The sequence below is a fragment of the Capsicum annuum genome, chromosome 5, assembly GCF_002878395.1.
Source record: "Capsicum annuum cultivar UCD-10X-F1 chromosome 5, UCD10Xv1.1, whole genome shotgun sequence".
In the NCBI taxonomy this organism is placed as follows: Eukaryota; Viridiplantae; Streptophyta; class Magnoliopsida; order Solanales; family Solanaceae; genus Capsicum; species Capsicum annuum.
This window is the reverse complement of record NC_061115.1, coordinates 134,045,595-134,117,683: the sequence shown is the minus strand read 5'-3', so window position 1 is coordinate 134,117,683 and position 72,089 is coordinate 134,045,595.

Genomic DNA, 72,089 nt, shown 5'->3' with positions numbered 1-72,089 from the left:
GATCCCATCTGATTCAGATCTTAAAAGAACCCTATGACAGAATTTTAGAATGTCAAAATACAGATATAAAGCTCATTATGAGCTACCTTAAATGATCAATTTGAGTTGAATCTTCCACCTTCGCTTAGTGCTCAAGAGATAGTTGTGGAAAACACTGCACGGTTACTAGCTGAAGTAAATGTGAGTAGGCTGCACAATCATGAAGCTCAAGAGATGAGACAGAGTCAAAAAGTTGAATGTTGGGCAAACTTTACAAAGGTAGAAAAGATAGAGATCAAGTACCCCCATCTTTTCAGTACTTGCTAGCATTGATGATTCGAAGGATGACTTAGGGTTTGTTGAGCCTATTGAGAATGTATCCATTATTCCTCTTGAATTTCTTCATGGGGTGAAGTTTGATATCACGAGTTCTATAATTCATCTGCTTAATTTGAAGTGTCTACTTGCTAGTTTGCTTACGGATGATGCAAACATGCACACCATGGATTTTGGGGATGTTTGCACTTCATATAATTTTCCTGGGTAAGTCAGGAAGCTTTAAGACTCAGGCTATTCTAATTTTCTCTGAGAGGTAAAGTGACATTATGGATAAGGGACTACCATGTGGTTTCATCACTAATTGGAATGACTTGCAAAAGTAGTTCTTGGATTGATTCTTCCTACCTTTTAGAATGTTGTAGTTGAAGGACAAGATCTATGATTGTAGGCAACTGAATTCTAAACCACTGTACGAGGCATGGTTGAGGTTTAAGAAAAAGTAGTTGATGGTGCCCAATCAAAGGATTTTGGAGAGGAATTTTCTTGAGATATTTTATCAAGCCCTAATGCCAATACCAAAGTGATTATGGATACTATCACTGGTGGAGCTTTTATGAGTCTGTGTTGGGAGTTAGCTTTGAAAATTTTAGTTTGGGTATCTATGACAAATCTAGGATCTAATACTTTGGATATTGAAAAAGGAGTTTCTACTTATTCTATTTGTGCTTCCAACGAGCAAAGAATTGTAAATGATGTCGTGGCTTAAGATGTTTCACATATAAGGATAGAGATTGGGTTTTTGACAAAGCAATTTACAACTTTAAATTAAATAAAGGTGAATGTAATGGGTGAAAAAAATATAGACCCTAAGCTATATGATACAGATATTAAGAAAGAGGCAAAGTGCATAGATAGAGAGAAGAAAGGTTTCCAACCCAAGGGCCAAGTGTCTACTTAAGATACATGGAAATCTAGGCAAGGGAGTCACGGTCGAAACTACTAAGGGGAGAGTCATAGGGATTAGAGTAGAGAGAAAGATGGTGATTGCAGATGCAAGGATGACTATAAGGAGAAAAATGGTGCATATGTTCCACTGGAAATCATGATACTAATTCAAGGATAGAAGAGTTGTTGACTAAGATGGTTATGGTTTCGGAGAATTAAGATACTTTCCTTAAGGTGATTAACACAGATATTTTAGGACTGAGCTAGAAAGTTGAATAGTATTCTACAGTGATTGAGCTACTTGAGTAGTAGTTTGGTCAAATGTTGGCTACTTTGAATCAATATCAACTGGGCACTCTTTCGAGCAATATTGTTCAAAATTTGAAGAACGACAATCATTATTTAGACATCACTACTCAGAGTGGTAAGACCATTTTTGATCCCCCGATGCCTATAGTTGATGAGGTATGGGATAATGTTGTTGATATTGATGATGCACCCAAAGCAAAATCTGAAAAGTTTGTGATAAGTGGTGAGTCATCATAAAAATCGATGGGTATTAATAAATAAGTTAAGAAGGATAAAGTTAAGTGAAAAGAATTCGAGCCTGTATTAAAGACCATTCCATGACCTCCCCTACCTTTTTCTTAGAGATTGAAGAAGATGTAAGAGGAAGGGAATTATTAGAAGTTCATGTCGATGTAAGAAAAACTGTCTGTTAATATTCCTCTTATGGAAGCATAGAGCAGATGCCAGGCTACACAAAGTTCTTGGAAGATTTGGTTACTAAAAAGTGGACGGTGACTATTGAGCCCGTTGATAGTATAAACCATTGTAGTACTATTGTTTCTTGATCTTTCGTAGAGAAGTGGGAGGACTCGTAGCATTCACTATTTCTTCTATTAATTGGTCTTGCAACTTCTCTAGAGCATTATGTGTTTTGGGGGCCATTATAAACCTAATGTCATTGGTAGTGTACAAGCAGTTGGGGTTGGGGGCACCCAAACTGATATCACTAAGATTATTGATAGCTGACCGCACTATGATAAAACCGATTGGCATATTATGTGATGTGTTGGTAATTATGACATCCTTTATATTTCTAATTAATTTTTTATCATTGACTGTGTGGTGGTTTTTAAAATGCCTTTCATCTTGGGTAAGACATTCCTAGCTACAACTATGGCATTGATGTGCATGGAGATAGAGGAGATAATAATCCAACTCAATGGAAAATAGGGGTTACTTTTATGTGGATAAGTCAAGGAGTAGGCAAAGGATATGTGGGTGGTGTCTATGTTACACACTATTGATGATGATGCATTGACTGCCCCTATTGAGAAGAGACTTGGGTTGAGACACTAGCGGCGATTATCATGAACTTTAACAATAATGGTATCAATAAGTATGATCAGATGGTGAGGATGTTGTATGGTAGAGGTTCTTATTCTTATGCTCCGAAGAAGGTATATGTTGATTTAAAGAATACAGCAACACCAGCAATGCATTCATCTATTAAGGGGCCACTAGTTTTGAATTTGATGGACCTCCCATCTCACTTGTAATGTATATTTTTGGGGGGCCAACAATACATTGTCAGTCATTATTATTGCTTATTTATTGGGTACAAAGGTTGAGGCATTAATTTCAGCATTGTAAAGATTTAAGAGGGCACTCGGATGGACTATTGGAAATATTATAGGTATTCCACTTGGGATTTATACTCATAAAATTTGGGAATGGGATTGTGTTCACAAAATTAAAAACCAGCATTGTTTTAACCCACCTATGCAAGAGATGGTGAAGAAAGAAATCATATAGTTGTTAGATACAAGGGTGGTTAATCCTATTGCTTATAGCAAGTGGGTGAGCCTGATTTAATATGTACTTAAGAAGGTTGGGATAATTGTTGTCCCAAATAAGAAAAATGAGCTAGTGCCCATTATACCCGTTACTGGATGGAGAGTGGTATAGATTACCAAAAGTTGAACACTAGGAGAAAAAATGACCATTTACCTGTGTCATTCATGGATTAGATACTAGACAAACTTGTAGGTAGAGGTTTATACTATTTTCTTGATAGTTATTTGAGGTATAATTAGATTTTCATTACCTCCAAAGACCAAGAGAATACTACTCTTATGTGCCCATATGGTAATTTTGTGTTCAAGAGAATGTCATTAGGACTTTGTAATGCTCCTGCCATCTTTCGGCAATGTATGATGTCGATATTTTCTTATATAGTGGAGGAATCTATAGAGGTCTTTATGTATGACTTTTAGGTATTTGGGGACTTGTTTGATGGATTCTTGGCTGATTTGGCCAATGCACTTCAGAGATGTAAGGAGTGCAACCTAGTTTTGAGTAGGAAAAAATATATGGTGAAGTAAAGGATTTTTCTTGGACAAAAGATTTCAAAGATGGGTATTGAGGTTGACAGGGAAAAAATAAAGTTGATTGAAAAATTACCTCCATCAATTTCATTTAACGTTATTAGAATTTTCTTGGGTCATGCTAGTTTTTGTAAGAGGTTCATCAAGGACTTCTCTAAAATTGCTAATCCATTATACAATCTTTTAGTGAAGGAGGTTCAGTTCATGTTTGATTATTTCTATCTCAAGCCTTTAAGTGCCTAAAGGAGTGGTTGATCTCAACTCTAATTACTATTTATCCACACTAGTCCTTGCCTTTTGAGGTGATGTATGATGTTAGTAGTGTGGATTTGGGTGCTGTCCTAGGCCAGTGTCATGACAGGTCCTTCACCCAATATACTATGCCAGTAAAACACTGAACCTCATACAAAAAAATTATACAATCATTGAGCAGGAGTTACTTGTGGTGGTTTTTTCTTTCGAGAAACTCCGCTCCTACTTGATGGGAACAAAAGTCATTATTCATAATGATCATGCAACATTGAGGTATCGAATGTCAAAGAAGGATGCTAAGTCGGGGTATATTCATTGGTTACTATTGTTACAAGAATTTGACTTTAAGGTGAAAGACTGAAATGACACTGAAAAAACAGGTTACAAATCACTTATCCTGTCTCAAGGAGGAGGCGATGCTTAAATTAGGGTATGAGATTAATATAAATGAGTGAATATTGGAAGCATCTCAAAACTTAACCCCCTTGTTTGTGGAATTTTCCAAATTTTTGGCAAGTGACCTTGTCCCAAAAGATTTATCATTTCAGTTGTGCAGGTGGTTCATGCATGAGGTGAGAAAGTTTTTCTAGGATGAGCCATATATCTCTTGGGTTTATGTGGATGGATTTATTCAGATATGTATTCCTGAGATGGAGATGATGCGCATCCTTGAGGCTTGTCATTCATCAACAGTTGGAGGTCATCATGGTGGTTCTTGTACAACCCATAAAATTAAATGGTATGGTTACTATTAGCTGACTATTTATAAGGGTGCTTATGGTGTTACTCGATGCCTTGATTGGTGTCAGCGATAAGGTAATATTTCACAAAAAAATGAACTCCCCATGACACCTATCCTAGAGTTGGATTTGTTTAATATTTGTGGAATTAATTTCAAAGGTCTGTTCGTGAGTTCTTATAGGATGAAATATATATTAGTGGAGGTTGACTAAGTTTCTAAATGAGAGGAGGCAGTTGAACTTCCCAACTATGAGGGTAGAAGTCTCACTGTATTTTTTAAGAAGAACATCTTTTCTCAATTTGTCACTCCACGTGCTATTATTAGTAATGGTGGGTCTTACTTATATAATCACCTGTTTAAGGCCCTACTAGAAAAATATGGTATGAAGCATAAGGTGGAAACACCTTACTATCCTCAGACAAGTGGGCAAGTTGAGGTCTCTCATCAAGAGATCAAGTCCATATTAGCAATGACTGTGAATGCTAATAAGACTGATTGGTCAAGAAAGCTAGACGATGCACTTTGGGCTTACTGACAAGTTTGAAGACCGCCATTGGTGCCTCTCCATATCAGCTTGTGTATCGAAAGGTGTGCCACTTGCCAATCAAACTTTATCACAAGGCATTATGGGTATTGAAAAAGTTAAACATTAAGTCGAGTAATGCAGCTAATTTGAGGATGAGCTAGGTAAATAATTTGGATGAATTTTGGATCCGTGCTTATGAGAGTTCAAATTTGTACAAGGAGAAGATAAAGCTATATTATGACATAAAGATCATGTAAAGGATGTTCGAGCCTGACGATATGGTCCTATTGTAAAATTCGAGACTTCACTTGTTTCTAGGCATACTGAAGTCTTAGTGGTATGGACTATTCACTGTGGTTAGAGTGTTCCCAAATGATGCTATTGAGTTGAAACAACAAGAATAAGCCCTGTTCAAGGTGAATAGGCAAGATGTTAAGAACTATATGGGAAACACTGATGAGGTAAAAGTTTGTGTTGAGATGAGACTTGGAAAAGTGTGAGTAGCCTAGGCAATTGTGTCTTTACATGATATTAATTAAGGATTTAAATGAAAGGAAACTCGTGGTCTAGGTGGGTTAAGTCTGAGTATCACCCCTATCCACGTCGTGTCGCCACATTAAATCAAGTATTGCGTAGGAGGCCTGTAATGATCCTTTAGATCATTTCTTGTGATTCTTCTTATTTTTTGTTGTTAGAACTATTCCATAGTTTCCCCAAGTCATTTATGACTTGGTGGAATCGATAGTTCAGTTACCGGGAAGTCCATTTGGTTTTAGAATAATTTCCCCATTTAGAAATCCTCATTGATTCTATATGGCCATCAAGCAAAAACATCATTAACATGACCTAGGATGGAAAATCCAAATTCGTCAATGCGTCTGGAACATTAAAATAAGTGGGTTTACATATCTTGTTTGCCCATATTAGACTCTGGATAAATCCCAAGGCCATGACCAAAACTTGGAATCAAATTTCAAGTTTAAATCATCTCTTAGTGCAGTGAATGTTGCGATCGTGTGGGACTTGATACGATATATATGGCCGCGGTTGCGGTTAGCATGTGTCTACGATCGCCACTCCTGAGGGCCTTGTATGGTTCACTTAAAGGCTCTCCTTGGCCCAAAATTGGGCATTACTTCATTTTCTTAAGCCTCTAAAAACCTATTGGAGAGAGTAGTCCTTTTAGTGTTTTGGGTGTTGGTTGGGAGCTTAAACAACTTTCATATTCATGATTAATATCAAATCTAAGATAAGATTCCTTTAATTTTAGTGTTAAATTCTTGATCTTTAGACCCAAAATTCCTAATGTCCTGAGGCTTGATTTTAGCCATAAATATGGTTGATTTACACCAATTTGTTGAGGATTCTAACTCCCTAATGGTATTTGAACAATGGGTTGGTCTTGGAAACTCGTTTTCCATATGAGGGACCCACTGTGGGTTTTGGTGTCGTTTTGGACCCGAAGCACAATGGTTCAATATGGGTGTTGTTATTCTCATATTAATGCATATATTATATTTTTATTGAGTGGATCCTTGGAGAAGCATCGAGGAAAGGGAAAGCAAAGCTTGTTGGTTCGTGAGCGACATTTGGATTCGAGGTAGGTTAGGCTTACTTGTGTGAGACTGAGCTTTATTGTAGTATAATTATGATATATTAATAAGAGTGGGCAGTGATACAACCCGAATATGGGCCATGTTGTAATGGGCTATCCTAAGTCCAACTAGGACCGGGAACCTCCCCCGTTACCCAACCTAGCCACCAAATATGCACCTTGAGTCGGATGAAGTCGGAACATGTAACAAGATAGTGTATCCAACCATGTGGAGACTTTGGGATAGGTCAAAAATCGAGAGCAACCCAAACAAGTCAAACCACCCAATATCCAACCAAACTAATATAGAAACATAAGTCAAAACCAAGATAATGATCCGATATATGTATATATATGACATAAACAATCCATACCATACCCAGGACCATACTTGTCCATACAAAGCCTCTAGACCAACAAAATAATATCTATTCGGGACATTCCCTCAACCATAGCCAAAAAGACCATAGTCTATGAAAGACAAGAGACATGAATAATAAAGCATGACATGAAATAGATGCCTTCCGAAATATGGAAGCTAATCACTTCAATCCAACATCAACTGTCCCCGAATTGCATCATTAAACAAGAGAAGTAGAATGGCTGAGTCCTGCATAGCATAGGTATACAACCACCGTAGATGGGTTAGTCGGTGAAAACTAGCATGCACGCAGGATAAGGATAAAATAATGTCATTTATAAAACCAAGTAAAATAATCTATATGCACATAGTCATACATATATATATATATATAACCATGTAGGGAAAGGGATCTGGGTTTAGTATGTATTTAAAACCTTCATCAAGGTTGTGTAGCTTTGTCGTCCTACATCACCCACGGGCTATATGGGTTCGGCTCCCCCTGCTGAAATGGCCCAATGCATGTAGCCACACGACCAAGGAAGAAATCTTTGATATGACTAGTACATCCCCCAAAATATAGTTTCACATCATGCACACGGTCACCAAGACCAATCTTAAATCGGCAAATATGATTTTCCATTTTTTGTCCCCCCCAGACCTCCACCTTCCATGGCTTTGCTACAAATCCCGCTATTATTGCCTAATTAAAACCAATTTCCAAATAACCAAATTATTTTCCATTTATTAACCAACACCATTTCTATTGGTATCGTCATACCAACCCTTACTTGCAAGTATCATCCATAGCCAACGATTTACAGGTTTAAGGGGACTTTCAAGTTCCCTTCCATTTACCATATTAAACCACTTGGGGGATTTCATGTACCCCACAAGCATAACTAATTTCATAGCCACCAAGGCTTTACCATTTATCCTTCCAAATTATGCATACCATTTAAAACCATTTCGAGTCCATTTTCGACCATTTATATCATTTAAACCATTTAAACCTTTCAAAACTATCCAAATCCTTTTAAGGTTCTATTACCAAACCAAACCATGCAAGAGTTCTAATGAATGTTCAACAATAGATGAAAACATTCTTTGAGACCTTTTATCAAACACATTAAGGGCATACCTTTGCCAAGACCAAAACTAATGCATACACCACCATAACTTGGGTTACTAAAATACCCATTTGTTAAACCATAACCAACAGGTACCAATATATGTAAACTATTACATAAAGCATGTAAAAACATAGTGTAAACCAATACCAAATCGTATGCAACAAAAACCTCAACATATATTTCAAAAACAACTATTCATGATTCATAAATCAATGTTTAAAATACAATACACATGCCTTTAGTTGGAATTAAATATGAGGGAAGTAGTACATGCCTTATACATGGAGATTAACGAATGAAATCTCAACCTTTGAGCCCTTTGAAGAACACATAAAAAAACCCTACCCTCTAATCTTCAAGAGTAAGTTTGATAGATTATATGAGGTGTTTTAATCCTTTAACAAGTGTTATGGAAGGCCACCAATGGTTATATTATATGAGGACATAAGTGTTTAGGATTAGGAAATGTCCAAACAAACCTTGGCTTAAAATTTAAAATAAGTCACATCCAGGGGTATGAATCCCCTTTACCACCCATACCCTAGGGTATGAGTGGTACCCCAACTCGTACCCAAACCTTGCCATGACCTTACCTACTGATTTCTATATGACTCTACCTTCCTAATTCATACTTAAGGGTATGAGTGACACCCCCAATCATATCCACCAGTCGTACATAAGGCAGACTCCATAAGACCAAGACAATCATGTACCATACGACTTTCCCTACACCACTTGTATGCTCCTATACGACTCACATATGACTTGTACCCTAGTGAGTTATATCTTGGGCAGTATCCAAGACAAATATGCTTCCTAGGGTATGATTAAACCATTAAGAAACCTGAAAAGTTATATTCAAGGGTATGATTGGTACCCTTGAGTCGTACCAAGTCAAAAGGTCCAAAACATGAGAAACTTTGCAAGGGTTCAAATCCTAGGGTGTTTCAGTCTTTCCTACTAGGATCATTCATCCACGAATGATGGGTAAAGGTATAGAAAAACATAAGATAAAACATTAATACATATCAAACTTTCCCCCAACAAAAATAGAGGACAAGAACACAAACCAAGATGAGAACATCATCATATATCCCAAGCACGATTCACACACTAACACTTACATTCTGACCTCTAACTAAGTTAGAAAAACAAGATGCAAGAGGAACCATTCCTCAACTTTAACCAAATTAGAAACCAAGATTTGATAAGGAACATATACCCTACGCATGAGTTTTTAGGAGAACCAACGCAGATACTTGGATTCTATGTCCACTTTCACATCCCAAATGACTTTCTCGGACCTTAGTCCCGCCATGGAACCCTTACTGAAGCCATAACTTATTTGTCCACAACCAGTGAACTTACCAATCCAAGATCCTCATTAGGAATCCTTCAAAAGACCAAAGAACCTGAGATACTAATACCATCCAAAGCAACCAACTAACCAAGGACAATCCATACCTCACCCCAACACAACACATAGATTACCGAATAAATGGACTCATGCAAAAGGGCAAGTCCAATTTGATTTAGAATTTACCAAGACACACCACCACAAAAGCTTGAGTCTATCTATACACCACCTTTATGTTCAAGCCTATAAAATGCTAAAAGGAGTTAACCTAGGCCACCGGTCTCTACTCCGTATATTTATCCCGATACAGCACTCTGACAAGAAAGCCATGCCTAAATGACATGGGCAAACCATGTCCAACCACTATAACCAAAGAGCCCAACCATATCTCAAGTACCCAACACAACTATTGGTATATCTTCCAATCACAACATTCAAGCCTATCGTTTATATACCCCAGGTATGATCTATCTATCAAAAGATCTAGAACCCTCTATCGTTCCATAATGATTTCCACCACCTATTCCCTTCCGAACTATTTCCCATGACTATAACCTTACCTTACCGTCCAAAACCCTGACTCTTGTAGTCACTTTAGACTTTTCCCCACTTAGGGACTTATATATTCCCTATTTCAAAACATCACCATACGTCCCAAACCACTACCATCCTAAAATAAGAAGACTGATTTAAGAAACCAAATTATAAGATTTATCCATGCCTCCCAAAGCAAGATCCCAGAGAGAAGACATGACATGATATACCATAATTAAGAAACATCCCGACCGAACCATACCATACGAGGAGTCCTTAGATTCAACACTAAAAGAAACACAATTTACACACACCATGAGTGACTTAACACAAGGTGAAGACTTAGATCCAGGATAACAAAGTAAATGCGAAATGCAAACCTTAAGCATAAGAACTATAAGAATGCATACAACACTACTAGAGTACCCTTTTTACCAAAAGAGAAGAGTATTACCAGAATCTGCAACCTGACCTTTCCTTGAAGTTCACCGCTAAAGGAGAATTTTAGATTAATCACAAACCTTCATCCCATTACAACAAGGAACATAATTCTTTGCTCTAATAGGTATCACTGAAGACGTACACCATGTATGCCTGGTTCTCCTATACCCATAACCTTATTAATCCCAATGCTACCCAACGCCCAACATAACAGGCAAAACCCATTAGACCAAATTGCCTCCAAGGTTTCCAATTTAAATCAAAAAAATTAAAATCAAACCATGGCCACCAAGACCTTTCAAAAATCATTTAAATCAAACCAAAATAAACTTATGTTGCCTTAACCATTTATGCAATGCAAAGATATAAGAATAGTCAAACCATATGACAAATTATATTCAATGGCAATTTCACAAACATTTTTAGGGTATATAATTTACAAAACCAAAACTAAGTAATTACGGAATCCATAGTACCCCAAAATTCATTTAACATTCCCATGCATCCCACAATGATCATAAACATAAATAAAGTACGAATCATGCATCATAACCTATGGAAAATCACTTAAATGCCTAATCATGTCAAAGACCTGTATTGTGCCAAAACCCAAATTCAACACCATTAATTCAATAATCAATATCATGCCAACAATAAAGTACAAATATAGGGAGAAGGATACATGCAAGCTCCATCATCTATCTAGTCTAATGACTAGATTCCCATTCCCCCTCCCCCTCGTTCAACCTGAACTCGTGGCCTATATGGTACAACTATCCCACAATTGTATTTTCCAAATCATCAACCTCATCAAACCTGTCAGTTTACCTTCACAACTCCTGCATTGCTATTTTTGAGTTTATCATACTCCTTTTTTATCAAAATTAAGAATGTTGATTCAAGCCTAGGACCTACAAACCACCAAGTACCCCATATAAAATAAAGTATACACATAAGGTCCTCCCCACAAGAAGGACACCAAAAATTTCTTATCCAACAATCGACAACCAACTCATTATTGGGGGAAACTATTTCCTGTATGCATGCAAGAACAAAATACTCCACAAGGGATTATTAAGACCGATAGGACCTTCATCTAAGAGAACCCTTAATTTCTCCTTTAGATCCTTTAACTCCACAAAAAACATTCCATAAAGAAGGAATAGAAATTTGGACAATTGTCCAAAATAAGAGAAACCCCAAACCAACATCCCCATTAGATAGACACCATGAGGGTCACTAGAAAGGACCCCAAGAAGTCTATACATCACTAAAATTGAATGCAAATAAAGACCTTCTAGGTTAGAATCTTTAATCCTAAACAGCCGATAATAGAGACACCTCTTTTGAGACCAATATCCAAGCTCTAAGTTAGAATATAACCTTTCTCTTAATAACTAGAGAACAAAACCATCATCCTATTCCAAAATTGACTCACCAAGAAGCCTAACAAGTTTGACAATCTAATAATCAAAGGCATGAGTGCAACTAATCCATCAACCAAATGACATCGAAATCCACCACATCTGAGTCACACAAATCCACCAAGACTTTTTTATTACCAACTAATGCCACATACCTACGTAGACTCTTTTGGAAGTCGTAGACCTACCTACCGGGGTAGAAATTAAAGAAGAAAAGAGTTTGAAATAACCTTAGGACCATATCTTGAATACACAACCATAAATAGGGACACAAATGATAGAGGACCCCAAACCAAGTAAACCATAAACACCACAAAGAAAAAGAGTTTTCAATGTACTAGCATCGGCATCAGAAGATGCCTCAGACTCTTGAGAAGTAGTAAGAACATTGAAATAATCTCGACCATTGCCGGAGCTAGAGGTAGTATCCAATATTTTATTTTCGCAAGTGACAACCCTTATGGGACATCCCCGTCACACGAGACCCAATTAACCACAACCAAGATATTGATTCCTCTTCATACCAATAAGACCAAACTGGCGTGATAAAGTTGTCACTATTTTGGTCAATAGATTAATAAAATAACAAACTCGGCATTGGTAATCTCTCCTTGAGATAACCTAAAATGAGTTCCACCTTCAAAAAAAAGGTCAGTGGGGACTGATGAGACTCCATAAGGAAAACTAGAAGCTGGGACTCATGATCGGGTCTATGCCTTATGAGTTAGACTAAATCCATCCATGTTCTCTTAGAGCAGGACAAGTGAGTTTCCAAGACCTTTGGATCCTTGAGAAGGACAAATTCGAAGAGTAAACCAGGAAAGATTCAGAAATGAGTTCAAGACCTTTGAATCCATAGCCCAAAATTAGAATAACCAAGAAAGTAAAACAGCTCAAATGCCTTGTAGCCTTCTGATTATAAGTGTGGTGCACGACACACATATAAATAAGATTCTACTCAATACATCTTTGTGGATACTTTATGACACCAAAACCTAAAGCTCGTAATGGGCAATCCCAAGCCTAACTAGGATCAAGAAACACCCCATTACCCAACCCAACCACCAAATATTTACCTTGAACCATCAGAATTTCAAATATATAACAAGATAGCATATCCAACCATGTGGAGACTTAGGGATAATTCTAAAACTGAGACCAACTGTCATGAACAGAGGCTACCCCCTAGTCACGACAACAGTGCTTATGGTCACAAGTGACCACAAGCTTACCCATGAGCTAGTACTTTCTTTGAGCACTGAATATCAAATAATAAAGGACATGCATAGAAAATAACTGATAAGGCTATAAGGTCTTAAATGCTTAAAATGCAACTGAATTCACAAGTCTAAAAAATATCTATTAAGACTGATAAAGCTGATAAAACTAACTCACTGTCTCAAAGCCTCTAACTGACTGAGGAGTTGATGGGATAGGCCCCTAACTAACCCTAATTGATTAGCTGAAAAGAAATGTAAAAATACAAAATAACATAATAGGTCCTCTATATATAAGGACTCACCACTACTGTTGTTGCTAAAGCATTGGAATATATAAGTATGATTGGGAAACTGAGCATCTAAACCTATGATATAAGACATCATACCGCCAAGAAAAGTATGCGGTTAGTACTTTGAATTTACTGGTATATTAGATGAGGTTAAGCTGAAATGCATGGGTTAACTGTGCATAAAGTAATGTCTGATTGAATAGCATGAGATAACTAAGTATGCATGTATGGAAACTAAAATACTGAGAATGCAAGACCAAGCATCTATTATTTTCAAAATAATCTATAATCGGAATTACTAAAATTTATTAATTAAATAACTAGAAGTCTATATGTTATGGTCAAGCAAAGCTAAACTGAATCCTGTACTGAATACTGAACTGGGATTGGGGGAGGTATCATCAAATCGATATGCCCAATTTTGAGCTAATTATGGTCACACATGTAACCTAGTTAGAAGGGTGTCAGTATTTTGCCATGGGTACTAACTTTGACTATGTGGATCCACTAAACTAATATCCCGAAAGACCAAGGTGTCAAGCCTAACAAACCGGTGACACTTGAGAGAAAGTCAAGTATAAACTGATGGGTGACTCCTCATATCCTATGCTAGCTATGTAGTTCTGGAATATAGGGACTGCTACTAATGAATCTACCTAACTGATGGGTGCTAAATCCATACTTCCAACTGAATGACACTGATTACTTAACTAAACTATGTTTAACTGAACAAACAACTGATCATAATAACTGACTGAATAATAATGCTCATGTTATATCTGAAACTATTCTGAAGATACTGAAACTATATAAATTGCTAAGTATCGGATATTCATAACAATCCAACACTGAATGGAAATAACAATACAACATATAAAAGCTTTGAAACTATAGTATGGATCCAACACCTAGGCATTTCATCAAACACATGAGTCATAAACGTAAGCATGGGAATGGGTAAATCACATCATAATAACATAGTTACAATATTAAAACTATGAATTAAGTATTTAAATGACAAGGGTTCAACTTTCAAAACATGCAAGGGATCATTCCAAAAAAACACATGTAATCATAACTTAAATTCAAATTATTAAGATGTTCATGGTCATAATTCAACTTAATCATATAAAATTCATAATTTAAAACATAAAAGGGATTCTTGAACTCCATGGGTGAAAAGGGCACATGGATGAACTTCACACATACCTTAAACCCTTATGCTTGAAAGAGAAACACCAATCTTGATGCTTTCTTAAAGTTCTTGGATTGGAAAACTTGAATTCTTGGTTTTCTTGGAGAGAAAATAATGGAATTTGATGATCTTTGGGGAGGAAAGGGTTTGTTTTTTAGATAAAACTAGAGAAGAAGGGCAATTAATGCCCTAACTAGAGTTATAATTCATGATTTGATGAATTGATATGAGAGGAAAATACATAATTACCCCTCAGAAAATTAAATTCACAACTGGTCTATAGATAATAAGGTCACTGTGAATGCGATGAGGGCTCTATCGCTATAGCCATAGCGACACGACACTATCACAGTGAGCTGCTTGAATTGTCATCCAAACAAGACCTAATCCTCATCCAAAGTCTGAAACTTCTCTGAGACATGCTCCTTACACCCCTGAACATGAATTAACTCAAAACCAACATCTCAGGGTCGGGAAGACTAATTTAAAAATACTCAAAGTTAATAGGCCTTAAAAATGACTAAGTCCCCAATACTTAGTGAAATTTTTAGGTTTTAAGCCTCTTATGCATGGAACTAGGAGATGAACTAAGCTAAGAATAATATGGGGTAATACAATATCTCCCTCTTGAGAACATTCGTCCTCGAATGAGACTGATTTAGCTGAGACTACTAAGGGAACTAATATCACCTACTAAACATGCACAACTGGAAACATGGTTATATGACTGAGTCTGAAACATAATACATGACTGATTTGATTTCATGAATGGACGCAATGACATAACAATTGTCATATATCTAGAACTAAGAATGAAAGAAACAATCTAACGAGAAATTTTACCTTAAGCTAAGTCTGAGTTTTTAGAGAAAATATGAGGGCACATGGTATGTATATCTGCTTCTGCTTCCCAAATAGCTCCCTCAACAGACTGAATCCGCCAAAGAACTTTAAGTAAAGGAATTTCTTTGTTCCTTAATTTTCCAATTTGATAATCAAAGATCTTAAATGGGATTTATTAGTAAGAAAGACTATCCTGAACATTTGTACTTTTAAAGATCTACAACAGCTGGAGCACCAATACACTTCTTTAATAAGGAAACATGAAAAACAAGATGCCCTAATGCCAAATCTATAGGAAACTCTAACTCATAAGCTGCCTTCCAAAAATAACTCAAAATTCTATAAGGGCCAACAAATCGGGGACTAAGCTTCCTTTTTTTGCCAAATCTCTTCACTTTTTTCATGGGCAAGATTTTCAAATACACTAAATCCCCAACTTTAAACTCAAGATCTATTCTCCTCACATCCATGTAAGATTTTTGATGATATTGGGTAGTTTTAAGTCTCTCCCTAATTAACTAAACTTTCTTCATTGTATCAAACACTGAATTTGGCCCTATCAAAGCAGCTTCACCTGCCTTAAACCAACCAATAGGAGATCTACATCTCCTCCCATAGAGAGACTCAAATGGAGCCATCTGAATATTAGAGTCATAACTATTTTTGTAGGCAAACTCAATCAAGGGCAACTGATCATCACAACTTCTATTAAAGTCAATAATATATGGTCTTAAAATTTCCTCTATAGTCTGAATGGTCCTTTCTACCTGACCATCTATCTGAGGATAGTAAACTATACTAAGATGAAATATGGTACCAAGACCCTTCTGAAAAGCCTTCCAAAAGTGAGAGGTAAACTAGGTACCTCTATCTAAAATAATAGACAACAGAATCAATAAAACCTAACCAACTCTCTAATATAGATCTTGGCATAATCCTTGGCTAAATAAGATGTAAGAACTGGCAAAAAATATGATGAATTGCTCATTCTATCTATGATAAATCATATCAAATCATACTAACGATATGTATGATGCAAACCCATCACAAAATCCGTCTTCACCTCTTTCCATTTTTGTGCTAAAATCCTACAATGTACCACTAGGCCTCTGGTGTTCAACGCTGACCTATTAATAATTAGACACTTGGCTACATACTCTGAAATATCCCTCTTCATACTACTCCACCAATAGATTTTCCATAAATCATGGTACACCTTCTTAGCTCCAGGGTCTAAACAGTAGCATGCACCACGAGCTTCTGCCAAAATCTGTTGTCTTAAACTATTGACATTCTACCCTAACATCGCAACACACCATCTCCCCTTGGGATAAAACCTCTATCTTTTGATCTCTAGCAAAGCTGGAATCCCTATCTTGCTTTTATTTCTATTCTATAACGAAAGAAGATTCCAAACCATTCTGAACCCATATACTACCCTCAACTAATTCAACCAACCGAACACCTAACCTAGAAAGCTGATAAATCTCTCTAACTAATTTCTTCTTATCATCCTCAATATGAGCAACACTACCCATAGATAATTACTAAGCACGTTTTCCACCATATTGGCCTTGCCTGAATGATACAATACACTCATATCATAGTCTTTTAACAACTCTAACCATCTTCTTTGATTAATATTTAAATCCTTCTATGAAAACACATACTGCAAAATCTTGTGATCCATGAACACATCAATATGAACTCCATAAAGATAATGCCTCCAAATTTTCAACGAAAAACAACAGTTGCCAACTCAAGATCATGGGTAGGGTGATTCTTTTTATGAGGCTTAAGCTGTCTAGAGGCATCGGTTATGAACTTACCTATCTGCATCAATACACAACCAAGAAAAACTTTAGAAGCATCACAATAAATAACAAGCCCATCTGAAATATCTGGCAAAATCAAGATTGAAGCTAAGGTGAGTCAAGTCTTCAACTCCTGAAAAATCTTCTCGCAAGAATAAGACCACTAGAATTTGACTTTATTCTGATTCAATCAAGATATAGGGAATGCAATAAAAGAAAATTCTTTAACAAACCATCTATAATAGCCATCCAAACCTAAAAAGCTCCTGATATCTGATGGAGAGATAGTTCTGGGCTAGTTTCTCACTGCTTCAGTCTTTTGAGGATCAACTCTAATGCCACCACTGGAAATATTATGTCCAAGGAAAGCTACTGATCTTAGTCAAAACTTGCACTTACTGAATTTGGAAAATAACTGATAGGCTTTAAGAGTCTGTAATACAATTCTAAGATAATCTGCATGATTATTGTCACTATGGCAATAGACAAGTATATCATCAATGAAGACTATGATGAACATGTCTAAGTTTTTCTTGAACACTCTATTTATCAAGTCCATGAAATCTTCTGGGGCATTTGTTAGTACAAAATATATAACTAGAAAGTTTAAGTGACCATACCGAGTTTAAAGGGTTGTCTTTGGAATGTTACATTCTTTGACTTTGAGCTGATGATAGCCGCATTTGAGACCTATCTTAGACAAATAACTGGAACCCTAAAGTCGGTCAAATAAGTCATTAATCCTGGGGAGTGGATACTTATTCTTAATTTTAACTCTATTCAATTGATGGCAATCAACGCATATTCTAAAAGAACTATCATTTTTATGCACAAACTGGACTGGAACGCCCCGTGGGGAAACACTGGCTTGATGAATCCCTTATCTAAGAGATCTTTCAACTATTCTTTTAACTCTTTTAGCTTAGCTAGAGCCATTTTGTAGAATGGAATAGAGATAGGTTGGGTATCTAGAAAGAGATCTATTCTGAAGTTAATTTCTTTCTGGGGAGAAACTCTAGGAAGATCTTTAGGGAAAATGTTTGGAAATTCCCTTAGTACCAAAACTAACTCGAGACTGGGGCTCACAGATTTAGAGTCTTTGACTCGAACAAAATGGTGCATGCATCCTTTGGATATCATTTTTCTTATCTTAAGACATGAAACAATCTGACCCCTAAGCACTAGAGTACTACACCTCGATTCAATGACTGGTTCATTAGGAAAATGAAACTAGACAACTCTGTTTCTATAGTCAACTGAAGCATAGCATGAGTCGAGACAATCCATGCCGAGAATGACGTCAAAGTCAGTCATTTTTAACTCCATAGGATTAACTAATGTGATTTTCTGAGATACTATAGTTGGGCAATTATCGTATACCCATTTGGCTATATAGACTTAGTCATTCGGGTAGACACTGAGAAAGGCTCTACTAATATTTCTGGGCTGATACTAAAATTAACACTATATAAAGGGTTAGAAAAGAAAGTGAGGCTCCGGGGTCTAGTAAAACATACATATGAAAATGAAAGACCTTTAACATAACTGTAACCATATCAGGAGAACTTTCCTGATCATATCCAGATAGGAGTACATACAACCCATTATGTCGCTGACCACTGGTCGCACTGGAAGTGGCGCCCTACTGAGTTGGGCTATCTGCGAATGCTGCTGAAGAAGTATTCTGGCCCTATTATCGATTATTTCTACCCCTCTACTCCACCATCATAAATGCTTGAATCATATGGCCTAGCTTGCCACATCCAATACGCACATCATTGCCATCCTTACACATACCCTGATGATTCCTACCACACTTCCCACAAAGAGGATTAGTATGACTACTATTCATACTAACCTGGGATTTGGAGCTTGAAGCCCTATCTCGACTGTCATTTCTGAATTTTAGAACTACCACACTAGCTGTAGATAGAGCAAGGACTGAAAATGTCTGATAAAACTGAGAACGGTTACCATCCTCTGACCTCGACTGAGAAAAGTTAAAGATACCTATTTTTTCCCTCTTATTCTCTTTCTTTTTTTCGTTAAGCTTTTGTTCCTCAATCTGTTGAGCATGAACCATAATTGTAGATAGGCCAATTTCCTTAATCAACATAAAAGTCCTACACTCCTTGACCATGCTATCAGCTATACTAGAAACAAATCTACTTATTCTAGACATATTATCGACCACCATCGAAGGAGCATACCTTACCAACTGAGTAAACTTATGCAAGTATTTCTTCACACTCATATTACCCTACTTCAAATTAATAAACTCCAGCACCTTAGCTTCCCTCAACTCTAAAGGGAAGAACATGTCTAAGAAGGTTGTGGTAAACTCCTCCCCCTCTATAGGCCCTGTCTCAACACCCCTATACTCCTTCTACTTCTTATACCACGTATGAAATACATCTTTTAACTAATATGTAGATAGCTCTACACTCACACTCGAAGTGACACCCATGATATCAGTCACTTTCTAAACCATATCAAGAAACTCTTATGTATCCTTCTCAGACTTGGATCTCAAAAACAATGAGGGATTCATTCGAGTAAATTCCCAAATCCTAGCTACAACTATATTTTCCACTGGATTAGCAAGGGCAACAACCTGCTAATTGTTCTAAGTAGCTACTGAGTAGGCTAAGGTAGTGAATATAGCTTTGAACTTGTCTTGAAAGATGTGCCCATTCAGGGGATCTTCCTAAATTGGTAGAGGTGCGGGCTGATTTCCATCTCTTCTTCCATTATTTCTTTTGGGAGGCACTATTTATAAATAAAAGGAAAAATGAGTCAGACTGAGAGTTTTAAATAGAGATTATGCTCATTCTCATGACATGAACAATGAAAGAAGGGAAACCTTTTCTAAAACATCTTATAGTCTCTTGTCCATAAGTTTGCACACTTCAAACCTAAGCACAAGCTCTACTCAACATGGCTTTCATACTCCCTAGGAAATTGTAAAACCTTAGGCTCTGAGACAAAGTTTTGTCACAACTCCGAGGTTACCTCTAGTTGCGACAACCGTGCTTTCGGTCACAAGTGATCACAAGCTAACCCATGAGTTGGTACTTACTACGAGCACTGAATATCAAATAATAAAATACATACACGAAAAGTAATTGATAAATCCATAAGGTTTTAAATACAAAAAATGCAATAGAATTCACAAGTCTGAAAACATCTGTCAAGACTGATAAAGTTGATAAAACTAACTGACTGTCTGAAAGTTTGTGAGCCTCAAAACTGACTGAGGAGTTAAAGGACTAGGACCCTAATGAACTCCAACTAATTAGATAAAAAGAAATATAGAGATACTAAATAACATAATAGGTCCAAGATATAGGAGGACTCACCACAGCTGCTGATGCTGATGCACTGGACTGTCTAAGTACGGTTGGGAAACTGAGCGTCCAAACCTATGATATAAGACAACATAGTGCAAAGAAAAGTATGCAGTCAGTACTTTGAATGTACTGGTATATGATATGAGGTTAGGCTAAAATGCATGGGTTAACTGTGCATAAAATAATGACTGACTAAATAGTATGAGATAACAAAGTATGCATGCATAAAAACTAAAATATTGAGAATGCAAGACCAAACATATATTATTTCTAAAATAATCTGTAATTTGAATTACTAAATTTTGATAACTGAATAAATAGAAGTTTGTATGTTATGGTCAAGCAAACTTGAACTGAATCCTGTACTGAATGTTGAACTGTGACTGTGCGAGGTATCATCTAACTGACATGCCCTATTTTGAGCTAATTGGGGTCTAACCTGTAACCCCAGTTGGAAGGGTGTAAGTACCATGCCAAGGGTACTAACTCTGGCTCTGTGGATCCACTAAATTGATGTGCTGAAGGACAAGGTTGTCAACACTAACTAACCGGTGACCCTTGAGAGGAAGTCAAGCCTAAAATCACGGGTGACTCCTTATATCCTACGTTGGCTACGTAGTTTAGGAATACAAAAACTGGTACTAATGACTCTGACTAATTGATGGGGAAGCCGTCATCCCTGCTTTACTCATTGCTAAATTCTACTCCCAACTGAATTAAAGTAATTACTAAACTAAACTAAGTTAAACTGAACAAACAACTAATTATAATAGCTGACCGAATGATAATGCTCATGTTATATCTGAAATCATTTTAAAGATACTAAAATTTTATAAACAGCTAAGTATCGGGTATTCATAACCCTCCAACACTGAATAGAAATAATAATACAGACATATAAAAGCTTAAAACTATAGCAGGGAATCGTTGTTCAAAATCCAACACTTAGAAATTTCATCAAACACATGAGAGTCATGAACTAAAGCATGGGAATGGGTAAATCATGTGATAATAACATAGTTGCAATACTAAAACCATGAATTAGGTATTTAAATAGCAAGGGTTCAATATTCAATACATGCAATGGCTCATTCCATGGAAAAACGCGCAATCATAGCTTGATATAAAATTATCAAGATGTTCATGGGCATAATTAAATTTAATCATGTAAAATTCATAATTTATAACATAAAATGAATTCTTTGACTACATGGGTGAAAACGGCGCATGGATGAACATCATACATACCTTAAACCCTTAAGATCTAATGAGAAATACCAATCTTTATGCTTTCTTGAAGGTTCTTTGATTAGGGAACTTGAATTCTTGGTTTTCTTAGAGAGAAAGTAATGGAATTTGATGATCTTGGAGGCGGAGAGGGTTTGTTTTTTAGAGAAAATTTGAGAAGGCAGGTAATTAATGCCCTAACTAGAGTTATAGTCATGATTTGATGAATTGGGTTAAGGGAAAAAGACATAATTTCCCATCAAGAAATTAAATCCGTACCTAGCATATGGATTATAAGGTCACCGCAATGCGATGAAGGCTCCATCACTATAGCCATTACGATACGACACTATCATGGTGAGCTGCTAGAATCGTGATCCATATAAGACCCAATCCTCATTCTAAAAATCGTAAACTTCTCTGAGACATGCTGCTTACACCCCTAAACATGAATTAACTCAAAAACCAATGTCTCGGGGTCAGAAAGGCCAAATTAGAAATCTTCAAAGTTAAGAGGCCTTAAAAATGAATAAGTCCCCAACACTTAATAAATTTTTTATGTTTTAAGCCTCTTATCCATGCAACAAAGAGCTTAATTAAGCTAAAAATAATATGCGGTATTACACCAAACCAAAAAAGTTGCACCACCTATTATCCAACCAAACCAACATGGAAACCATATGTCAAAACAAAGATAATGATCTGATATATGTATATATATGACATAAACAATCCATTCCATACCCACAGTTGTCCATACAAAGCCTCTAAACCAACCCAAGAGTATCTAGTCGGGACATGACCCCCACTATAGCCAAAAAAACTATAGTTAATAAAAGAGAAAAGAAATAAAAAAATAAACCATGACATGAAATAGATGACTTTCAAACTATTAAAGCTCACCACTTTAATCCAACATTGAATGTCCCTAGATCTGATCACTAAGCAGGAGAAGTAGAATGGTTGGTTCCTTCATAGCATCGGTATACAGCCTCCAGTAGATAGGTTAGTGGGTGAACACTAGCATACACTCAGGATAAGGATAAAATAATGTCATTTATAAAACCAACTGAAACCATCCATATGAACATAGAAATTTATATATATATAACCATTCCGGGAAAGGGAACTAGGTTTAGCATGCATTAAAAACCTTTACCTGGGTTGTGTGCCTTTGCCGTCCTAAACCACCCATGGACTATATGGGTTTAGCTCTCCCCACTGAAAGGGCCCTAATCTGTGTAGCTACACGACCATGAAAGGAACCTTTGGAATGACTGGTAAATCCCCCAAAATATAGTAGTGTGACATCATGCACACGATCACCAAGACCAACCTTATATCAAAAAATATGAGTTTCCATTTTTGGTCCCCCCGAGAAATCCACCTTTCATGGCATTGCTGCACATCCTGCCATTATTAATTAATTAAAACTAATTTCTAAATAACCAAACCATTTTTCATTTATTAACCAAGACCATTGATATTGGTATCATCATAACAACTGTTACTTGCAAGTATTATCCATAGACAACCATTTATAGGTTTAAAGGGACTTTCAAGTGCCCTTTCATTTATCATTTTAAACCACTTGGGGGATTTCATATACCTTACAATCATAACCAATTTCATATCCACCAAGGATTTACCATTTATCCATCCAAACCATGCACACCATTTATACCATTTAAAACCATTTTTAAACCATTTTAGACTATGCCAATAATTTGAAGAATTTATATCATTGAAACCATTTAAAATGTTTAAAACCATCCAAATCCATTTAAGGTTCTATTACCAAACCAAACCATGCAAGATTTCTAATAAAAGTTAAACAATAGAGTGAAAATATTCTTTGAGGCATTTTATCAAAGACATTGAGAGCATGCCTTTACCAAGACCAAAAACAAAGCATAAACCAGCTTAACTAGGGTTACTCCATACCCATTTGTTAAACCTTAACAAAAAAGTACCAACATGTGTATCCTATTACCAAAAGCATGTAAAAATATAATTTAATCCAATACCAAATCGTAAGCATCAAGACCCTCAACATATATTTTGAAAATCACCATTCATGATTCATAAATTAATATTTAAAACACCATACACTTGCCTTTAGTTGGAATTGAAAATGAGGTAAGGATTACATGCCTTATACATAGAGAGTCATGGAAAAAATTTCAACCTTTGAGCCCTTTGAAGAACACATGAAGAAACCGTAGTCTCTAATCTTCAAGATTAATTTTAATGGAAGGTAACCAAAGGTTATTTACATGAGGACATAATTTTTTAGGAGTAGGAAATATCCAAACTAACCTTGGATTACAATTTAAAACAAGTCACATCTAGGGGTATGACTCCCTCTTACTACCCATACCCTAGGGTATGAGTAGTACCCCAACTCATACCCAAACCTTTCCATGACCTTACCTACAAGTTTCGATATGAATCCACCTCCCTAAATCATCCTAAGGGTACAAGTGACACCTCCAATCATATCCTCCAGTTGCACCTAACGTAGATGCCACAAAACTAAAATAATAATGCACCATATGACTTACCCTATACCACTCATATGCTCCTATATTACTCGTACCCTAGTGAGTCATATCTTAGGAAGTATCCAAGATAAACATGCTTCATATGGTATTATTGAACCATTAAGACACCCCATAAGTTGTATTCAAGGGTATGATTGGTACCCTTGAGTCATACCAAGTCAAAAGATCCAAAAATTAAGAATTTTTACAACGGTTCAAATCCTAGGGTATTGTAAGTGGGGTTTTAGATGTTTCAATAGTATATGGTAATTCTTAGGATTAGTTGAAACACTTAGGCTATTGAACATCTTAAGTGTGATATTTGACTCATAGTATAGAACCTTGGAAAATTGGACTTGTTATCTCATGAATAGCATGAGAATACTATAGTTGCTCTAATTAGATGGGAGTGACCTTGTTCACTTACCTTAGGATTATGTTGGCCTACTTTTTTATTGTTGTGAATTGGTTTTAGGTTCTTGGGATGACCAAAGAGTAATAATTAAGAAAGAATGATCCTATAGAACTAGTTTGTATTGATAAGCCTTTAAGACATAATGTAGATAACCTAGTCTAATTCCGGGTAAAAGTTAAACTTAAAAATGATAATTTAGGATATTAGAAGCCAAACTTGACCCGCCTTAAGCTTAAACAACGTGACTTCATTAGTGACCTAACTACTTGTCAAACGCGTAGAATATTGTTTGGTATTACAGTCGCTAAACCCAGTAAAGGGTTATTCATAATGTGATTTGGTGACAATGTGCATACTTGACTATTATCTTATTATCATTTCTTATATAGCATTAGAAAGTCTTGTGAATTGACCCTATGTCTATTCTATCACTTAGCCTATTGGCTAGTTTATGTGACCTGTGGATTATGTTAACTCTCATATTATGCTCAAGCCTAGTGACTAAACTTATATCTGTGCCAAAGATTCCCTTTGTGCTAGTTTTGTGAATCATGCCTATTAAGAGACACTCTATAGAGTATTACCATGACTTATAATTAACCATACTAATAATAATGTTAATCCTGGTAATGTATTGAGTGTTCCCACCATTTGGATATGCTCGTTAATTCACTTGCTATTATAGTATATTTATAATGAATGGTGAAATTCTATGATATATCTTTCCTTGTTTCTCTTAAACTCTATGGTTTGTGGGGCTTGTACTTATCAATGATTTGGCTACATATCCATATATATATATATATATATATATATATATATTGATGCTATAATAAATATTGATGCTATGGTGAATGTTGATGATATGATGATGCCCGGTATGTTTGGAGTATATATTGATGATATGTTGAGGCCCTATAAGTCTGGAGAAATTATTAATTATATTATGATTCTCAGTAAGTTTGGAGGATACAGTGATGATATTATGATGCCTAGTATATCTAGAGGATATATTGATGTTATGATTATGCCCGACAAGGCTGGATGATATGTTGATACTATAATGATGCTCGGTAAGTCTAGAGGATATATTAATGATATTATGATGCCTAATATATTTGGAGGATATAATGATGCTATGATGATTCCTAGTATATCTGGAGGATATATTGATTTTGTAATCATGCCCGACACGACAGAAGGATATATTGATACTATGATGATGCTTGGTAAATTCGAAAGAGGTATTGATCTTATAATGATTCCCTATAAACCCAGAGGATATTTGATGTTATAGTGATGCTATGTATGGTAGGTATATATAAATATATATATATGTATATATGTGGTTATGCACTTATATGATTACCCCCATATGTGTATTAAGGATATGAAGTTTTCCTTGAAAGTTGTCTATAATTCTCTACCATTAATCACTTGTAAGTGGTGTGGTTCTTGTTAATGCTAATTATTTAATAGAAGTAGAACATGTCGAATAATGAGTTAAGAATAATTAATAACTGTAATCATGTTTAGAATTAAGGGTTTACCTAGTGGATATATTTGGCTTGAATAAATGGATAAATCATGGATTTTTGCCTAGAAAAATGGGTTATGTGGTAAATAGTTTTCTATATAAAGTGGTTATTACTTGATGGATCGAAGACTAGAATACTAGTTGGTGGACCTTGTTTAGTTAAAATGTGGTAACTAGTAACTATGGTTGTAAAATGGCTAATAATTATAATAGACTTAGTACCATTTATCATTAGTAATATTGATGTCTAGTAGGTAATGATTCTATTGGTTGCTTAAATAAGCACCTAGACATATATGGTTCTAACTAGAAAGAGGCATTGGTTAATAGATAGATATGTGTTTTTGGTAATATGTAACCTTTTTTCCTATATATGACTACTGCACTCGTAATAGCTAGGAACGAGCTTTGGTTGAATGATGATTATGGTTTGGGTGTACATCTTGACTAGCTCTGGATGTTGGATTTTTAGTGAATAATAATTAGTTGCTACTTCTTAAAGGAGGATTATATAAAGAATCGGTTAGGCTAATGATTGGAGTTCTTATAATGACTAGCAAACTAGTAGTTAATAATAAGTATGGATTAGTTGATAATGACTAGGTAAAGTATATCGATATCATAGATATCTAAATAGCTATATGACTATGGTTATGATTACCTTGGTGCATGTTATTTCAATTGAGGTAATTGATGATGATTGTGAATCTTTGTAAATGAACTTTGATAGGAATAATGGAAACCGTGGATATGAATAATGGTGAACCTTGGATATTAAGAAGTTGGTTACATACGTAATTACTTAATGGTTTAATCCCTTAAAGCACTCTTTGGCGGTATGGGATATTGTTATGGGCTCTTTACTTTATTGTTTTTTGTGTATACTTCCAGGTGGTATGGGATGCCATGGCGAGTTTTTTACTTTATTCTCTAATGGATCTATGTTCATATAAATTGATAGTTATGCAATTATGATTGTATTAGCATCACTTACACTTCTGTATCGCTTAATTATTTCTTATGAAGGCATTGGAATGTAATGATATGAGTTGTCGTACCATTGTTCTAGTTGATTAGTTATTTTGTTCAGGGATAATATAGATGATTTAGGTTTGATTCTATACCTTGACTTAAAGATATTATCTTGTTTTATATTATAATTTAGCTTAGTTAACTGATGATACCTACTTAGTATCCATTATTTTGGTACACATACTACACTTCTATACCTTTTTAGTGCAGACCCGAGTACTAGTTTCCGCCACCGAGTTAAGATCATGCAGTATTAATTATTCGAAGATAGGGTGAGCTCTTAGAGTTTTGAGTCGCCCTTTTCCCTCCTATTTTTATCTAGTCATTTGTAATCAAGATTAATGTATAATACTATTTAGACATTGGGTTGTGTCTCTTATTATCATACTAAGATGCTCTTGTATTGATATTACTTGGTCATGGGGTTGGTATCCGTACTTGATTTTCTATTGTTGGAACATTATAGTTTATGGTGTTGGCTTACCTACTAGTGGGTTTTAGTAGGTTCCATCACAACTTATGAATTGGGTCATGAAAAATTTATATTAGAGACTAGGTTTCATCGGTATTATTGGTATTAGAGCAAATGTAAAATGGAGTCCTGTGGGTTAGAACATTAACATATATTTCCTATCTTTAGGAGGATATTCGACATTCTTAGGAGTCCTTTACTTTTTTCACTCGCATCATGCTAAGAGTTTGAGTTTGTTTGTAGGATGTTTTCCTGACTTTATTCTTGCAGATGCCCAGGACACGTGCTACAATTATGCATGATGAGAGTCTCAAGGTTGATCCCAGGGTTCCTACTCCTATTTAAGGACAACCTCATAATGTGTCCCTAGTTAGGAATCAGGGTGGTCCTCCCCCAAACCCCATTTCTGCACCTGAGCAAGAGATTTTTTTACCAGAGCTAGCGGTGGGCTAGGGACTGTCCCAGACTCCAGTAGGTTTTATTTCCTCTTTATTTCTTAGAGATACTTTGGTTCAACTGTTGGGTATTGTTGATGGTTCATAGACTACTAGGGCAGGAGTATAGCCTACAACTACAGCTCTTGGATTTGAGGTTTCCCCTATGCCGATAGTTATTCAGTCGATGGTGCTCAACTAATTATGACCCATCCTACTATGTATGCTGAGGAGATGAAGATGATAGAGTTTTTAAGGTTGGCTCCGCCTAGGTTTTCTGGTGCTCCTATAGAAGATGTATTTGAGTTTTTGACTACTTGTAAGGATAGGTTTCAAGGGTTAGGCCTTGTAGAGATTCATGGTGTGGATTACACCTTATTTAATTTAGATTTGCCTGCTCGACACTGGTGGGGAGATTTTATGAGTTCTAGGCCAGTTAGATCTTCTCCCCTTTTATGAACTCAGTTCTCTGAGATATTCTTGGATAGGTATCTGTCGTGCAAACTTAGGGCTCGATTGAGAGATTAGTTTAAAAGATTGAAGTAGGGTTCTATGACAGTCACTGAGTATGAGTCATATTTCCATGAGTTGGCCAGTTATGCAACTTTTATCTTTGATATTGAGTATGAGAGAGTTTGCTTCTTTATGAGAGGATTGAGACTTCCTATTCGGATGGCTACTCAGAGTTTAGTTGTTGTGGGTAGGACTTTTACTGAGGTTTCTAATTATTATACAGTGATGAAAGATATGTATCATGAGGGTAGTGATATGAGGCCCAAGTATTAGGGCAGATTAATGGGAGTCGCAGTAGTTCTCGATTTAGAGGTGGTAGTTCTTACGTTGGGCATCCTTTATATCCATCTTTTTAGCCTCAGAGTTAGACTAGTCGACCAGTTCAAGAAGCTCTTCAGACTACTGACGGAGGATTAGTCTGGTAATAGTGGTCTCCCTAGTAAGGGCGGTAATTAGTCCTTGAGAGATTTGTCTGCAAGCTATGTTAGATGTGGTGGTTACTCCGGTTTAGCAAGATCTATGAGTTATGGTTCTGCTAGTGATTCTTATTTTACTAGTGGGCTTCCCTGTTATTTCTTAAGAGATTGCCCTAATCATGGGGCGATGGTTGTTTCAGTCCAGGGTGCTACCCCTAATAGGGTATTTTATCCATTAGGTTGAGGTGGCTTACGAGGTCACAAGGGTAGTTATTAGGGTGCTCGAGGTGGTACTTAGGTAGACAGGATAGGCGGTCGGTCAGGCGCCAAGCAAGGTTGCGAGTGTAGTAAGTTATATGCAGTACCTACTAGGCCCAAGGCTGAGACTTTAGATGCTATAGTTATAGGTACAATTTGGTGTGCCTCAAGTCGGATCTTTCTTTGTTTGATCTCAAATCAACTTATTCTTATATATCTTCTTATTACACACCACAGTTAGACTTGATTAGTGATTTATTATCTGCGCCATTGTGCGTATCTACTCCTGTGGGTGATTCTTTAATAGTGGATTGAGTATTCATTTCATGTGTTGTGATAGTTAGTTATGTTGATACTTATGTTGATCTTATTATTCTGGATATGCTGGATTTTGATGTTATTTTATGCATGGACTGGTTATTAAACTATTATGTAGTCATGGATTATTTTGCCAAAACTATTGCCTTAGCCATGCCCAATATATCTCCAGTCATGTGGAAGGGAGAGGTTAGCCGCGAACCGACGGGGATAATTTCTTATGTTTTTGCTAGGAGACTAATATCGAGGTATTTTGAGTCTTATCTCACCTATATATGTGATACTCATGTGGAGAGTCAGTCACTTGACTCTGTTCCTTTTATTTGTGAGTTTCCTGATCTGTTCCCTACCGATCTGCCTAGTGTTTCCCTGACCATGAGATTGAGATTGCGCTTGATATTGAGCCTAGAACACCACCTATTTCTATGGAACCTTACTATATGGCTCTTGTTGAGCATAAGGTACTGAATTTTTAGATTTAGGATCTTTTTGGAAAGGTTTTTATTAGATCGAGTGTGTCCCCGTGGGGAGACCCTATTTTTTTTGTAAAGAAGAAAGATGGTTCGATGTATATGTGCATTGATTATAGGCATCTTAACAAGGTGACAATGAAGAATCATTATCCTATACATCACATTGATGATTTGTTTGACCAGCTTCAGGGCACAGGCATGTTTTCTAAGATAGATTTGAGGTCTGATTATCACCAGTTGAGGATTCACGCTAAGGATATCCCAAAGACAGCTTTCAAGACCCATTACAGTCATTATGAGTTTTTTGTGATGTAATTTGGGTTGACTAATGACCCAGCCACATTCATGGATTTGATGAATCGAGTGTTCAGGCCATATCTAGATTCTTTTTTTAATGTTTTTATTAATGACATTCTTGTGTATTCAAGTAGTAGTGAGGAGTATGTGCAATGTTTGAAGATCATGATCCTTCCAAGTTCTCTAAGTGTTAGTTTTGGCTTTAGTCAGTATATTTTCATGGACATGTGGTATCTAAAGCTGGTATTTAGCCCCATCTAAAATTTTGGCGATTAGTGATTAGGCTAGACCTACATCTCTAACTGAGGTTTGAAGTTTCATTGGTTTTGTTGGTTATTATAGGTGCTTTGTTGACAGTTTATCTACTATTTCAGCCCCTAAGACTAGATTGATTCAGAAGGAGGTTCCTTTTTGATGGTCTGAGGAGTATGAGTTGATCTTTGGAAAGCTCAAGGATTGTCTAAATTCAGCTCCAGTGTTAGCTCTTTTAATTGCAGGTAAGGAATTCACCGTGTTTTGTGATGATTCTGGTATTAGTCTTCATTGTGTTTTGATGCAGCAGGTCATGTTATTGCTTATACTTCTAGACAGCTTAAGGTGCATAAGCGTGACTACCCCACTTATGATTTGGAGTTGGCGGCGGTAGTTTTCACACTCAAGATTTGGAGGCATTATTTGTATGGTGTGCATGTGAGAATTTCACCGATCATCATAGCCTTCAACATCTTATGACCCAGCGAGAGCTTAATGCTCGCTAATGTAGATGGATAGAGTTGGTAAAGGATTGATATTTCCATATTGTATCATTTGAGTAAGCCAAATAAGGTAGCTAATGCCTTAAGCTACAAGGAAGTCAGTATGGGTAGCTTGGCATGCATAGCAGAATCTCAGAGACCCTTGGCACGAAACATTCAGTCCTTAGCCAATTTGATGGCTCGCCTTGATATTTTTTATCCTTTGAGGATTTTGGGTTGTGTGAAGGGAAGGTCCTCCCTAATTGAGCAAATTTGTGATCATTAGTATGAGGATAGAAAGTTGTGTTTTCTCTATAATCAGGTAGGGAGTGGTGAGTCAAGGAGGTATGACAGGGCCTAAGCGCATACGCAAGTGTACGTGGTCTACCAAGTAGTAAAGTGGCCTAATAAAAGCGAAGTATCGAACCCACAGATACTTGATTCAACAACGATTCCATCCTAGTTCACAATTTAGATTCAATTGGTACAAGAGTAACTAAAAGAGAGTTTATAATTTGTAACCTAAAGAAAAGTAAGCAATGCGTAAAGTAAAGATCTTGAGATAATCAATGGAGTAAAGCCCAGGGTTAAATCACTCCAAACAGCCATACTATGTTATTGAACTTCGTTCGTTAATTTGCTTATCTTTGTTGTAGATTCGTAGGGTTAATTTCATGATCATGGTCTCCCGACCTCAAATCTTTTACCTAAGTTGAGCCTTACAACTACATCGTTGAGAGGGGATGTAATAGTCCACTTAAGTTCTTTAAGCTATCATCCTACGTATGAATCAAGCAGGGTATCTACGTACATCCCTGTCCTAGACGCTAATTTGAATTCCTTATTTCATAAGAGAATACAAACCATACTTTGTTCATCTCTATGTTCTATCCCATAATCCCTCTACCTAGTTCAAAAGGTAGACAATTGATATATTTTCCGGGTAATCAATCCATCAAATAGTTAAATCAAAGATGAACACACAACCGATAGTGATAAACAAAATTCAATGAACTTAATTCAAAACAATAGTACTCATGTTCTTGGCTTTAACCCCGTAAAGAGGGTGTTTAGCTTCACATAGTCATAATCGTAATCACAAGGTTGTAATTAATAACTACAAACATTAATGGACTAAATTTAATTAATAAAAACCTAAAAGTTGAAGTGGTAGCAGCCTCTTAATCCTCCAAGATGTCCAAAGATGTCTAAAAAACGTGTACAATGTTGTATTTATAGAACAAGGTAAGCCAAAGTCGTGTAGGAGTTGGAACCGCACAAGAATTGAGCATTGGAGTGGAGGGGGCTCCGCTCTAGTTAGAGAACCACTCCAGCCAATGCTCCTCCTTCTGTAGAGAACCACTCAATCCAAGTATCCACCTGCTATATCGCACCGCTCCATCTAGGGCACCGCGGGCTTATCTACGTGGTCCTTCTGGAATTGCTTCTGAAAATTTGGCTAAGTGTTGAGTGCCTCCTTCCATACCTTGTCTTGTGGTGTTGTTTATCTTTAATTTCTAGATTATTCAACATCAAAATATTATCATATTCAGCTCATGAATCTTCCTACATAATCACACACCACAAATTACAGACAATTACAACACAATATCCATGACGATGAATCAAAACAAGAGCTAAGACTAGGCTAATTCATATTGATCTTTAACTTTATGCTCCAACACTTAACTTAATAAAATTGGCACTTGAACATTATCAACAAGTTATTCCACTAATAATTTCACATTAAAACATTTGGAATACATTAAAAACAATAGAATCCAACGGGATAAACTAGATAAGCACCTAGCTCAAGCTAGTAACGCTAGTTTCCATGATTGTACTCTAAATGACTCAATTAGGTGTAAACTTGTTTGGAATTCACTTTGAACATTGCCATCACATACTTTAACAGTTGGATGCACATTTATCTCATTATAAACCCATATGGCATACGAATTATTCTCAAAACAAGGACAAAAAGACTAGAATAGTGACACTAGAATGCATAAATACACCAACATCACAACCCCGCACTTAAAGCCTTGTTCGTCCTTGAACAACTCTTTAATATAGGAATCATAGGTTAAGGAGACTCTACACTTCTTCTACATGCAATACACTCAAGCTATTACTATAATGACTACACAAAATGCATGTTTCTACACTAAGCATTTTACAAACACAATTGAAAGCTCATGATCATTACTCGAATACATCCTAGCCTCAATAATTGACTCACCTAAGTGGTCAACTCAAGAATATTTCTCAATCAATTACATTATAAAAATCACCCACATTCATCAAACATGTGCCCCTCACAACAAGAGAGTTATCCATAATTACTCACAATTAAGCAATTTATAACATGATGGGTAAAGAATCAAATTACGCTCACTCTCACAAGGAATTCACATATTACACACAATGAACCATAGGATTGCACTTAGTGTAGCACTAAAATAATATTAGAATGATAAAATTAGGATTCATTAGGTCTTTTCCGAGTTATAATGTAGGCTAAGGGACGGGTAGGAACTCATATAGGATCATCATAGGCTATTAACCAAATAATAACATGAATTCAAATTTAAGCCAACAAATACAAGAGCCACAAAAATTATCCTAAGAGTCTTAAAAGTATCAATTCACTCAATCAACATGTTTCTACAACTAAAACACTTGCACCGTGCTATCAAAAATACCACCAATAAGAATATCTTTCACAAAAAATTTTAAATTGAGCCAAAAATTAGGAATTTCCCCAACCTGCACTTAAAAATCTACTTTGTCCCCAAAGTTAACTTCAAAGTAAGAGATAAAAATACCCTCTAAGGCCTCTAGGCCAAGCTAGTAGCATCATTACATATAAAGAAGGTCGTAGGACCCCAAACTCAGTCTTTGCCATACCCCTTAGCTCAAGTTTCAGGTACTAAGACTTCCCATCAACCAGCGACTCAATTAAAAACAAAACACTACGTGAAATAAAACTTAAAACTAAAAAATAAAATATACCTACTTAGCTTGGTTTCCTCCCAAGCAACACCTAATTTAGTGTCTTGGCATGACCCAACTTAACAAATTAGTCATTCTCTTTCCTTCTCTTTGTCACACTTGGTCTCCATCTTCTTATTCTTTTTATCTCTCTTGGGTGTGAACTCGCAAAGGTAAGAAGGTTTTAAACTTTAGCCTTTTTAGGATCATCAACTTGCATCATGTTAGGTTGTAGTATTAGAGGCTTTGGCTGCTCAATGAGGGTGTCAGAAGAGGCCTTTGGTGGACTAGACACCCCACACTTGTCCAATTCAATAACATTGATCATACATAATTCTTTATAATAGAATGTTATGTTGAGCGCTTTGTAGACTTTAAATATCGTCTCTTCATCCTCCAACCTCATTGTGAGTGTGCCTTCCCTCACATCAATTAATTCTTCTCTTATTTATAAAAATGGATGCCCCAAGATTTTGGTGTCTATTCGTCTTCTTGAAAGTCTAGAATAATAAAGTCAGCAGGAATAACATATTTACCAACCTTTATGAAGACATACTCACTGATTTCTTCTGGATAAGTAGTGGACCCTTCTTACAGCTGCAAAACCATGGTGGTCGGTCAAGGCTTTATCAAGCCTAATATGTTGAACAATGATAGAGGCATCAAATTTATGCTCGAATCTAAGTCACTCAGTATGTGGACCACCTTACTACTCCCAATTTGAATAGGGAGAGTGAACTTCCCAGGGCCCCTAAGCTTCGTGGGCATTTTTTGTGTTACGACAAAACTACACTTCTCAGTAAGTGTTATTTCCTCTACATCCTACAATTTTACCTTATTAAAAAATACATCCCTCAAGTACTTAGCATACTTGAGCATACTCAAAAAAAATCTAACAAAGGTAAGTTAATGTAGAGCTCTCGAAATGTGTCAAAGAACTTCTTAAAACACTCATCCTCTTTTGCCTTCATATGCTTTTGTAGGAAAGGAGTTGTGGGATTTTCTTCTTTTCTTCAACACCTTTTTCATTCGAGTACTCAGACTTTTTCAATTTTTCATTAACTTTTTCATTACCTGTGGGGGAGTAAAATCTGCTTCTACCTCCTTAGTTACCTTTGGAGGTTCTCCTTGAAGCTCTTTACCACTCATCAAAGTGATTGTCATAACTTATTTTGGATTACTGTATCTCCTAGAAACCCACCTTGAGGCCTAGTATTTATTGCTTGCTATAACTACCCTAAATGCAACTCTAAGCTTCTCTGAGCCACTTGCTGATTCTTTACATCTGCAGCCAACTCTGTTTGATGAGCTAGAACCTGCTTTAACATCTCTTCCACGTTACTAGTAGACTAATTTCCTTGTGCCTGTGGTTACTAAATTTGCTGTTGTTGAGAATTCCAAGGCTGAGTCTACCACTTCATGTTGTAGGCATTACCATAATTGGGCTTTGAGCATTGCCCACATGCATTACTGATTCTGGATTTGAAGCAAACATATCCACAGAATGGCCACTATTTCTACTGACCTCATACTAACCACTATTTTGTTGAACTGCATTGACTGCTATGGTAAGCTGTGTAGCTCCCAATTTTATACTGTTGAACTGAGTGTTTATCATATTCTACAATGCCACAACATGAACTGATAGCGTTGTGAATTGGTCCACCTCCAATACACTTGCTATTCTTTTCATAGAACTACTTGAGTCTGAATGCCATTCTGGGTTTCGTTGAGCTATGCGGTTCAATAAAGAGTACAACTAATTATATGTCATCTCAAGAGCTTGAGCACCTGCAGCTGAATATAGTAAAATTTGTGTATTATTGTCAAAAGACTCTACAAAAGTATGAGCAAGTACCTCATTGGACTGGTGATGGTGAGAACAGTCCCGAAGAAGAGCCTTGAATTGCTTCCAAGCATTATAACGATTCTTATCTGTCTTATGTTTGAAGCACACTATCTCTTTGTGAAGTCTCAAAGTCTTACCATACAGGAAGAATCAGATGAGGACTTTTCAAGCTATGTTATCCTGTGAGGTGATTGAATTTTCCGATTCTGTATTCAACCCCTTTTTTGCTTCCCCACTTATTGCTAAACAGAACAACGTCATCCTCGCATAGTCTGCATTCACACTAGTAGGATTGAATGTGTCATTTATTTCTTAAAAATATTTACAAGTGGACCTGTGGACCGTTATGTGAAAGCCCTGTGAACTATCCATTGTTAATCTGAAGCTGTACCAAATTCTGTTTAAGCTCAAAATTTCCTCCAGCTTTCTTCTTCTAAAACGAGGAGGCTAAATTGGTTGGAAGTGGGATTTCTACTTCTCTAACTATCCTATGGGCTGCTTTTTATCATCCATGATGGTAGCATTCTCTCGATCTTCTACGATTTGAGAAATTTAGGGGAGAAGGATTGCTTCTTTCTTGCTTTGATGGAAAAGTTGTTCAGGTTCAGAGGTTGGTTCAACCAAGTCCTGATCCCTTTCCAGAATACAACTTTGTAAACCTATTTCTAAAAAACACAAAACCAAGACCAAGCGTGAAAACACCAAAGAAATCTAAAAGTAAAACTAAAATAAATAGTTGTCAAATTACAAGTCCCCGATAACGGTGCCAAAAACTTGACAGCTCACACACAAGTTTACGTGGTCTACTGAGTAGTAAAGTGGCCTAGTGAAAGCCAAGTATTAATCCCACAGGTACATGATTCAACAACGATTATATCCTAGTTCACAATTTAGATTCAATTGGTTCAGGAGTAATCAAAAGAGAGTTTATAATTTTTAAACTAAAGAAACATAAGCAATGTGTAGAGTAAATATCTTAAGATAATAAATTAAGTAAATCCCAGGGTTAAAGCACTCTAAACAATCATACTATGTTATTGAACTTCATTCATGAACTTTCTTATCTTGGTTGGAGATTCGTAGGGTTAAGTGCATGATTATGGTCTCCCAACCTCTAATCCTTTACCTAAGTTAAACCTTACAACAACATCATTGAGAGGGGATGTAATAGTCCACTTAAGTTCTTTAAGCTATCATCCTACACATGACTGAATCAAGTAAGGTATCCAAGTACATCCCTATTCTAGATACTAATTTGAATTCCTTATTTCATACAAGAATACAAACCATATTCTATTCTTCTCCATGTTTTATCCCCTAATCCCTCTCCTGAGTTCAAAAGGTAGACAATTGATATATTTTCCGGGTGATCAACCCATCAAATAGTTAAATCAAAGATGAACAAACAACAAATAATGATAAGGAAAATTAAATAAACTTAATTCAAAACAATAGTACTCATATTCTTGGCTTTAACCTCGAAAAGAGGGCATTTAGCCATGCATAGTCATAATCATAATCATAATGTTGTAATTAACAACTACGAACATGAATGAACTTATTAAATTAATAAAAACCTTAAAGTTGAAGTTGTAGCAGCCCCTTAATCCTCCAAGATGTCCAAAGATGTCTACAAAACATGTACAATTTTGTATTTATAGCAAAAGGTAAGCCAAAGCCATGTAGGAGTTGGAACCGCACAAGAATTAAGTAGTAGAGTGGAGGGGGCGCTGCCCTAGGTAGAGCACTGCTTCAGCCAAGGCTCCACCTGCTTTAGATCACCACTCCAGCCAAGTCTGTTCCTACTATAGAGAATTGCTCCAGCCAGGGCATCACAGGCTTATCTACGTGGTCCATCTGGAAATTGCTTCCGAAATTTTGGCTAAGTGTTGAGTGCCTCCCTCCATCCCTTGTCTTATTGTGTTGTTTCCCTTTAATTTCTAGATTATTCCACATCAAAATATCACCATATTCAGCTCATGAATCTTTCTACATAATCACAGACCATGAATTAGAGACAACCACAACACAATATCCATGACGATGAATCGAAACAAGAGCTAAGAGTAGGCTAATTTGCACTGATCTTTAACTTTATGTTCCGACTCTTAACTTAATCAAATTGAACCTTGCACAATAACAACAAGTTATTCCACTCATAATTACACATAATTACACATTAAAACCATTTTGAATACATTAAACATAATAGAATCCAATGGGATCAACTAAATAAGCACCCAACTTAAGCTAGTAACGCTAGGTTCCATGATTGAACTCTAAATGACTAAATTAGGCGTAATCTTGTTTTGAACTCACTTTGATTATTGTCGTCACATATTTTAACACTTAGATGAACATTTATCTCATTATAATCCCATATATCATACGAATCATCCTCAAAACAAGGAAAAAAAACTAGAATTGTGACACTAGAATGCATAAATACACCCAACATCAAGGCACACCATTGATTCCGAGGCAATTTTGAGATTTTAGGTTGTTTTTCTATTCCATAGCTTGATTTATTGATTTATTCTATTCTTCATAAGGCTCATAGCTCTAGATATTCTATTCATCCTGGTATAACTAAGATGTATAGATATTAGAGGTAGCTTACTGATGAGATGGTATGAAGAGAGATGTGGCATAGTTTGTGGCTCTTTGCTTATGTTGTTAGTAGGTTAATGTAGAGCATTAGTGTCCAGGTGGATTGACTCATAGATTTCCCATCCCCGAGTTGAAATAGAAAAGGATTACTTTTGACTTCACTAGTGGTTTGCCTCATACTTCTCATGGTCATGACGACATTTGGGTTATTAGGGATTATTTGACCTCATTTTATTCCCATTGAAATGACCTTCCGTGCTGAGAGATTAGCCTAGATTTATGTTCGAGAGATGGTTCATTTGCATTGGGTGCCTTTTTCTATCATATCAGATGGTGGTTCTGTATTTACTTCACAATTTTGGAGAGCATTCCCGGAGGAGTTGTGTACTCGAGTGGATTTGAGTACAAACTTCCATCCACAGATAGATGGTTAGTCTGAGCGGACTATTCAGGTACTTGAGGATATTATCTGAGCTTGTGTTATGTATTTTTAAGGATAGTTGAATAATCACTTCGCATTGGTAGAAATCGCCTACAACAATAACTATCATTCGAGTATTGAAATAGTGCGTTATGAGGCTTTGTATGGTAGGAGATGTAGTTCTATAATAGGATGTTTTGAGACTTTTGAGGTGATACCTCATTGTACAAATTTTCTTCAGCAGTGGTTGGATAGATTCAGGGTAATTCAAGATACGCTGAGGCAACCTAGAGTAGGCAGAAAGACTTTACGATCATAGGCTCTGTGCCTTGAGATTCGAGGTTGGTGACCCTATTTTACTTTGTGTTTTTCATATGAGAGGTGTGATAAGGTTCGGAATGAGGGGTAAGCTCAGCCCTTGATATGTTGGTCCTTTTGAGATTCTCTACACTGTTGTCTTTGTAGCCTATGAGTTAGCCTTACCTCCAGATTTTGTTGTTGTTTATTCGGTTTCCATATATCTATGCTGTAGAAGTATATTCTTGATCCATCACATGTGCTTAGTTGGGATTCAGTCCAGTTAGAAAAGCAGTCGACCTTTGTGGAGGAGCTCGTGCTTATTATGGCAAGTGATATGAGACAACTGCGTACTAGAGAGATTCCTGTATTTAAGTTTCAGTGGGAGCATATCCTAGTGAAGGAGGCCACATGGGAGATCGAGAGTGAGATGCGGACTAAGTATCCTCACCTATTTGCTATTTCAGGTATTTTCTTCATCTTTAACTTTCAGGGATGAAAGTTACTTAGTAGTGGATGTTGTAATGACCCTTCAAGTTATTTCTCATGATTCTGTTGATTTTCGCCATTAGAGCGTTTACATAGCTTCCCCAAGTCATTTATGACTTACTAGAACTAATATTTCAGTTACCAGACAGTCTGTTTGTTTTTAGAACCATTTCCCTATTTAAAAGTCATCGCTGATTCTAAATGACCATCGAGCAAAAATTTCAATAAAATGCCTCGGATGAAAAATTTGACTTTGCCAATGATTTTTAAACTTCAAATTTAGTATTGTTATATATCTCGTTTTCCTATATTAGACTCTGAATGTATCCCGAGGCCTTGGCCAAATCATGGAATCAAATTCCAAGTTTCAGTTGTCTCACAGTGTAGTGAATACAAATATCGCATGGGACATGGTGCAATTGTGATGGCCTCAATCATGGTTAGTATTTGTCCGTGATAGCCACTCTTGAGGTCCTGGGATGGGACATTTAAAGTCTCTCCTTGGCTGAAAAGTTGCCATTCCTTCATTATCTTGAGCCTCTGAAACCCTAATGCAGAGAGTAGTCTTTGTAGTGTGTGTTGGGTGTTTGTTGGGAGCTTAAACAACTTGTATATTATTGATTCGCATCAAATCTAAGGTAATATTCCTTTAATTTTAGTGTTACATTCTTCATCTTTAGACCCAAAACCTGACACGACTAGACCAGAGCCTTGTTGTAATGGGCATCCCAAGTCCAACCAGAACAGAGGACCGCCCCAGGTACCTAACCCAACCACTAATATCAAGTCTTAGATGGGCTGAATTTTGAACATATAACAAGACAACGTTATTGTTCTCATTAGGACTCTGGGATAGCGTCAAAACCATGACTAACCCAACCGAGTCTAGCGGTACCCCACCAACCGACCAACCATACCAAACCAAACCATAGACCATAAACCAAAGAGAATACCAAAACATAATGTGAAAATCAAACCCAAAATGTAATATCATAGAATAGTGAGGAATCATGTCCGATGATGCCAGCCTTAATATCATTACCAATGCCAAGACTAAAACCTCTACCGATCCTGCCCATACCAACCCCCAGAAATTACACAAAGCTTCTATGCAAAAGAGTACACAAATCTAGTTGGGACATGCCCCCTACCATTCCCAAAACCAATAACCAAAATAAAAGAAAAGTGTCTAGAGAAATACATAACATGAAATTATTCCTTCCGAAAGGATGGAGCTCACCATTTCAGTCCAAATGCTGATACCGAATACGGGTGCTAAATAGTAGGAGTAGAATAAACGGTTTCTACATAGCATAGGTATACTACCGCCAGTAGACAGGGTTAGCAAATGACCGCTAACATGAAACTCAGGGTAAGGATAAAATAATGCCAGTTATAAAACCAAGTAAAACCATCTATAATGCATACAACCATACATATATAAGTGTTGGGAAAAGGGACCAGGTTTAGCATGCACTTAAAAACCTGTACTTGGGCTCCACCCACGGGAGATATGGGTTTAGCTCTCCCTGCTGAAAGGGTCCCAATGTGTATAGCCACACGATCAAAAAATATCCTATGGGATGACTAGTACATCCCTCCAATATAAAACCTGAGACTCACACGTGGTCATCATGGACCCCTTATATCGGCAAATATATGTTTCTAGCTTTTATCCACAAGAGACCGCCACCTTCCATGGCTTAGCTACACACCCCACTATTAAATCCCAACTAAAACCATGTCAAAACAATCCATTTACATTTTATTAACCAAGGCCAATATTGGTGGTATAGTCATACCACCCCATTACTTACAAGTAATGTCCATAGTCAAATTATTTAGGTTAAGGGGGCCTTAGGTGCCCTTTCCATATACCATATTAAATCGACTTGGGAGACTTCCATGTTCTCCACCAGCATAACTAATTTGCCTTTAGCCTTTTCAAACTATTTAAATGAGGCACAAATCACTTATCTAGTTTAAAACATGAAAGAGTTCCATTAAAAAAATTCAATGCAATTAACATATCTTTATAAGCATTTCATCAAACACATTGGGGACATAATATAACCAAAACCAATTCCAAATACCATTAAACCATTACCATGAAATCTAATTGTCCAAAACCACCATTAACGCATATAAAGCATAATTAAAACCATAGAAAATCATAACAAACCCTTAAATATCAAAACACCCAATAATAGTTGAGAAACCATAATCACGAAAGAGTAAAAACCATGAAATCAATCATATAAACCATAAAAACCATGAAATCAACCATATAAACCATGCCTTTAGTTGAAATTACAATGAGGGAGGAGAATTATGCCTTAAATCAAAGAACTGAGGGAAAGAGATCACCAAAGCAAGCCCCAAATCAATCCCATAGTTTAAACCCAAGCTTCCTTGCCCCAAAAGCTCATGAGAGAATTATGAGTTGTTTTGTAATAGTTTCTAAGAATAGAATGATAGGGAAAATAACCTCCCAAGTGTATTATAAGTCGTGGGTCCTAATTAGGTAAGTAGAGAAATATCCAGAATACCCTCACTCATGTTATGCAAAATCCCATCGCGGGGCTATGACTGACCCATACAAGTCGTGCCCTCCTATAAGATTGGTTTACAGCACTCATATCCAAGCCTCAACCCTTGGCTCAAACACTGTCTAGTATACGACTCATCTAACCAAGTTGTAACCATAGCATATGATCCGTACCCATAACCAGTATCCCCGGTAGAATAAAATACCTGGGGTATTGAACATTATATACCATACAAGTCCTAGGTAAGACTCTCACCATGTCTTACGTCTCATGGTGATCCACACGTACTCAGATCCATCCTAAGTAATCAAGTCTAGGATTAAGTTAAGAAACCAAATGACCCGCAACCACCAATACGACTCATACCCCTAAGTCATATCCATTCCAGTAACCAAAACCATCCCACTAACTAACATTGGTCAGTATATGACAGGACCATACCATATGTACCTCAGCATACAGCTCATACCCATGAGTCGTATTGGATTCAGAGAATAGATTTCTAAGAAATTTTCTAAGGGATAGAACCCAAGATATTTCAGTCTCTCCTACAGGAACATTCGTCCCCAAATGATCGACAAGGTAGGGGTAACCATACACAGAGTCATTTGCATTATCAAACATTCCTTTAACAAAGTTTGAAAACAAAGAGGCAAATATTTTAATCTTTATTTTAACAAACTCAAAACTTAAAGATGTGTTCAAGACACATACCTTGGGCAAGAATCCCAAGAGCAGAAAACAAATACGAATACTTGGACTTCATGTCCTCTACTGCTTCCCAAGTAGCTTCTTCCACTTTATGGTTCTACCATAGAACCTTCACCAAAGCCACATCCTTGGTCCAAAACCAACAAACTTGCCAATCTAATATATCTACCAAGACTTCTTCATAAGACAGAGAATCCAAATTACCCAATCCTTCCAGTAGAATGGCCGAAGAAGGATCATCAATATAATGACTCAACATAGAAATATGAAAGACCGGATAAACCAAATTTAAGCTAGATTCTAACTCCAACTCATTAGCAATATTGCTAACTCTCCATAAAATCACATAAGGGCCAATAAACCGAGGACTGAGTTTCCCTTTTTATCCAAACTACATCACTCTCTTCATAGGAGACACCTTGAGGAATACCCTATTCCTGACCTCAAACTCTAAGTCTTTATGCCTAACATCTGCATAGGATTTTTCTTGACTTTGGGCAGCTTTAAGCCTATCCCAAATCACCTTGACTTTCTACATCGCCTGATAGATCAAATTAGGACCAAAAATGTCTGCCTCACCAAGCCAAACCACCCCATAAGAGAACTACACCTCCTACTTTACAATGCCTCAAAAGGAGCTATACCAATACTCGAATGATAGCTATTATTGTAAGAAAACTCCACCAAAGGCAGATTCTCAACCCAATTGCCACCATAGTAGATCACACAGGCCCAAAGCTTATCTTCCATTGTCTAAATTATTCTCTACCCTTGTAAATCCCACTATGGATGAAAAAATTACTCAGACTAACCTTAGTCCCCACTCCTTTCTGGAAAGATGATCTTGGGTTTATTTATACAACTAAGCACCATAACTTATCCATATTTTAGCTAAGTTTAGAGAACAAAGTGACTAGTTTCTTATGTTTTTACTCTACTTCTATGTAATTGAGCTAACTGATGGGATTAGCATGATTTCAGGTATTAATGAAGTAGATGAAGACATAATAGGACTATGAAATATGGATGGCATATGACACAAGAGAGAGTAGCAGTCTGGACCAAATGTGGCACCTAGAAACTATGTCCAAGACTAGTTTGTCATTTATAATGAGTTCAGGGACTTAGAAGGAAATTATGAGAGAAAATATTATTAAAAGGCTTAATAGTAAATTTTTATTTAGGATTCATTATTCTATATTATTTTGAGAAAGGAGAGAGGTGGTTTACACTAAGGGAGAAACGTTATTCCTCTTCTCTACCAAAATCGTCTTCTAGTTTTTAGTATGATGAATATTTCTATTGTGATTTCCATTTTACCCATGAGTAGCTAAGTTTATTAGTTAAGGTTCTGGAAGCCTTGTAGCATACAATATATCACTTTGGGTTTTGAATTCATTATGCATTGATTTGTTTACATCATACTCTCTTCGCTTATCTTGAATTCTTGTGGTTGCAAACATAGAGGATATGCCTTAAAACACAACTTGTTCCAAAGAAAGGTCGATGTTTGGAAAAGAGAGTAGTGATAAGAAAATAGGATTTCCAACCCCTATTTCATTCGTTAATGCCTTAACAGGATTAACTAATTGGAGATTTTGTATTGTTTTTGGTAAACACTTTTGATTCGAGAGAACTAACGTGAATTAGTCCTTGATGGTTGGGAAACGCGAGGATTATGTTATTAAATACAATATGTTTCTCTATTAGCACGATGCATGTATGAATTCGTAAAGCCCATAGTTAGAAAGTATTGAAAAATACAAGGTGGACATAACCCTAGCTTGCTATTTCTCTAAATTTGAATACTACTACACGTATTTCATTTTGTTACACCATTAGTTTGTCAACTGAATCAAATCCCCCTAATTTATTTTATGGAAACGAATGATTAAAAGTCTACTAATCTGCATACAACTTAATTAGAACCATATGCCTTGTGGGATAACCTAGTTGGGTTATATATTTGACAACAACCGCTTACTCTCTCGAAAGAGAGGTGTAATTTGGGCGTATTAAAAGTCCATTATAAATGAGATGTAAAATACATACCAAGATCATAGATAACAAAATAGGTACCCATTGGAACTTCACAATCTCCTGAAGGTACAACCACGCATAATTCTCTGCCAAGAAAATAGTCTACACAGGCAAGAAATGCATAAACCTGGTCATCCTATCCACGATGAACCAAATCAAATAATATTGATTCTAATACTGAGAAAGAATGATAACGAAGTCCATATTGATCACTTCCCACTTCTATTCGGGGAAGACAATTTCTTGATACAACCCTCCTAGCCTCATGTGCTCAACTTAACCTATTGATACACCATGCACTTGTCCATAAAATCAGCCGCATCCATATTCATGCCATTCCACCAATAGATCTCCTTGAGATCATGATACATCTTAGTCGAGCTAGGATGAACAACATAGTGTGACTCATGCTCCTCCGCCAAAAACCTTTGTCGCAACCCATCAACATCAAGAATACAGAACCTCCCAAGGTACCATAAAGTACCATCATCACTGATCTCAAACACCACTACTTTTTTCCCAACAACATCACTCTTGATTTTCAAAAAGACAAAATCCAAAACTTGATTCTCCTTAATCTCTGCACCAAGAGATAATCGAACCACTTGTTGCACCATCACACCACCATGCTTTTAGTCTAAGAGACGAACTTCAAGATTAGTAAAATGATGAATATCCTTCACCAATTCTCACTTCTCATCCTCTACATGAGCCAAACTCCCCATGGATAACCTGCTCAGAGCATCAGCAACCACATTAGCCTTACCTGGGTGGTAGTGAGAACTCATATCATATTCCTTGAGAAGATCAAGCCACCTCCTCTGCCTTAGATTAAGCTTTTACTAAGTTAACACATACTATAGACTCTTGTGATTAAAAAAGACATCCGAACACCATACAAATAATGCCGCCATATTTTTAAAGAAAATACAACCGCCAAGAACACCAAATCATGAGTGGGATAATTTCTCTCATGTACCTTTAACTGCCTAGAAGCATAGGCTATCACCTTTTCATGATACATCAAAACACAATTGAGCCCTACCCGAGATGTATCATAATAAACCACAAACCCATTATTGCCCTTTTGCAAAGTCAGGATTGGAGCCAAAGTTAACTTATCCTTCACTTCTCAAAACTCCTTTCACAAGCATCCGACCAAGAAAACTTAACCTTATTCTCAGTCAACTTAGTCAAAGGAACAACTACCAAAGAAAATCTTTCCACAAACCGCCAATAATACCCGACCAAACCCAAGAAGCTTTGGATATCATATGGAGTCACAGGCCTAGGCCACCTTTAAAATATAGCAACCTTCTACGGATCCACCAAGATCCCTTCACTAGAGATAAGATGACCCATGAAAGTCATAGTATTTAACCAGAACTCACACTTATAGAACTTGGCATACAACTATTGCTCTTTAGGGTCTATAACACTATACGAAGGTGATTAGAGTGATACACCTTAAATTTCAAATAAACCAAAATGTCATCAATAAACACCATTACTAATAGATAAAAATACTACCTGAACACTCTATTTTTCATGTCCATAAATGCTACTGAAGCATTATCAACCCAAATGACATCACCAAGAACTCAAAATGCCTATACCGAGTATAAAAAGTCATCTTAGGGATATCCACCTCCCTAATCTTAAGATATATGTACCCAGAACGAAGATCCATATTAGAGAAAAACTTGGTACCCTTTAACTGATCAAACAAATGATCTATCCAAGGAAAAGGATACTTATTCTTGACCATCACCTTGTTCAACTGCTTGTATTCCACGCATATTCAAAGGAAACCATCCTTCTTGCGCACAAACAACACTAGCATACCCCACAGAGAAACACAAGGATGAATAAACCCCTTATCAAAAAGATCCTTAAGTTGCTCCTTGAGTTCCCTCAACTCAACCGTTGCCATTCTATACGGAGAAATAAAAATGGGATGAGTTTCTAGAAATAAATCAACACCAAACTCTCTTTCCCTATCAATAGGAACACTAGGAAGATCATTTAGAATGACCTCTAAAAACTCATTAAACACAGGGACCAAAGACAAAGAAGGACCTTCCGAGTAAGAATCTTTAACCCAAACCAAGTGATAAGAAAACCCTTAGAGATTAACATTCGGGCTCTAATATAAGAAATAAACCTCCCCCTAGGAGCAGAGGAACTACCTTCACATTCTATAACTGGTTTACTAGGAAACTTTAAGATAACCCTACGGGTTCAACAATCCACACAAGCATAACAAGAATGCAACCAATCAATTTATAGAATTACATTAAAATCTACCATATCCAGCTCAAACAAATCCACCAGAGTCTCCTTGCTACCAACAGAGACTACACACCCCCTTTAGACTCTCTTAGCAATAGCCGAGTCACCTATCAGGGTAAAAATAGAAAAAAGATCTGAGATAAATTTTGGATCAAAATAAAAAGACACAGCCACATATGGAGTCCCATAAAAAAAGGGGACCCCATATCAAGCAAACAATATATGTCACAAGAGAAAAGTTGTAACATACTCGTAACGACATTAGGTGATGCCTTGGTATTCCTATTGAGATGCCAATGTATACAACTTATTTTGACCAAAACTAGAACCAGAAGTAGTAACAAAAGAAAATGTCACACCACCAGGTGCATGGATAGAAGATAAAGCCACAAGAATCTTATTCGGCCCCATAGCAACCTTATTGACCAGATAATCCTTGAGTCGATAGCCTACCTAGCCATACTTGAAGCACTTGTCCCTTTCTTCCTTACAATTACCCTAATAAGGATGGCCATAGAATAAAAAAAAGGACACAAAAAAACTGACTGACCTTCTATCTCCTGCTATTGGACAACCTATTCCCAAGAATTATCACCACTTTAATGACGCCTGTCTCCCTACTGCTGTGGGTAAGGATAACTAGCAGAAAAAGAGCCAGTACTCCCCTACTTATTTTTTTGCCACTTTCTACCATCACTACCACCCAGAGACTGAGCACCTCTCTGATCAAAAAACCTGATCTACTTTCTTTTCCTATCCCTAAACTCTACATATTTCTTTTTCTCATCCTCAACCTACTGTATATGAATAGTCAAATTTAATATGTCCATATCTTTAATCACTAAGGCAGTCTTTCTATTCAAAATCAAATCCCTATTTAGCCCAGAAGAAAACCGCCTCATTCTCGACCTTATATCATCTATCAAATTAGGAGGATACCTTGATAACTAATGAAACTTTAAAGCATATTCCTTTGCAGACATCTTTCCCTGCCTGAGGTTCAAAAACTCCTTCATCTTTAATTTTGTCAACTCTTGAGAAAAGCACCGATCTATGAAGGCATTAGAAAAAGCCTCCCATAACCCGTCCTTTTTCATATCACCTTTATCCCTATCCTACTCTTCATTCCACTAATAAGAAACATCCTTGAGCTGATAAGATGTAAAGTTAACCCTCTCTACATTAGTATCCTGCATCACCTAAAAGATCTTTTCTATTTTATCCAAGAAGCCCTATGGATCCTCCTCCACCTTCACCCTAGTAAAATTCAAAGAACCCATATTTATAAATTAACCAACCCTTATGGCCTTAGCATACAAAGCACCAGTCACACCCTGCTCAGCTTGAGCAGCAAGTAATTGGGCAATGACATAAATAGACTAAAAAAAATTTTATGTTCGTTATATTACCCTGAGGGACTTGAGGAGAACTAGCCAAAATAGGAGGAACTCTAGAACCCTCAGGTATAGGACAATGAGATTAAAGATGTACTCCAGACGGAAGACGTGCCCCTTCAGCATTACCCCAAGATAGAATGAAAGAATTTCCTTGTGTTCTAAATCAAGAAGGTATGATCTAAAAGATGAATAAATAAGGATTAGAGAATATTCCAGGATTGAAAACTCAAGCTTGAAGATAGAAAACCAAAAAATTAAAACATTCCTAGATGTCTTGTAGCCTCTCTCTTATAAGTGTGACATGTTTCACACTCCTAGAAGAGACTCTACTTAATATAGCTTTATGGACTTCTCAGCTGACCATACACCTATAGCTCTGATACTAACTTGGCATGAACCAACCTTAGGCCTTGTCGTAATGGGCATCCCATTTTCTAACTATGATCAAGGACCACCCCTTATTATCCAAACACAACCACCTATATTCAGCCTTATATTGGCTAAATTTCAAACATAGAATAAGATAGCGTTATTTCTCTCATTAAGACTCTGGGAGAGGGTCACAACCATGGCCAACTCAAGCGAGTCCAGCCATACCTCACCAATCGACCGACCTTACAAAACCAAACCATAGACTATAAATCAAAGGAAAAAACAAAACATAATATGAATACAAATCCTAAAATTTAATATGATGGAACTCTGAGAAATTATGTCCAATGATACTAGCCTCAATATTAATACCAATGCTAAGGCTGACACCTCTGCCAATCCCACCTATACCAACCCTTAAAAGTACCACAAAGCCTCAATCTAAAAGAGTAAATAAATCTGGTTGGGACATACCCCCAGCTAAGGCCAAAACCAATATCTAAAATATAATAAAAGTTTCTAGAGAAATCCATAATATTAAACAATGCCTACTGAAAGGATGGAAGCTCACCACTTCACTCCAAAAACTGATACCAAAACTACATTCTAAATAGGAAAAGTAGAATAGTTGGTTCCTGCATAACATGTGTATACAGCCGCCAATAGATAGAGTTAGTGAATAACCACTAACATGAAACTCAGGGTAAGGATAAAATAATGGCAATTATAAAACCAAGTAAAAGTATTCTTAATGCATACAACCATACTTATATATGTAATATTCTGGATTTTGGCCTTAGAAACTTTTCCTTTAAAACTATTCTATGGACCCAATATGACTCTAGGGTATGAGCCATATGTTGGGGTACGAGTGGTATCGTCTTGTCATAAGCTGACTATTGTTAGTTGGTGGGATAGTTTTGATCACTTTAATGGTAACAAATTAAGGTGTAAGTCATAAGTCTTGGATATGAGTCATATCAGGGACTCGTATGGTAAGCAATGTTTGATCCTCTTGGTAATTTATTCTGCCTGGGACACAGATCATGGGTACAAATCATATACTGAGGTAAAAACTTGCTTGGGTGAATTATATACAGGATAATGTTTGACCCAAGTTTAAGGCTTAGGTATGACTGGTGGGAAACAATTGTAAAAAAGGTATGACTCATAAGAGGGTCAGTCGCATCCTTATGGTAGGTTTTTAAGGGACTTAAGTGGGGGATTCTGGACATTACCCTACTTACCCTAATTATGACCCATGACTTCTAATGTACTTAGGAGGTTATTAACCCTATTATTCTATTTATTAAAAAAAAAACTATTCCTAAACATTCAATAGTTCTCTCAAGAGCTTTTGGGAAAAGAGGGCTAGGGTTTCAACTTGGTGCTTGCTTTGGTGATTTTATTCCATCATATTTCTTGGTTTAAGGAATGTGTATCTTCCCCACTTCTTATTTCTAAAAGGTCATGGATTTTACGGATGTTTTTATTGTTTTAATGTTGCATGGTTTATGGTTTTCAACTATTAATTTGAGATTTTGTTTATAATGTCTTGGTTATCTCTTTATATGGTTTAAATATGCTTTTATATACATCAATGATAGTTTTAGGCAAATGGTTTGAACGGTAATGATTTAATGGTCTTTGGAATTGATTTTGGTTAGATTATACCCCCAAGGTGTTTGATAAAATGCTTATATAGATATGTTCATTGCATTGACTTCTTTAAATAGAACTCTTGTTTGTTTTCTTCTTATGCATAAAACTATAAATTGTTTAAATAGTTTACAAAGGTTAAACGTTTTTTAATTTTACATGTTGAGTACCTAGAAGTCCCCCAAAAGATTAATATGGTAAATTGATAGGGCACTTAAGAGTCCCCTTAACCTAACTAGTTTAGCTATGGATAATTCTTGCAAGTATAGTTGGTATAATGATACCACTAATAAATGTCCTTGGTTAATAAATGGTAATTGGATTTGTTTGTTCATGGTTTTAATTTCAGCACTAATGGTGGGATATGTCACTGAGCTTTGGAAGGTGGAGGTTCTGGGGGAACCAAAATTAGAAACTCATATTTGTTGATATAAGGGGTCACTGATGGCTACGTACGAGTGTCATATTTTATATTGGAGAGATATACTAGTCATCCCATGGGATATTTCTTTGTCGTGCGGCTACACACACTGGGACTCATTCTGCAAGGGGAGCTGAAACCATACGACCTATGGGTATGGTTAAACGGCAAGGTTACATGGCCTAGATAAAGGTTTTGGATTTATAACATGGATTCTACTTCTCGGCAATTATATATATATATGTATGTATGTATGGTTGTATGCATAATGTATGGTTTTACTTGGTTGTTTAAATAGCATTAATTTATCCTTATACTGAGATACATGCTAGCGGTCGCTCACCAACCCATCTATTGGTGTCCGTATGCCCACACTATATAAGAATCAACCGTTTGACTCCTCCTATATAGTGATTGACTCGGGGATAATATTTGGATTGAAGTGGTGAGCTTCTATCTTTCTGGAAGGCTCAATTTCATGATATGGACATTCTTAGACATTTTATTTTCATTTTGGATATTGGTTTTGTCCATGGTTAGGGGCATGTCCCAACTGGATATTTGTGTTCTTTTGGATAGAGTCTTTATGGTACTTCTAGGAATTGGTATGGATTGGATCGGTATTGGTGTCAGCATTAGCATCGGTATCGGTGTTGGGGATGAAATAATTGGATAATATTATTGGTTGTTCCATTGTATTACATTTTTTTAGCTTTAATTTATTATTTTACTAATAAAAAATGTTAAGATGGACCAACCCATACATCATAAACCAGAAACCAAAATCTAAAAAAAAAAAAAGGACCAGCCTAACATAATGACCTGACCCAAATAAAAAATAACTAAAAGAGAGTGTAGGGTTTCCAAATCGAGCTTAGAGTTAAGCTTTACTTTAGATCGCCTCTTTTACCATGTTTCCTTTCAACAATGAAATGTTCACTCTTCTCTAGTTATGGGTTCATAATGTTGTGCCATGGATGTATTTGATTTGAAGCTTTTTCATCTTGCATGAGTGAGTATTCCTTCTAATTACTCTAATTGATGTATTTTTCTTCTCTTAGCTTCTATTCATCTTCTTTTCTTGGTAAATCTGTAGTTGAGATCTCCAGTTTATGGATGTTGCCAGTGTATTTTAGTGCTAACATATCGATTCTAGTCCACTGAGGCTTGTGTCTTCCTCCAAGTATGATTTGTACACCTATTTTCTTAATATCTTCCATGTATCTTTCTTTCCCTCTTTACAACATGTTTGAGCTGCACGTATAGATGAGATGGATATTTTAGGATGCTCTGACCCATTAATAGTTAGAGAAGTTTAAGTACCTCATCTTCTTAAGATAAATCTAACCATGAGACCCCCTATCCGATGAGATTCCTTTTTTGTTGACTAGTGTAGATAGGTTAATTAGAATTTTCACCCTTTTTGTTAACCTTGTCTTATCGTAAATATTTCTTGTGTAACTTGCTATAGCCTTCCAGTCCCTTACCCCTTTGTTGGTACTAGTCGCACATATTGACATTGCAGCTTGTTACTATTTAGGATCTTCCTTTCTCTGCTTGGTAGATAAATGAATGATGTGAATGTGAGGTTACCTCGCTGAATTGCTAAGTTGGCTAAGTAATCAGCTAATTGATTGCCCTCTCTTAATATATGCTATATGAATACCCGATTCCCTTTCAATGCTTGCTTTATCTGTTCTATAATGTCAATTATTTTCGATAGAACTTCCCACTTTTGATTTATAATGTTATGTATAGATAAAGAATCTATTTGGATGATGACCCTATGTTGACCTGATTGCTTAGAATGGTTAGCTTCATATAGGATTGCTCTTGCTTCTAATTCTATGTTGTCTGTCTCTTCTATGACTAATCCTTCTGCATGAACTAAATCACCTTATTCATCCCTTAAACAACAAGCCCATGAGCTTCTTCCTGGGTTCCCTTTGGATGCCCCATCTGTATTATACTTGTACCATCCCTGTTCTGGCATCTTCCATAATACTAACTTGCATTTGATAGTAGGTCTCAATTAGCTTAGTTGTTATAGGATAGCTGGCCATGCTTTAGGAAACTCCAATCTTGGCTTTGTAACCTTTAGTGACATTCTCAAGTGCCTAGTGACATTATAAATTATCTTGTGACCTGTCATCATTTTGCCTTTATGCTTCATTGTGTTTCTCATCCTCCATAGCTCTCATATGATGATTGCTGGTAATGCTCTAAAGTATATCTTCTCTCTCTACTTCACTTGAGCTTCCCATCAAGAATGAATTTTTCCTCTTAATCTTAGACCTTTAATATTGATTCTTCCAAAAGAAGAAAAATACGACCATGTCCTGTTAGAAGCATAGGATCTCAACAGCATATGTGCTATGGTCCCTTGTGCTGGGTTGTGACAACTCTAACATTTGGAAGGACCACGGATTCCCTATCTCCTAATTGTATTATCCATAATAATTCTTAATTTCAACATTCTCCACATGAAAAAAGCCATCTTAAATGGCATCCCTTTTATCCATAACTGCCTGTAGAACATAAAAGGCTCCTCCCTTTGTATCACATATTCCCAAGTTGTTTTCACGGTAATGCATCCTCTCTGTTCCACACTCCATATTGCTTTATCCCATATTATCTGTTGGTGGCCTGGTATTACATTCTATAGCACATGATCCACTATCTCCTTAGTTAACACTTGTTTTATTAACTCTTAATTCCATCTCCCTTCAATCATTAAGTCCTTTACACTTTGCAACTTGGGTTCCCATTCTTTACTATCTTGTAGGATGGAATAAAAATCTCCCAGACCACTCTAATTATCAAACCATAAATGAGCATTTCCTCATCTAACCTTCAAAAATAAGATGATCAATGATGTCTCTAACCTGTAACATTTTTTTCCACACTTGAGAATTGTCTCCCACTTTCCACCAAACTTCCTTGGGATGTAGCTTCTTGTAATACTTGTTAACCATATACTCACTCCATAGGGTCTTTTTAGTTCTAAACTTCCACCACAGTTTACAAAAGAGAGTTGTTGAAATATCTTCCAACCTTATAAAACCTAAACCTCTTTCTGCCTCAGGAAGATACATTGTCTTCCATGATACCCAATGTCTTCCTCTTCCCCCTATTGTACTACTCCAGAAAAACTTAGCAAAGATTTTTTGAATAGTACTTATCACATTCTTAGGAGGATTGATAATAGAAAAATAGTGTATGGGGATACTTTGAAGGATATTTTTAATTAGGACTTCCCGACCTCCATATGACAATAATTTTCCTTTCCATGCCTAGAGTTTGCTTGTAATTCTATTCATGATCTGGTGATAGTACAACTTATTTTTCCTCTTATAAAAGACTGGACATCCCAGTTATGTGAAGGGAAAGTCTTATCTCAAAATACCTATTGCTACCTCTGCTACCACCACTACTCCATGTGAGATATTCTCATGAAAATATAAGGCACTCTTCTCCTTAATGATTTTTTGACCAAATATCCTCTCATACTTCTCTAGTGTTGCTGTGAGCAGTTGCAATGTAGTCACTTCTACCTTACATAAAATGATCACATCATCAATAAATGCAAGATGATTAAGCTTTGAACTTCCTCTAGGCATGCCAAAAGACTTGAAGTCTTTTCTGACTATTAGTTGTTTCAAGCTTCTTGATAACACTTTTTCTGCTATGATAAATAATGTAGGTGATAATGGGTCTACTTGGTTGAGCCCTAAAGATTACTTGAAAAAAATTTATATTGCCCATTAAGTAAAATAGAGTACCTATTATTGGCCAGCAATATGAACACCATATCAATTAATTGTTCACAGAAACCTATCCTTCTCAGGACTTTAGTGAGAAAAATCCACTCAACCCTGTCATAGGCCTTCCTCATATCCAATTTCATCACCATGTTGGGTGGCTTTCCTCTCTTCCTAATTTCTAAGACTATTTCTTCTACCAGAATAATGTTTTTAGCTATACTTCTACCCTACACAAATCCATCTTATTCCTCAGATACCATAACAGGCAACACACTCTTTAGTCTTTCATGAATAATTCTAGAAAAAACCTTATTCATAAAATTGCTAAGTGAAATAGGTTTAAGGTCAGAAAAAGTGTTTACTACTAACTTTTTTAGTAGTAACACCAAATTTGTGTGAGTAATAAAATTTGGGAGCTCTTGTCTACAAAATAAAGCTATAACCATCTGGAGTATATCTTCTGCTATTACACTTCATGCATCCTAAAAGAAAGCACCTGTCATGCCATCAGGACCTGCAACACTATTTATATTCAATCTCATTACCTCTACTTTCACTTCTTCCATGGTAGGAATTATCTTCAATTCTTCATTCTATATTTATGTTATGAGCTTCGGAAGAACCTCCGACATTGAGAAATCTTCAGTATCCACTTGCTTTTGGAACTATTATGGGAAAAAAGAATCTGCAGCTTTAGCAATCTTATCTTGATTTTCCAACCATACTCCTTCTGTATTTTGGATTCTCTGAATCTTAGTCTAGCCCTTCTACCCTTTACTAATTCATACAAAAATCTAGTGTTTCTTTTTCCATCTTTGAACCATTAGAATCCTAAGTTTTGTTTCCAAAAATCTGATCTCCTTTCAATTGCAATGCTAACTATGCATGTTCTTGTGACAGCTTATCTCTATTTGTACTTAAAGGCTCTTCTTAAAATTATTGTTCCCTAAACTTTATGACCTCCTCCAAAGTGGAAATCTCTTGGAAAATATTTCCCAAAGTTTGATTGCTCTACTTAGCCAGTGCTGATTTAGTATTCTTTAGCTTCTTCTTGAACTTCAGAAAAAGACTTTCATTAGAATCTATACTCTAGCTTTTCCTAATGACTTCCATGTATGATTCATCTTAAAGACAAAAGTTCAGAAACCTGAAAAGTTTAAGGAATTGCTCTCGTGAAGTTCTATATTAAATCAACATTGGAGCATGGTCTGATCCACTCCTCACCAAATATTCTACTTCTACATCATGAAATAGTTCTTGCATCTTATGATTCACTAATACCCTATCCATCCTTTTTAAAATGCAATACTTATCTATCCTTCTATTTCATCATGTATACTGGCTGCCCTTAAAAGTAGTATCCTCTAAGTTATAAGTATTAATACAATGGTTAAAATTATTAGTCTCTTTAATAGTGACTGGTAGGACCTCTAGCTTCTCTTTTCTATTTCTAAAAACATTAAAATCTCCCCCTACAATCCAAGGATCCTGGATTAAACTATCCAATTCTCCCCAAGGACTCCCATAGTTCTAATCTCTAATTTTGAGTGCACTTTGACTTTGTAAACAACAACTAAATCTGTAAACTGAATTTTCACTTTGAGGGTAAGCAACTTTTCTTCATCTCTAATGATGCTATACTCCATAAATGCATCCATAAATGCCTAAATCTTAACTGATCTGTTAACCACAGTATGTTGTATTTCTAATCTACTCTTGTAATCCTTGATCTGATGACCATCTTGGAATGGCTCTATCAAACCAATAAAACCAAAATGATATCTTCTCTGCATTGTGATGAGCCTTGTAAAAGCTTTCTGTGTATTCATTAATATGATATTCCAAATTATGCTTTCATTGTGAAAGTGTTTTGGTGGCTTGACTCCTTGTCTGCATTGCATTTTATAACACTTTATTTTTTTTTCTTTTGTTTTCTTCCATGCTTTGCACTTAGTGATTGAATTTTCTTAGGAGATAAATCCCCCTCATTAGCTATCTTTTTAATATTATCCTCTAAATCGTTATCATCCATATCTTCATTATTTTTATTCACCACCTCTATCATACATCCTATATCCATTGCTTGGGGTTTCACTCTTTTTATTATCCTCGCCTATTTATCATCCTTGTTGTGAAGAATCAACATTAATTCTTTGCTAGTTGCTTGCTCTTTTTTATTCACTCTTTCTTGCTCTTATGACTTCTGCACTCCATGTACTTGTGATTGTTCTGTTCTCACTTCTACTTGTTTCTTATTTTAAGTGTTGTGAATATCTACTTGTGTTTGCTTTTGAGACTGTTCTTCTGTTGCCTTCTTTTGCACCTTGCCAAAAGTTTCATTGACCCACTCTTGTGTTCTTTATTTATTCTACTAGAAGATTGATGTTTCTTGTAACTCTTTGTGTTCTTGATTTAGGGCCTCAAAGGCCATTGAAATCTCCTTATCCTTCCCCTTTTCATCCATAGCTCCTACAATATGCCCATACTTGTCCTTCTTGTACTTGTTCCTTTGTTGTTACCATTAATTCTTGGTGCTTGCTGCCTCTTTTTTCATTTCTTTATTCTGCACTTCTTCTATTTCTTTGCTTTCCTTGCCTTTTTCATTTTTCCTTTGTGTTTTCTCAAACATTTTTGGATGAAGGCTCCAACAAGTCATCTCATTATGGCTATGTAGGCAACACTCCTTATAGTATTTAGGCTTATAATTATACTGTATGTTAATCTATTTTGATTTTATCGCTTAAATAGCATCATATTCTTTACTAATTCTCTCTGTGTAGAAGTTTAGCAACAAGATCCAATTCTATTTTAACTCTATCACAACTAGGCCTTATAGGATTTTGTGTAGCCATAACCACTATCTATGGTTTCCCAGCTACTAAAGCTATTGAGAAAATGGCTTCTTTGGTAAAATAAATTAGTGGCAAATTTGGCATTGAAATCCATACAATTCCTATCATGGTTTTTATATCAGGCTCAAACCAAGGGTCCCACTTTAGTGTTCTTATTTGACAATACATGTCATTAATCTTGATATAGTATGCATCTATTGATAATAATTAAACATAGTACTCCAATTGGTTCAACCTTATCAGTATATGACGTGAGTCCAGTACTTCGATATTGCATTCTCCCCTTACCCTATATTGTGTTGGTATTGACTTATGTAATGGTTGCACATCTGGTTTTCCATATGAGAACTTACCCACAATTACATACTGTAGGTTCTCTTGTATGATTAAGTTCTGGACCTCAGAAGATTTCCATGTGACTATGGGTTCCCCATGCATCATAACAATAGGATTTGGGAGGACCTTAATGTGTTCATGCACCTATGTTTTAAGTTTTAGTAAAGATGCATACTTTGGAGCTATGGAGCTCACTTTTTCCTCACCTTCTCGACATTACGTAGCCATTTCATCCGCTGGTTTATTCGCATCGGAGATCATAGTTATAATTATTAGGAAAGATTAAATTTAGTTGTTTTTTAGTTACCATTATTAGGGTTTTTTTATACTAGAAGGTGGCTTGAATTTCTCAAGGATAGTAATTGTATATCGTATTATATTTTGGGATTGATTCTTATATTATATTTTGATATTATCTTTGGTATGGTATAGGTGGTTTGGTTTGATACGGTTAGACTAAGTTGGGTCAGTCATGGTTGTGATCCTATCCTAGAATCTTGATATGAGAAATAATGTTATCTTGTTATATATTTGAAACTAAGCTCATCTGAGGCTGTAACAGGTGGTTGGATTGGGTTAAGAGGGCGATCATCGGTCCTGGTTGGACTTGGGATGCCCATTATGTTTAGGACCTGGTTCAGGTCATGACAAGTTGGTATCAGAGCTTTAGGTTCAAGGTCAATTGGGAAGTCCACAAAGTCGTATTGAGTAGAGTCTCTTTTAGGAGTGTGTAGTGTTTTACACTCATAAGAGAGAGGATGAAACATATTTAGGAATATTTTACTTTCTTTTTTGAGTTCTGGAATCCTCTCTAATCCTTGGTTATTTGTCTTTCATATCATGCCTCCTAGATCTGGAATGCAAAGGAATCCTTCCACCTCATCTATGGATAATACTAAAGGGGTACCACCTAGGTCTGTAGTATATCTTTGATCTCATGGTCCTATTCCTGATTATGCTGTAGTTCCTCCTATTCCTTCTACTACTCCTCAAGTCTCTCAGGGTAAACTGATGAACACGGAGTTTCATTAGTCTATCCATATTATTGCTCATATAGTCACTGCTTAGGACGAGCGGGGTGCGGCTAGTGATTTTTCTGCTGAGTCCATAAGGGTTGGTCAATTTATAAAGATGGGTCCTCCTACTTTTATAGAAGTGAAGGTAGAGGAAGACCCATAAGGCTTCTTGAATAAACTGGAAAAGATATTTTGGGTTATACGGGCTTTTGATGTAGAGGGAGTTAGATTTAGAGCTTATCAGCTCAAAGATGTTGCTTATCAATTGTATAAGAAGTAATATAGAGCTAAAGGTGATATGGTAGAGGAAGGGTTATAGAAGGACTTTTTTAATACCTTCATGTATTATTTCTTTCCTCAAGATTTGAGGGAAGCTAAGATTGAGAAGTTTGTAAACCTCATACAAGGAAAGATGTCTGTAAGGGAATATACCTTGAAATTTCATTAGTTGTCAAGGTAGGCTTCTGATTTGGTGGCTGATCTGAGGTCGAGAATAAGGAAGTTCGCTTCTAGCCTAAATAGAGATATGATTTTAGAAAGAAAGACTAATTTGCTCATTAAGGATATAGACATCTCTAGGTTGACTATTTATATACAGTAGGCTGAGGATGAAAAGAGAAAGCAAAAAGAATTTGGGGATAGGTAGGGAAAGCGGGGTAGATTTTTTTACCAGGGAGATGCACAGACTCAGGGTAGTAGATGGTGGTAAGTGGTAGAAAAAGAAGTGGAGGAGTTTTGGTTCCTTCTCTACTGCCAATGATCCTTACCCACAGCAGTCGAGCAACAGGTGTCACCAAGGTGGTGATAATTCTCGAGCTCAAGTTTCCCAATATCAAGCGAGCGATGGTCAATCTTTTTCTTTATTCCCTCTTTGTTAGTTTTGTGGTCATCTTTATTTGGGATTTTATGAGAAAGATAGAGATATGTGATTTAAGTATGGTCATTTAGGCCATCGTCTCAAGGATTATTTAGCTAATAAGGTTGCTATAGGGGCTAATAAGATTCTGGTGGCTTTATCTTTTGCTTCTACACCGGGTGGTATGGCATTTGCTTATGTTACTGCTCCTAGTTCTAGTGTTTGTCAGAATAGGTTATATACTTTGGTGTCTCGATAGGAATTTGAGGTATCACCTGATGTTGTTACTGGTATGTTACAACTTTTTTCCAGTAACGTATATTGTTTGCTTGATTTGGGATTTACTCTTTTTTTTGTGACTCCTTATATAGTTGTCTGTTGGTTTTGCTTTGAAATTGCTTTGGATCCTTTTTTATTTCTACCTTGGTAGGATACTCGATCTTTGTTGAATGGGTCTGTAGGGGGTGTGTGATATCTATTGGTGACAGGCAGACCTTGGCAGATCTATTTGAGTTGGGAAAGGTAGATTTTGATGTGTTTTTAGGTATGGATTGGTTGTATTCTTGTTATGTGTCTTTAGACTATCAAACTCATAAGGTTATCTTTCGGTTCCCCAGCGAGCCGAAAATAGAATGGGAGGGTTGTTCTTTAGCTTCTAGGGGAAGATTTATTTCTTATCTTAGAGCTCAACAGTTAATCTCTAAAGGGTGTCTTTATTACTTGATCCAGGTAAAAGATTCTTACTCGGAAGGTCCTTCATTGTAGTCAGTTCTGGTAGTTAATGAGTCTCCAAAGGTCTTTTCGGATGATCTTCCTGGTGTTCCTTCGAATAGGGAAATAGAATTTGGTATGGATTTGATTTTGGACACTCTTCCAATATCTTTTCCTCAGTATAGAAAGGCTCCAACGGAGTTAATGGAACTTAAGGTCCAAATTAAGGATCTTCTGAATAAGGGGTTTATTCCTCTGAGTATTTCTCCGTAGGGTGCACCGGTGTTATTTATGCACAAGAAAGACGCTTCCCTTTGGATGAGCATTGACTATAGAAAATTGAACAAGGTAGCGATCAAGAACAAGTATTCTCTCCCAAATATAGATGATTTGTTTGATCAGTTGCAAGGTGCCAAGTTCTTTTCAAAGATAGATCATCGGTCTGGGTACCATCATCATAATATTAAGGAGGTGAATATCCCTAAAATGCCTTTTTATACTCGATATGGGCATTTTGAGTTCTTTGTGATGTCATTTGGATTGACAAATGCTCCAGCGATGTTTATGGATTTGATGAACAGAGTGTTTAAGCAGTATTTAGATCTCTTTTTTTGTTGTATTTATTAATGACATTTTTGTGTATTCGAGGAGTTAGGTGGATTAAGATAATCACCTCTATGTGGTGTTGCGTACCTTAAAGGAACAACAGTTGTTTACCAAGTTCTCTAAGTGTGAGTTTTAGTTGAATGTCATGACTTTCTTGGGTCACAATATTTCTAGTAAGGGGATAATGGTTGATCCTCAAAAGGTTGTTGCGATGAAGGGGTGGCCTAGGCTCACGACTCCATCTGATGATTCATCTTTTATTTGGTTTAGCCGGGTATTATAGGCGATTTATGGAAAGTTTTTCATCGACAGCTACTTGTGAGGGGAGTTTTGAGAAATTAAAGAAAAGGTTGATGTCGGCTCCAATTTTGACATTGCCTTTAAGCGATGATGGGTTTGTGGTTTCTTGTGATGCATCTCGGGTAGGTGATAAGTGGTGAATTTACCACTTATTGTTACTCAACATTCATGCACACTATTATGATTTGAATGTCTAAGTAAGACATATTCATGGTCAAATGCACTAATTCCCATATTTTGTAGGTAAACAAATAATAAGACGAAAAGAGGTAAAATAAGCTAAAAAAAGATCAAAGTGGGAAGAGAAGTGCAAAAGCTGGAAAACCTGTGCAGACAAGGACTTATGTACTGCGATTGCGGTGAGTCCAAAATCAACAGGCTGCGATCACTTGAAGAATTCAGTAATCACGGAGTTGCGATCACTGCAAATCCACATGCGATCGCGGGATAGCAGGATTTTTAGCCAAGGGCAAAGTTGTAAAGCACATAGCCGACCCTAAATTCTATTTAAAAGCTCACAACCCTCATTTTTGACGAATCCATAATTCCATAACCCTACCTCCCATCCTTAATTTAGGTTTTGTAATTTCTTAAAGCTTGGAGCTTAAATTTATATTAAATTGAGACAAGATTAAATTAGAGGATCTTGAAGTATAGATTTTGCTTTTTCTACAAAAGATTCATTTGAGTCTAAAGTTTAGTTTTTCCTCTCTTTATTTTCTTATGAATAACTTTTATAGACATCTTGGTATATTTGTTTTCATATCCTTATGATGTGCTAGATCTACCACTTGAGATTATGCTTAATTAAGGTATAAATATATGTGGGATGTGATTTGTTTGTGCATTTACTAGTTTGTAATGTGGGTTCTACTATTGCTTAAATATATTGGTTGGGATTTGTGGGTGAAAGCCCCAAATACCCAAATGGGTTTGATGGATGAAAATCTCAAGCTCTTGAAATCTCAAACAGTCCTTGAAAGAGGGGTTTGGAAAACTTTAGGAACCTACCTCATCCTTGAAAGATAAATGTGGGAACAAAAGAAATAGTAGATAATTTATAAGTATGTCTTGTAAATTTTTCACTATCTTAGACATAAGGGCAAGTCGGAGGTTGACTATACCATCGGTATCATCCTAGAAATAGGGATACCAACTTAAGGTATTGGGTGGCTTTATTTTACACACATGTTTGGTACTCAAAAGGGTCAATGAATGACATCTTTGAAGTTTTGTTGAAAAACTAGCCTCAAAGACCTTAAGCCTAGCCTACCACATCATCAACGATTAGAATCTCCATCGAATTATCATATTCTCATACATAGCTTGCTCTTAGGAAAGCACAGTCTCAAGATCCATTTTAATGGATTATGATCTAACTATTCTTAGTCTCGATTAGTCCCTTAGAAGCCCAAGAATTGCCCTTACATTCAACAAGATTAAAAAAACCCCTAAATTATTTTGTACCATAGGTTTGAGCCTAGCAAGTAACTATTATTTCAAACTTACTCAATCTCCACTCATATTGTTCATCGTGGATTCAAACCCGACTCCTAGTTGGATAAATATATTGACAACGACAGCCTTACACTTAAATTAGCGTGTAAGTTGAGCATTATAAAAAATGCATTACTGAGGAACAATTTGGTGCGTTGAGTTAGTGTAGAATTTTAGCTTACTTGCTTTGGTTTAAACTTGTAAATATTTGTTTGTAATTTCCTTTTTTTTAATCTTAAGTAGGTTTTTTTATTTTTATTTGTTTGTCATGGAATCATGGAATGAATGTGAGTTTGGTAGTTGGAGTCCGATCATGAAAATCTATGTCTATATTGTAATGGACCCCACCTTTGGCAAGATTGTAGCTATGCTCCCCAGAGAGAGATGTGTGCACCATCTTGATCTTATAGGCAGTATGTTTGTTCTCTATGAGGTGGTCGAGATGGACATAGGAGTGATTGTCCAAATGCCCCCTACCCCCTTATGCTAACTCAAGTGATAGTTCTTATTATTATTTGGATAGGTCTTATGGTCAAGAAAAAGAAGACTAAAGCACCAGAAATAATAGTGTTGAAGTAGTTCTTCAACTTTTCTTGGACCTGGCGACATCAACGGGGGATAATATACATGACATGCATCAATCCATGGAGGCATGTAACGAGGAAAGAAAGAGAATAAAAGAGATGGGCAAGGAGGTCAATCATGCAAATACTATGACCATGCCCACACTTCTAAATGAAATTGACATTGAAAAATCCTCGGTGATTTCCCAACCAACCGAACAAAATATGGTTTAAGATGCCAGAATAAAAGACATGGTTCTAGAGTCAAAAGAAGAATCCAATAAAATTTCTTATGAAGACTCTAGTCCATTTTGGGGTGAGGATGCCAATAGGGAAGAAACTCTGGAATTAAGGGATAGACCTCATTCAAACCATTTTTCAACATTATGCTTGGTAGATTCGATAAAAGTCCACCAACTCGAGCAAATGATAGATTTTGGGGAGAAGGAACTCCATCCCTACATTTTAAAGTTTGACATCCCAAAAGACCAAACGGAATTCTTACACTCAAAGGACAAGGAGTGCAATTTCTGAAGTTCAACTAGTGTCCTATTGATATTCTCACCTTACCCAAGGACCCAGCTCAAAAATTTGATATGAAGTTGGGTAAAAGTTTCAAGTCTTCAAAGTGGTGTGATAGAACATGTGTTGTTAGTCCCCTACTTTTTCCCAAATAAAATCAAAGATGGAATAATAAAAAGTTGGGGAAAATGTTTAAATCCTCTAAGTGGAGACACAAATGGGAATTAAAGAGGTGTCTTTCCGCCATATTAAATCAAGTGCTTGATAGGAGGAAACCAACTATTTTCATATTTGCATTTATAAGTTGTTGAATAAGTCACATAATTTTGATGTTTTGTAGGTGCTATGGATAGGTCTGAATCTAATACCAAGGGAAAACCCAAATTATAAATATAGCACCCATGCAAAAAAAATAGAGCAAGATAGAGGAGCAGATGGCCTTGGTTACCATGATCACGGGTTGAGGGCCGTGATTACGCCTCTGTGTCCAACTTTCAACATGGCTATCAATGCAGTTTCTTGGAGACCTTTAACCCTTCTTATGGTATTGTGTTATGTAGTGAGGTCACTACAATTCCTTAAGTTGGGGGTGTGTGGCCCTACCCTTGTGTGTATTCATTGGTTTGCAATACTTGAACCTAGACACGCGAAGTATGGAAGTTTTGTGAATTGATTGGTTTTATTTGTAATTTTCTTATTTTTTTGATAATGGTGGTTGAAGAAATTTTTCCTATGATGGATTTATTGAAGACATTCTTAAAGGAAAAGCATCGTGGTTAAGTTTTGAGCAATGGATGGAGGGGAAGCCTAAGTACCCGTAGCATCGAGATCATAAATACAAGGGAAGTCTAAGTACCTATGGAATTTTAGATATGGGATTACACGCTTACCATTGGCAAAGTATGAGTAGCCATATGGTTGGTTTGCCCATATGAAGCCAAATGTGAGACCAAGTCTTAGGTTATTGCCATGGTTAGCAACTTTTGCATGGTGTTAATACAAAGAGAGCACCCCCTCCATCCAAACATTTTCAAAAATCAAGGGTATGGACATAAGCTACATTATAACAATTATTTTTATCTTTTTGTGGCTCCAAACTTTTGACTTGTAAAAATTGGTAGATACTCTATTTTTGTCTCTAGCATAAGGGGAAATTGAGCCTCCTTGGTGAGTTTGCATACCATGTGTTTAGCTTATTTTTCTGAATCTCATGTGTACTTTTACCATATAGAACTTTCCCCATTAGTCTCTCAAGTCTAGTTTTAATTTTATTTTGTTAGGGAGATGATCTTAGGCTATCTTTGCGACATTGGAAGTCCACTTTAGTCTAAAAATCTGACCCGTATATAGATTTTACCCTAGTCACCCACTTTGAAACGTTGGGCCATTCTTTGGCAAACACATTGCAAGTCGTGAACACTTAAATTCTTATCTCTCTTTTGAACCCGATCCTCCTTGGACATAAAAATGTAAATTGAGGCTAAAAGCCTAAGTTGGGGGTAGTTAAGATTGGAAGAGGTTACTTTGGGCCAAGAGAATGTAAGTTAGTTCCTAGGAACTAAATTTTGAGAAAAAATGAATAGAAAAGAAAGGGACCTAAGAAAGGAAAGAAAAACATGAAATGCACAAGGCAAAGAGGCAAAAATAAGATGCTTTCCAAAAGATGGGTGAATCAAGGTAGTAAAAGTATGCACATGTTTAAAGAGTGAAAACAAAAGAAGTGGCCCATGGTCAAAAGTTGGATTAAAGAAAGTATAATGTAGATGTTCAAAGAGTGTATAGTCACTTTGTTCCCAAATAATATCCAACCCTACCCCTAACCTACATTACAAGATCAAAAGGCTATTTGAGATCTCCAACCAAGTGCATTATATGTAGAGCCAATTGAAAATAGGGTCAAGTCTATGACATGGTACTTATTAACATCGAGAGTTATTGAGAGAGAAAGAGTTTCTTACTTAAATTCCTTGTTGCATATTTGATAACTTGGTGTGTGGAATTTTCCTTCTCTTTGAGGAGGCCCGTAAACAAGTTGAGGTGGTTGATTTTGTCATCTCCCAAAAAATAAGGCAAAAAGAGCAAATATAGTTAAGGTGAAAGAGGAGTCATTTCTTGAGTATTAGTGATTGTTGCATGATTGCTCTTTGAAGTCTTTTGCATCCTTGAAAATTACGTGTTATGCTGAGGGGTGTCGTGAAAATAGTTTTGCTCTAGTTTGAAGAGCTATTTGTATTAGTAATCAAGTTGAAGTCATCATGATCATTTGGGTCATCTAATTTGGGCATAAAAGTTCATTGTCTCGTGGTAAAAGGTAGTGTTGCTTGAGGACAATCAAATCTTTAAGTTGGGATTGTTGATGACTGGTGAATTTACCACTTATTTTCACTTAACATTCATGCACATTACTATGATTTTAATGCCTAAAGGAGACATATTCATGGTCAAATGTACTAATTTCCATATTTTTCAAGTATATAAATATTGAGATGAAAAGATGCAAAATGAACTGAAAAAGGATCAAGTGGGAAGAGAAGTACAAAAGCTGGAAAACCTGTACAGACTGAGCCTCAGGTACCACGATTTCAGATTGGCCACTATGATCGCGGTAAGTCAAGAATTCAGTAGGTTGCTATCTCTATAAGAATTCAGTGATCGTGGAGTCGTGATCGTGGCAGATCGACACACGATCGCTGGATAACAAGATTTTTAGCCAAGGGAAAAGTTGTAAAAGCGCATAGCCAACACAAAATTCCCATTTAAAAGCTCAAAAACCTCATTTTTTTAGGAATCTATCATTCCATAACCTTACCTCCCATCCTTAATTTAGGGTTTTGTATTATCTTAGAGCTTAGAGCTTAATTTTACACTAATTTGAGACAAAATTTTATCCTCCCAAGAGTGTTGATATGGCTTTGTCTATTGAAGATTTATTTAAGTCTAAAGTGTGGTTTGTCCTTTCTTTATTTTCTTATGAATACTTTGATGGACTTCTTGTTATATTTATTTTCATTATTCTTTGGATGTTCTAGATTTACCTCTTGGGATTATGCTAGATTAGGGAGTAAATATGTGTGGGTTATTATTTGTTTGTGCATTTACTAGTTTGTGGTATAGCTTTGACTATTTCTTGAATAAATTAGTTGGGATTTATGGGTGAAAGCGCCAAATGCCCAAAATAGGTTTGATGGATGAAAATCCCAAGCTCTTCAAACCTCAAACCATTCTTGAAAGAGGGGTTTGGGTAAACTTTAGAAACCCACCTCATTCTTGAAAGAGGGACATGGAAACCAAAGCAGTAGTAGATAATTCAAAGGTATGTCTTGGAAATTTTCACTATCTTGGACATAAGGGTGATTAGGAGGTTGACTATACCATGGGTATCATTCTAGAAATAAGGATACCCAATTAAGGTATTGGGTGGCTTTATTTGACACACTTGTTAGGTACTCGAAAGGGTTAATGAGTTCCATCTTTGAGGTTATGTTGAATAACTTGCCTTAAGGACTTTAAACCTAGCATACCATATCATCAACAATTAGAATCTACATCGAATTATCATGTTCCCATGCATAGCTTTCCCCTAGGAAATCATAGTCGCAAGATTCATTTTAATTGATTATACTCTAATTATTCTTAGTCTCAAATTAGTCCCTTAAAAGCCCAAGAATCATCTTTACATTCAACAAGATTGAAAAAACTCCTAAACCATTTTGTACCATAGGTTTCAGCCTAGCAAGCAACTATTATTTTGGACATACTCAATCGCTACTCATATTGTTCCTCGTGAATTCAGCCCAACTCCTAGTTGGGTAAATATATTGACAATAATTGCCTTACACTTAAATTGATGTGTAACTTGACCATTTTCAGTAGGGCTTGGTTGTGTTTTGATTCAACATGGAAAGTTAATTCCTGATACTTCTACGAAGTTGAAGGTGCATAAGAGGAATTATCCTACTCAGGATTTAGAGTTGTTGACAGTCGTATTTGCTTTGAAAATATGGTGGCATTATTTGTATGGTGTTTACGTGGATATCTTTTTTGATCATAAGAGTCTTCAGTATGTGTTCACGCAGAAGAAACTTAATCTCAAAAAATGGAGATAGTTTGAGGTTCTCAAAGATTATGATATGAGTCTTCACTATCACCTAGGTAAGGCTAACATGGTTTCTGATGCTTTTAGTAGGTTTTCTATGGGGAGTTTGGCTAATGTGAGAAAGGCAAGAAGAAATTGGTGAAGAATATTAATTGTTTGGCCTATCTTGGAGTTCATCTCTTGGATTCTAAAGATGGTGGTGTAATGGTGCAAGAAGTGGTTCGATCGTCTCTTGGTGCAGAGATTAAGGAGAAATAAGTGTTGGATCTACCTTGATAAAAATCAATACAGATATTGATAGATAAAAAGTGGTGGTGTTTGAGATTAGTGGTGATGGTACTTTATGGTACCAAGAAAGGTTGTGTGTTCTTAATGTCGATGAGTTGCGATAAAAGAATTTGGCGGAGGCACATGAATCGCGCTATGTTTTCTATCCTGGATTGACAAAGATGTATCATGATCTGAAGGAAATCTATTGGTGGAATGGTATGAAGAGAGATATGGTTGACTTTGTGGCCAAGTACATAGTGTGTCAATAGGTTAAGGTTGAGCACATGAGACCTAGTAGGTTGCATTAATAAATAGAGTTTCCTGAATGGAAGTGGGAGATGATCAATATAGATTTTGGTACCGGTCTTCCTCGATCTTAAAATCATTTTGATTATATTTGGGTCATCATGGATAGAATTTCCAAGTCTTCTCACTTTTTGCTGGTATAGACTACCTTTTCGATGGAGGATTATGTGAAGTTGTATCTTCAAGAGATTGTGAAGCTGCATGGGTTTCGATTATTTTTTATTATGGTTCACAGTTTATCTCTTATTTCTGGCGGTCTTTCAAAAAGGGATTATGGAATAAGGTTAATCTGAGTACTGCTTTCCATCTGCAGTCAGATGAACAAGCAGAGAGAACTATTCAGACATTGGAGGACATACTTTAGGCATGCGTGACTGATTATAGTGGCAGTTGGGTTGAGCATCTACCATTGGGTGAGTTTTCTTACAACAATAGCTATTATTCTAGTATTCGTATGGCTTCTTTTTAGGCATTGTATAGTAGGAGGTATAGATATCCTATTAGACAGTTTGAGCTTTGTGAGGCAGATATGTTTGGTCCTGATTTGGTCTATCAAGCTATGGAGAAGGTGAAGATAATTAAGGATAAGCTTAAGGCTGCTCAAAGTTGCCAAAAGTCCTATGCAGATGTTAGGCGTAGAGACTTGAAGTTTGAAGTTGGGGATAGGGTGTTCCTTAAGGTGTCTCCCATGAAGGGAGTAGTGCGGTTTTGAAAGAAAGGAAATCTCATTCCTCAATTTATTTTTCCTTATGGGATTTTGCGGAGAATGGGTAATATTGCTTATGAGTTAGAGTTGCTAGTGAATTTGGATTTAGTTCATCCAGTCTTTTATGTTTCCATGTCGAGAAGTGTATTGGCGATCCTTCCTTGGTTGTTCCGTTGGAAGTGTTAGATATCTCAGATTCTCAGTCTTATGAAGAGGTCCCAGTGGACCTATTGGACAGGCAAGTTCGTCGGGTGCGGACCAATGATGTGGCTTCAGTTAAGGTTCTGTGGAAAAATCATAAGGTGGAAGAAGCTACATAGGAAGCAAAAGAGGACTTGAAATCCATGTATCTGCATTTTTCTGCTCCTGTTATTTGTACGGAAGGTATGTGCTCTTGAACATATCTTTATTTTCTAATTTTGTTAAAGAAAATATTAATATCTTTGCCTCTTTGTTTCCAAACTTTGTCAAAAGATTGTTTGATAATGCAAATGATACTATGTATAGTTACCTCTACCTTGTCAGTCATTCGGGGATGAATGTTCCTAGTAGAGGAGAATGTTATATACTAAGTTTTGGCCTTAGAAATTTTTCCTTGAAAACCGCTCTCCAGACCTAATAAGATTCCAGGGTATGATCCATATACTTGGGTATGAGTGGTATGGTCCTATTGCAAGATAACTAGTGTTAGTTGGTGTGATGATTTTGATCACTAGAATGGTCACGACTTAAGGGTATGGGTCGTAAAGCTTTGATATGAGTTGTATCAAGGACTCGTATAGTAGGCAGTGTTTGATCCTATTGGTAATTCATTTTGCCAGGGATACGGATCATGGGTATGTATCGTATGTTGTGGTTATGATTTGTTTGGATAAGTCATATACTGGATAATGTCTTATCCAAGGTTAAGACCTAGGTACAATTAGTGGGAACCAATCGTAAGGAAAGGTATGACCCGTAAGTGGGTCAGTCATGTCCCTGTGACGTCCTTTTAAGGGACTTAAGAGGGGTATTTTGGACATTTCCCTACTTACCCTAATTATGAACCACAAATTTTAATATACTTAGGAGGTTATTTACCCTATTATTCTATTCATTGACACATAGAAAACTATTCTAAAACATTCAACAATTCTCTCAAGAGTTTTTGGGTCAAGAGAGCTAGGGTTTCAACTTGGGGATTGCTTTGGGGCTTGCTTTGGTGATTTCCTTGCATTATCTTTCTCAGTTTAGGGATTATGTCTCTTCCCTACTTCTTATTTCTAAAAAGGCATGGATTTTATGGATGTTTTCATGATTTCAATGTTGCATGGTTTATGGTTTTCAACTATTAATTAGGGGTTTTGTTTAAAATGGCTTGTTTATGGTTTCCTATGGTTTAATTATGTGTTTACTTGCATCAATGATGGTTTTGGGCAATTGTTTGTATGGTAATAGTTTAAAGGTCTTTGGAATTGATTTTTGTTATATTATACCCCCAAGGTGTTTGATAAAATGGTTATATAGATATGTTCATCGCATTAACCTCTTTAAATGGAACTCTTTCTTATTTTTAGCTTATACATGAACCATAAATGGTGTAAATGGTTTACAAAGATTAAAGGCTTATTGGGTTTGCTTATGGAGTACATGGAAGTCTCCCATGTGATTAATCTGGTAAACGAAAAGGGCACTTGAGAGTCCCCTTAACCTAAATGGTTTGGCTATGGATAAATCTTGCAAGTATGTTTGGTATGACGATACCATTATTAAATGGCCTTGGTTAATAGATGGTAATTGGATTTTCTTGGACATGCTTTTAATGTGGGCATTAATGGCGGGATGTGTAACTGAGCCATGGAAGGAAGAGGTTCTTGGGGAATCGAAACTGGAAACTCATATTTGATGATATGAGAGGTCTTCGATGGCCATGTGTGAGTGTCATATTTTATATGAAGGGATTTACTATTCATACCATGGGATATTTCATGGTCGTGTAGCTATATGAATTGGGACTCTTTCAGTAGGGGGAGTTATAATCATATGACCCATGGGTATGGTTAAACGCCAAGGTAACACAACCTAGGTAAAGGTTTTAAATGCATGTTAAACACGAATTCCCTTTCTCGGCACTTATATATATATATGTATGGTTGTATGAATAATGGATTATTTTACTTGGTTGTTTAAATGGCATGACTTTATCCTTATCCTGAGTACATGTTAGCGGTCACTCGCTAACCCGTCAATTGACAGTTTTATACCAA